A 72089-nucleotide genomic window follows, 5' to 3' on the forward strand; every position below is an offset into this window, starting at 1 on the left:
TGAAAACGTGGAATGTGTCAAAGAGACAACAACCCTAAGAACCAAAGGAGTCAATGTGTCTTTAACGGAGCGAGAAAATCCCGTATCCGAAGGCGGGCTTCAGCTTCGTGTTGTCTTAATCCGAAATCTTTCGATTTTTGCCGTGAAAGCTTTGTATCAAACTTGAAAAAAAGTCGGGTCAAAACATTATGATCTGGTATTTGCAGAACCAACTAAGGTTTATTTTTTTTAATGTTAGAATAGAAATATTGATTACTAGCTGATCTCACGGTCAATTAAAACATAAGCCAATTCAATGCTAGTGCTATTCAATTTGATAAAGATAAGTAACTACTTTTTAACGATTTTGGATGTGCGACGGGTAAACATTGACATGATTTTGTAATAAACTTCATTTGTATGATTTATACAAAACTCAAATGAATACAATCCTTTTCCATGTTTTTCTTATCGTCCAAAGAGAGAAATTTAAAATTGGTTTTCTTTACACAGCAAAGAAAAGGCGTATACAGCTTGTTTATCCACTCGTATCATTATTTCAGAATGGTTTGCTTAGTGCTTTGCCATACATTTGCCAGGCTGTGTCAGGATTTAGTTCAGGACAGATAGCGGATGTTTTACGTAGTAAAGGTGTTCTATCAACCACTGCAACACGACGACTACTTCAGATCATTGGTAAATTGACAATAAACAGACTAGGGTGACGTTTGTGCTAGGATGCTTTGCTCTCTTTAAATTGTTATTGCCATTGCTTACAAGGTGTGACAAATTTATTTTGAAATTAATATATTCTTCATTTTGCATAGCTCAGATTTGTTTAACACATTCCTGCCTAACATGCTATTTTCTTATTCAAATACTGAACAAAATGAACAGGCAAATTTTTAAACATGACTGTGAAGCTGTCAATAAGTTTGTAAAAAAATACTCATCAGAGTTCTTCCCGTTTATTTGGATTATTCCACATTGTTGTTAGAACCAAACGTTATGCATACAATGAAACACATAGTATTGGGAGAAACACAACTACAAACAAATAACCAGACACTAATGTACTATTTAAGGTGACTTTTTAATTACCGTGTTGATTGCATATTAATTCATCCCCAGTTTTTGGTAGGGTTTGTGTTGCTCAGTCTTTAGTTTTCTATTTTGTGTTTTGTATACTGTTGTTTGTGTTTTTTTCTTTTTCTTTTTTTAGCCATGGCGTTGTCAATTTATTTTTGACTTATGAGCTTGAATGTCCAATTGGTATCTTTTGCCTCTATTTTCAATGTAGAACAATATAAATCATACTACAATGTATATGAAACTTACAATTTCTCAAAATATAACCCTCGTGTCGGTTAAATGACAAAAAAGTGTGTACTGGGTGAATATGAATAAATAATCTTGATATATCCTTTCGATCATGGCCTGGTCTACGAATATATATTTGTATTCTTTCAAAAGGTCCGTCTGTAATTATGACGTCCTTGTCAAATACGTACGTCCTATGATGATAAACACTGAATGGGTCTATTCAAACAATAAAGTCATTTATTAATGCACGTATCATATTGAAAATAGCAATTAAAAACCAGGATGTTATTACAAATGTTGCAATACTCCTCCGGTTTATATCGGATTTTACCCGCAAACTTTGAAATCAACATTAATTTGTAAAATTAGTATATTTGATTATACTGTACACCATGTATACATATGCTGACATTGTAAAATATCTTATTGTTATTCAAATAAACTTACACCAATGGCACGGATAATATTTACTTAATTCTTGAAATATATATATTTTTCTTAAACTTAGCTTTTTCGGGATCTGGCATATTCTTGGTCGCTACGGGATTTACTTCATGTGAGCACAGATCCCTTGCTATTGCATTTTTATCACTAGCCGTCATGATAAACGGATTTTGCAGAGCAGGTTATGTCGTGAACCACGTTGACTTTGGGCCAAAGTAAGTTATACACATAGAAAGTTAGAGTGTCAAAATGATCTACGAAAAGGTTGAATAATAATAGGTCTAGTACACAGTTAAGATGTATATTCGAATATCATTTCATACTCCCGCACTAACTTTCCATTCTAGTATATTCTCGACAGAGAACTGCAAAAGGCCATGTTTTTCTCAGACTGTTTATAACGTCTTTACAGCAAATCTATGGGTTATGTCTCAGAAATGTGATTTATGTTTAAGTTGTACTAGATTTGAAACTAGCTTTCAGTAGCTGCGAGTATTTTTCAATCGGTACTTAGTGTCTTGTAATTTTATACGCTATTTTTGTACTTGTGTTGATCTGATTAATGAATAGAATAGAGAATGGAAACGGAGTATGCGTAAAAGAGACAACAACCAGACTAAAAAGCAGAAAACAGCCTAAGGTCACCAATTGATTTTCAACGAAGCGAGAAAATTTCACACACAGAGGTGGCCTTCAGCTGGCTCCAAAACAATAATGTATGCTAGTTCAGCGAAATGAACAACACACTACACTCCGTTCAACTGATTTTAACAGTTCGATCTTATTTTGTGTCGTTGCACCTCTGTCCTAGGTTAGGGAGAAGATTGGACGCTTGCTTATATGTTTACCACCGCCAAATTCTGTATATGTCTGTCCCAAATCAGGAATAGCTTACTATACGGTATATGTATTGATCATTGTTGAAAGCTATGCGGTCGCATACAGTAGCTTAAATTTACGTCGTGTGGTATCTGGTGAATTGATGATCTAAACAAAACGTAAAAAAGTGATATAACCAGCAAGTTTGATTAATTGGTTGGTGTTTGCTTTGCACCACCTTAACACACAGCAAATTTGAAATTTACACTTTATTCCAAACTTTGTGCGATAATACAGATTAATAAATAGAAGTGAAATTGATAATTAAGTATTTCTGCAAAATGAAATATAAATTTGTTATCTATTTGAGATATATGTATATTCCAAGACTGCACTCTGCCACGATGATTTATCGTTCATGAATTTTTCTTATGACATGCAGACTTCAGATTCAGACTTCAAAGGATAAAACAATTACTTGACATATGTTATGTACATCCAATTTGAAACACCATGTAGATGCAAATCCCTAGAGCAATGTCTATAAAATAAAAATAGAAAGTATAAGAGAACAATCACAACATACATTTTTCTTAAAACTACTGGTTTGAAATCCAAAGCACTAAGATATTGTGTATCCTGCAAAAACGCTCAGATCTGTACTTAGTGTCTTTTTGTTTTTGGGATGTATAAGTACCCGTCCACGTCCACTCTGTGTTTTTGTTAGATGTATTTTTATTTGTATCCATCTAATGAGTTAAGCCGTTTTCAATTGATTTGTATAGTTTGTTCTTATGTTGTACTGTTACACTACTGTCCAAGGTTAGGGAGGTTTGAGCTCACACAAACATGTTTAACCCAGCCACATTCTTTATGTGCCTGTCCCAAGTCAGATGCCTGTAGTTTAGTGGTTGTCGTTGGTTATGTCTGTCAAATTTATTTTTCTTAAATTGTTTTGTTATGAATTAGGCCGATAAATTTCTCAATTGAATTGTTTCATATTTTTCATGTCAGGGCCGACCATACGGTATGGGGTTTTCTCATTGTTGAAGGCCGTACAGTTGCCTATAATTGCTTACATCCACTTCATTTATACTTTGATGGATAGTTGTCTCATTGACAATCATACCACATCTCCTTATTTTTATATTAAAACATATTTTACGAAAATAAAATGAAACGATTCAATGAGCGTACTGCTAATTGCTGTTTGTTTCAAATTTGAACCTTATGTTCTAACAATAAAACATATCCTTATCATTATTTTGCGCTCTTTTCATTGTCAGATATGCAGGAGTTTTATATGGTATAACCAATACATTTGCTACTATTCCTGGGATGTTGGCACCAATAGTAGCTGGCCAGCTGACACCGAATGTATGTTACCTAAATGAAGTACATTTCTTTTTATGTAAATGCTAAAAACTGGAGTGTTCAATCAGTGTAACAAATTGATATATCTAAAAGTAGTGAGACAGGAATATTTTTTAATATTCAGAAAACGATCCAATAATAGTTATTATGGTGAAAAGATGTCTATTTTAGGGCAGTTGTAATGCTTTCAAAAATAGAAATGTATATACGTGCCATTTAACGTAATATAAAAACATGTTTATAAAATGGTTCCGGTTCATAACGTATGTAACTATTTCCCCCGACACATATAAACAATAATATGTGGAACGAGCCAGCAAAGACACAAAATGTATTTGTTTTGAGTAAATCAGTGAAACGCTGAACAGTTGTAGATCATAATTAGCATTAATATTTCCCAAAGCCTTAGTCGCGCTTACATTTGTTGCTATCAATTCTAGTTAATTCATTCCTTAAAGGTGCTGTGAAGCGGATAATACAGTATTTTTAAAAATATTATGACATCTTCTATATCCGGAAATAAAATTAGGAAACCAAATTATTTTTTATTTTATAGAAATAGCTTTTATTTGTTTATTTAGAAACGTGTCTCTAAGATTGTTTTTCTGTGGAGTATTCATTCATCGATGAAGCTTTCACTTCAATTTCGAAAACGGCTTTGTCTCTTAGATAATTTTATTTTACCTGATACCTATTTAACAGAACCTTTATCTTTTTCATAATACTTAAACATTTTTCAGGATACACAAGAAGAATGGAGAAATGTATTTTATGTGTGTGCTGCCTTCAATGTTCTTGGAATTTTGGTGTATGGCTGTTTCTCTAGAGGAGAAATCCAAGAATGGGCAAAAGATGAAGAGGAAATTGTGATAGAAAAACAAAATGATAAGACGGAAACTAAATTGTGATCAAATAAATATATAAAACAATCCACCTAAAAACTGTTACAGAATTTGATTGTTCATATATGTTTGTTGGTGTTCTACGCCACATTGTTACCAGTCTTGATTGACGGAGATTCCCATAGAGGCTTTAATGAATACATCTCCCTCATACAAATCTCTGATTCCTTTTCCGGATTTGGCTACACTTTAGTTCACTTTGGTGTGATCATCTCCTCAACGTTTGTATGAGTTTTGGATTATTGAATATTTTGTCCTCGACCATCACTGATGAGACATTCCGGTAAAATGTTTGTTTTCTACATAGCTTACTTTTATATTCCTTCAAAAAATGAAATAAACCAAAAATAAGATTACAACGATTTTACTACCGCGTTCCTTAACTAGAAATGTCACCCACCCAGTAACTACTGTTTGGTATTCAATTGAAAATTAGTTTGAAATTTCATTCAGTAAAGATTATCTCATACGGTTTTGTTGTTCTGTATATGTCCTTTAGATTTTCTAGGTCTCAGTTACATTCCTCTCCTACATTTTTTTTCTTTATAGTACCTATTATAGGTCATACATATATATTGAAAGAATTGTAAGAGTGCATTTCATAATAAAAATCATCAATAATACACGGTAAAAGTTTTGAACACAACACGCGCTTATCGTCTACAAAAGACTCATCAGTGACGCTCGAATCAAACAAATAAAAAAGCAATAAGAAGGCATTTTGGACCCAATTTCCGAAAAGTTTTGCCAAATACACACGTACAACTAAGGTAATCCATTTCTAGGGTAGACAATCCATAGGTTTGCGAAAAATGCAAGATTTGTCGACTTTTAATTTATTAATGTGACCTTATCAATGATATTTCGTGTCAACACAGAAGTGCTGACTACTAGACTAGTGATACCCTCGGGACGGAGACCCCACCGGTAGTGGCATCGAACAAGTGATTGTACAAAACAATTATTTTTGATACAAGACTATAATTTATCTCACTATAAAACTATACAACAAAAGTCATTGCAACGGAATTACGATTTAATTGGTATAATTCATCTTAAAGCCAGAAACTTATTAAATATGAAAATGTAATGTACATAATTCACGGGGAGGAAACGGGAAAAGCCAAACATTCTTAGGTATTTTCGTACGCTTCGACCTATAAAAATACCATATTTGTCCTATGAAAATCGAAATAATTTGGCATTATATTTGACCACATTTTACACCTCGCTAACGCTCAGTGTACAATATCGACAAATATAATGCCTACTCATGTTAAAATGAGCATAGAGCATGATATGAAGGAACAATTTCTTAAACAAACTATGACAAAATATAACACATACCGTTAGAATTCGCTTGGTAATCAAATTATACAAAATGAAATAATACAAAGAGTTACCTTAAATCTAGATATTTTAGATTTTGATAGGTAATAATGTGCGCATAGAACATATTTTTCATATGAAATTGTGTTAGTTGTTTTAATATTTGTATCGATCTGAGGATTTTCAACTTATTTGCATAGTTTATGCTTATGGATGTGGTGTTGTTGCACCACTGCCACAAGTGTCATGTTTAACACATTCTAATACTGTTTCCACGTAGAACGACACGACTTGTCTATAACAAACAAAGCCCTTATCATGTTAATTGCCGTTAAATATCTTATAATCAAAAACACACTTCGTACCAAGTTCAAGTATCATCTGTTCGATATTGCAGGGCTTGCGTATCCTATCCTGATTTCTTGAGATGGTGTTTCTGCTTACAAGTAAGCTATTAAACTAAGAGTTCCAAGCCAATGTGTTGCTCATGTAAGTACAAAACCAGTGATAAGTCTACTTTAGTAGGTCACATTCGGGCAAAAAGAGGACGGGATTATGGTTACGACGATTGGAACATACCAGGTATTCGTTGTAATCTGTAAAACAGATATTTTATAACGGTCAACTACCTCGTGATGCCGTCCGTAAAATTTTCGAATGGATGATGTCCACTTCACCGGGTTAACGTGTGGACCAAGATCTGCTTACCTTCCGAAATGCCAGAGATCACCCAATCCCTCCGGGTTTGTTGGGGTTCGTGTTGCTCAGTCTTGTTTTGTTTATTGTGTTTTGAATACTGGTGTATGTCTCTTGGTCTTTTTTCTCTTTTTGCCATGGAGTTGCCAGTTTATTTTCGACTTGTTAGTTTGAATGTCCATTCGATAGGTATTTCGGTATTCATATCTTTGATGACGCTCGAAACAAAAATACTTTGAAAATCGAAAACCTAATACTTACCCCAAATATCATCATCGGTTTCAATAATGATGGGTTTTATTTAATATCACCAGTTATGTAATTTACGATTAATGCCTCATCGGGTGATGGTCTACGTCAAAAACTTATTTACAAATTTTTAAGAGCTGATTTAACCGAAAAGAGCAAAGAAGAGATGATCTCAGCTATTTCTCTTTTTTATAGCTTGTACCTGATTAAGGTTACTTAAAAGTCAAAAGAAAGACACTTGAAAATTTCAATGACAGTTTTCAGCGAGGTTTATGTTTCCTATTCCGAGCTTCGACACGTCCGCAATTATTGATGGTTGGAATTGTCCCGATTTACGTGTTAGAGAGGAACCACTCTTAACGACAACAACAACCATATGACCTATATTTATTTCTGTCACAGGGTCATACTGTTGATATAAACCTACTGGGATTATAAATTTAACCGAAAAAATATACCGAAAAAAATTTTCAACAATTTAACGTATTCCATAATATAAATAAATTATTCAGCAGTCCTTTAGTTTTCTATGTTGTGTGATCTGTACTATCATTTGTCTGTTTGTCTTATTAGTTTTGGCCATGGCGTTGTCAGTTTGTTTTCGATCTATGAGTTTGACTGTACCTCTGGTATTTTTCGTCCCTCTCTTTGATGTTTGTGTTAATTTTCATTTTAATGGAATAACTGCCAATAGAAATTTTATTTTGTTTTAAAATTTTCTACTGATGTCGCTTGTTTTTAGTTATACAATATAGGTTATGTGGTAAAAATGTTTGTCAATAAATAAACTGACCATAGATACAAGGATGAAAATTTTGAAGGAGTTTAGCAGTTGAAATCCGAGTCGACAATCATTAACGTGATTTACTTGTAGATTATAAAGATCTTCTTCAAAATCTGACTATTGGAATAGGTACATTATAAATAAACTTTAAAAGTTGTAAATGTAAATATCCACTGTCTCTTTTGTATTGTATATACAAAAATAAATCTCGTCTACGGATTAGAGTGTAACCTGTGTTGACTGGTATTAGTCGGCGAAACGAAAGGAAGGTTTGATAAACGTATGTGCGGCCATATATCAGACATCAACAACAATGAAAACGACATTGTTTACCAGCATTTTAATCAGCCTGGTCATTCAATCCTTTCTATGCAGTTCACATCATCGAAACAAATATACCACAGGACTAACAATTCTCATCTTGCAACACCTCTCCGTCGACAAAAGGAAAACTACTGGATTCAAACCATTGGGAACTGCGACACCATACGGTTACAATGCCAAACATTGATGGTATATGTATTATTTCCCGAACCTCCATTCAAACCAATTCAGATTTACAGCTATTATCTCTGACATTGCTAGTCACAGATTCTTCAAACCAATTTGCATTGTAAAAGGTGAAAAGGAGAGAAGATCCTTTGCATAAAATTTCTTTGCCAACAATGGTCTCGATGCCATCAACTTGAGCAATATCCGTCATCATAAATCAGTTCACTTGAAAAACTTCCCTATTGTAAAGATCAATCTGTACCTTTAATCCCCTTAACCCATACCAAATTTTAATTCAAGATGAAGAACTGGACCTTCCTTGGACTGTATTGAAAACCTAACCTTCATACGTGTCCTTACAAACAACGTTATATTGCTGGCAAGTTTTCAACGAAATTTCTTTCTGAATCATTAGCATTATTTGTATAAGCAATCAAAGCCGGGCTTCAAATTATTGTGAAACTACCTATTCTAGAGGTGGCGTGATTCAGATGCAGATACTAAATAAAATCCAAAGATAGTTTGAGTACATACAGTCTAATTATCTTTCATCTTGCAATAGTATTTAAACATTTGAATTTCTAACACTTTATAAAGTATTCCCAATTCCAAACTAAAAAACAAATTGAAAGAGTTGGTACTAATTCATTTCATAAAAAAAATGAGCAACGTGAATACAAGTATATTGTCTTGGGATTGGATAAATCATACTTTGTTAAAATATACTCTGATTCGAACAAAAAATTCTCTGAAACTGACATTATCAAGATGTTTGATTTTTTATTGTAAAATATTTGTTACGTTTGGAGGACTTGTTTTTCAACTAACAATCGGCATTCACATGGGAACCAACTGTGCTCCGATTATTAACTTTCTATTTCCATGTAGCAGTATTCAAGCAGCACCTGCATAAGTAGTATATATCTCCCAGTTGATACGATATTCTAGGGCTTGCATTTCCATTCATGATTCCCTTTATAGGTTGCACTTTGTAAATACAGCTGTTTCTCAAACCACGCCTCTTTTGGGGAGATTTAGAATATTCATAGAAAATTAATTTTGTTTACATACTGGTTCCCAGTTATGCTCTCTGTGTTCCATCTCATAGAGACATAACTTGGGAATGTTACCAGTAAATATACATGTGCATATTGTTTACATTGAAATATGTGGTAACCCTTCATTCGAGGTAGGGGTAGTTAAGAAAATTAGTGTTAGTTTAAACTCTGAAAAGTTCAGGGCATATAAACGTTGAAAATATGCCGCACAGCCCTATATTTTGACCTTTGAAAAAAATTGTAGTGCATATGAACTTTCAATTCTAGGATAAGATTTTGTTCAAAACTTCATAGTAAAAGTGGTACAGTTTTAGCCGTAAAAGGAGTTCCTATGGGAAATTGCATTGCCAATATTTACAGAAATGCAACCTATATAGGGTGAAAAAAGAGAACATTCAGAATTTAACCAAATTTTCTTTATCTCACAGATTTTAAAGAAATTAACTCAAATATGAAGTTTTATAAATATTTCATGAAGATTGATAGAATCCTGGGCCTTAGATATGATGACTCAGCATAAATTCACAGTTTACAGTATTCATAGTTTACTTAAAGTCCTGAATACAAAATTAATTCATAATATTTGCATGTTTGTAAGTTAAATTGTTAAGAAGTGCTTATATTTACTCTTCGCAGTCATTGAAACTCATCGATCCTTCCTGAATATTATTTATGGGGTGAGTGTGTCCTGTCGTTAACCCAAAAGTTAGCCGTAACACCTAAATCTGCTTTTTTGTCACCACGGCATAAAAAATACAAGCTAGAAATACAAAAATATCTCAACAAAACTTACAATAGTGTGTTCTATCCTGAATATGTACTAAATATTCCAAATTGCTAGAAACAGCAGAATAATTTAGGAAATTTGAGGCCCCAGGGGCAAAAAACATAGAAAATTGCCTACCCCCTGGGTCATAAAACAGATAATTTAACCTGTAAATGCTATGATTTTATGATTTTTAAGTTCTTGATATAGAAAACAATAACTATGCTTGGAAGTTATGCAAAAATCAGATGTTAGCAGTCATCTCTATAACATTTTAAGTGAATTTATATCTCAGACTGGTATCTGCATACATACAACTATTGCAAATATGGCTTTGTTTGAACACTTCTAGTATATTTATTAGGTAAATTGTGTCAGATATATGGTTACAGATGATACTGTTGTGACAAGAATTCTAAATTGACCATTTGAGGTAGAAAATGTGAACTTTAATTGACAAATAGGCATACAGTAAGATGTGGACTGGAGACAGAGGCAGGATTGGATATTTTATATAATCTTGAATGTTGTAATGATTGACTGCTAAACATAACATTTATAGTATTCTGATATGCTTTCAATATGTTATCAAAACAGTTTTAAACAGGTTCTAGGCATTTTATATCAGAAAATATGCAAGTAGGGTAAGCTGGCAATAATTAAAGTCTTGTTTTCGAATTCTTTTAAAAATTAAAACAGGGGAGGGGTATAAAATGTTCAGTAAAAAAAAAACTTAGAGTATACACAGTGATTTCTTTCAGGCTATAATGCTGATAAATGAGTATTAATGTGAGAAAAACTGATTTTAGAGAGTTTCCTATTTGAATAAATGTTTGTATAGGTTGCACTTTGTAAATACAGCTGTTTCTCAAACCACGCCTCTTTTGGGGAGATTTAGAATATTCATAGAAAATTAATTTTGTTTACATACTGGTTCCCAGTTATGCTCTCTGTGTTCCATCTCATAGAGACATAACTTGGGAATGTTACCAGTAAATATACATGTGCATATTGTTTACATTGAAATCTGTGGTAACCCTTCATTCGAGGTAGGGGTAGTTAAGAAAATTAGTGTTAGTTTAAACTCTGAAAAGTTCAGGGCATATAAACGTTGAAAATATGCCGCACAGCCCTATATTTTGACCTTTGAAAAAAATTGTAGTGCATATGAACTTTCAATTCTAGGATAAGATTTTGTTCAAAACTTCATAGTAAAAGTGGTACAGTTTTAGCCGTAAAAGGAGTTCCTATGGGAAATTGCATTGCCAATATTTACAGAAATGCAACCTATAGAGGGCTGCTTAAGTTGGATCTTTGATATTCAATACGATTTAAATTCAAATCGTTCAAATTATGCGTCTGCTGTCGGCTTCGATATAAATTGAGCAAGTTGTGCATCTTTACAATCCAGGGAGTATACTCAGAACGATACACAGTAGTAACTACACTGAGTATGTGACATTATAATTTACAAACATTGCCCTCAATTAATTATTCAACTAAATTTTAAAATGCTTTAAACTTTGTTTTATATTTTCGATCGGTCAGGTTTGACGCCTTATCATACACAAAGGAACTGATTCTATCTATTTAAGTGTTATCTGTGACTTCATATTTTAAATGTTTCATCAAAATGATACCAATGTTAACCTGACATAACTGTCAAAAGCTTAAGAAAAAAGTATGTTTTAGATTAAGAAAACACTCAAATGACTACAAAAACAATTACTAGTAATATGTATCCAGCAAACAATGTGTACAAATATTAATCAACAAATTCAAACTTTTTCTTGGCTCATCCTGCCTCCTGAAATACCAAATAAGCCATCGCATGGTGTATGTTATTCTCTGTCGACCTTATACTTTTTCATGGTGTGTAGAATTTAGCTTGTTTTTTATATGACAATGTGACCACCAGGCACACCATGGCCGAAAATAAACATAATAGTAAAATAAGGTCATCACTTAAAAACCATAACAGATACAGAAAATATGATCAGTGGGTGAAAATATTTTCGGAAGGTGACAATTGACATGCATTCAATTTTTACCATGTACATCCTACAATAGCAAATTCTATCACGATTAAATAGCAACACTTAGTATATATCACCTATAGAATATTCCATGGTTTGATTTCATTTCAGTTCACGTGTTCAGAGACATATATATTGTACCAATAATTATGTCTCTGATGTCTTTTTGGAAAATAGAACAAAAGAAAACGTTCTCGTTTGCTTTAAATATGAACGTTTGACCGCCTATGATGACCATTAGTCCATGGTGTGTCTCCGATCGGAACCAAAATAAAATACTTGTGGGGAACTTCAAACGCAAACACAGATATCTGACAGGTTTGATTGTATAGGTTTACTGGTACCAATCTGATACCGTTTAACTCTTGCGACCATATTGGGTTTTTTGTTAGGTAATACAGTGACAACATATTGTTATGATATTTTCTAAATTACATTCCAGGGTGATTATCCTGTATGTGTTACACAATATAAAAATATAAATCTGATTTTCATTATCTGGTTTCCAGAAATGTTGAAGAATTTCTAGTTGTTATGAACATTTTTCCTGGTTTTTGTTTTGCCTCAAAGAATTCATTTATGCGAGACTTAAACAACATGTGTGCGCTTTACAGCGTTGGTGTCGTTGTTCGAACAAGTTTGTGTTTAGGTTACTTAAAAAAACCTTATTACAACTCGATCATATTTGGCATGCTGTTGTATAAGGTTAGCATGGATATATTGGCAAATCTCATATCCATGGATTTTGCATAGTTTAAAAGTTGAAGTTTCTAATTAATTTAATTTCAGGGCAAACATTTGTGAGTTCATGATTTCTCCCATAGAGATTATTTGCCCTTTCCCCTCAGTTACGGTCCATTGAACTTGAAACTGTTGCATGCCTAGTTTGCATGTTAAAGTTGGATTGGTTCAGTTGAACTGAAGTGAACCACTAATTGTAGCTAGCTAGGTCAATGATATGTGTAATTAATGAAGTTGTATAAGCAGTAGTAGTATACGTAGCATACATGTATAATTCCCATTGAGATTATATGCCCCTTCATCATTGTCATGTTTTATTGATTAACAAAAGCATAGATTATACATGTTCACGTTGTGATTAAGTCATGTTAAGAAGAATCTGGTGATAAAATCAGTGATAGATAGTTGAAAAGCATGCTTGTATTGGCATTTTCAACATCAGCGATGGATTTAGGGTACCTGGATTTAGAGGATCAAGGGATCCACTTCCTTATGTATGAGTTTCATGTATGATACAGCATAGACTTGTCTGATATAGTCTGTGTTTTTGTTAGATGTATTTCTATTTGTATCCATCTGATGAGTTAAGCCTTTTTCAACTGATTTTTATGGTTTGTTCTTATGTTGGAATATTCCACCATAGCCAAGGTTAGGGGGGGGGGGGGTTGGCGCCCGCTTACATGTTTATTCCCGCCACATTCTGTATGTATGTGCCTGTTCCAAGTCCGGAGCCTGTAATTCTGAGTGGTTGTCGTTATTTGCTGTGTTACATATTTGTTTTTCGTTCATTATTTTGTACATAAATTAGACCGTTAGTTTTCTCGTTTTAATTGTTTTACATTTGTCATTTCGGGGCCTTTTATAGCTGACTAGGTAGTTAAAGCTTTGCTCATTGTTGAAGGCCGTACGGTGACCTACAGTTGTTAATTTCTGTGTCATTTGGTCTCTTGTAGAGTTGTCTCATTGGCAATCATTCCACATTTTCTGTTTTCTATGGTGCTGTCATAAGCACATACTTACAAGCCGCTTTTGTTATAAATAGCTGAATTATGCATCCATATATTAATTAGTCCAGATATTTATGACGTCTAGAAAGGCTACTTTAATTTTTTTTTTCTGTGACGCCTTGGTAGGAAGGCGTCAATCTCATAGAAAAAAAAAATAAATAGCCTTTCAAGACGTCATAATTATTTGTACTATATATTAATAGAAGAAAAGTCTATAAAAGATGAAGACGAAAAAAAATAAATAATCATCACTGACTCAGAGCAAGGAATTGTATATTTAAATTTTAAATTTAAATATACAATTCCTTGCTCAGAGTAACAAAGTTAATAGAACGAAAACAACGACCCGGTGACACGTCGTGTAAGGGAGCATTGCAGGTAGAATGCAAATTACCTGTCACCAATTCGTTAATAACTTACAAAATTATGTGCACAACGGAAACAAATAAACATAAGGTTTTTTTTTTATGTTGCCATTTTATGATATATAATCATATATCCATGTATCACTAGTGATCTCAAATTAAATATGTGCATGGAAATGATTAATACGCGTTAGTTAGGAAACAAAACTGTGTATTGACCTTTCAATTTTAGAATTATAATAGAGTTCAAATATATCAATAATACTTCTTTGTAAATTGGAAAAATATAGGCTTAGTCCATCTGCTCTTGAATTGCTCAAAAGTTATCTGACGACAAGAAAACAGTGTGTGAAAATAGGACAGAGTATCAGTCAAATGCAAGATATCTATAAAGGTGTTCCTCAGGGATCTATATTAGGCCCTGTATTATTTAATGTATTCATAAATGACATCTTTCTTTTTGTCAAACACTGTGATTTATATAATTATGCTGATGATAACACCCTCTCTAAATCAGGTACTACTTTGGAATCAGTAATAAAACCTTTAGAGGAAGACTGTAACTCCCTAATATCATGGTTCTCTTTCAACAAAATGCAGGCAAACCCAGAAAAATTCTCAATATAAAAAAATACAAAAAAAAAAACAATTTAAGCACTTGCACATTTGACTATGAGGTATACTGCAAATAACAAGTATATTTAATAAAGGATATTTAATATGACTTATCTGCAGAAAGCACCAAGAGTCGGTGCTTAAAGGGAAGTCCCTACTTGTACTTAATGCAGATGAGTCAAACTCCTAAATTATTTAAAATATATTTTAAAAACATATTTTTAAGATTATAGATTCTGTGTCCAGCCAATAAGGATCATCAAGGGACGGTGCCAGAGAATTTGAAATTCTTCTTATGATCTGTGCAGGCTTAACAGGGTATCCAAATTCATATTAAAGAGTTATATTGAAATTAGTTATTGCAGATTATGTTGTCCTTCAGTTCTTAGTATCTTCTATATATTTATAAAATGCAAATAGTAGATTGGGATCCTCATTATTCATTATCCAAATTAATTTGTTATTAATATTTAAATTTTGAAAGTTTGGACATGATTTTAATATATTTTGCATCAATTCCTCTCTTTTTAATAAATGAGTGTCATATTTAAATATAAAATGAACTTCATCCTCAACCTCACCTGAGGTGCACCTGAGACAAATTAGGTTTTGTCGAAGAGTACCCTGGTATCTACCAGATTCAATTTGCAATTTGTGAGCAGATATTCTTAATCTAGTATTACTAATACATTTCCTTTGCTCAAAATGTCGCATTATTGACAAATAATTTTCAAAACCGACGTTGCACTTGAATGTTACATAAGTTCGTAGTTTACCATCTTTATGTATATCTAGCTGTTTTTTTCCACAATGCAGTATAGTATCCCTTAACAATCTGACCACAGTGTAATTTAAATGTTGAATATTTTTCAGGAATATGCTTTTCTATGCCTGACATTTTTTCCCTTAAAATATTAATTGATCCATACCAAGAGGGCTTTTTTGTTTCAAATAGCTTTTTAGAACAATTATATGCAGCTTTTAACAAGGGAAATGATGAGCCAATATTTTCTAAACGATGCCAATATCCTAAAACATGTTTGACTATGTCATAGTGCAGTGGAAAACGTCCTAATTCAGACAAAACTGCAAAGTTTGTACTTTTTCTATTAACACCTAAAATATATTTGCAGAGTTTAATATGAAGTTTTTCACAAAGTATCCTTGAGTAAATTGTATCCACTGATATGTTTTCTTTTTTTAAACGTGCAGTGAAGGGATTAAAATATCCCCAAATTTCACACCCATATAAAAGTATAGGCTTTATTGTATGGTCAAAAACATGAATTGCATTTTTAACAGTAGGATTATGCACTAAAAAATCATTACATAATCTGAAGTACGCTTTTAAGGCTCTTTGGTATAAATCATTCTGAGCATATAAAAAGGAACATGATGCATTAAATTGGATACCCAAATATTTATAATTGGATACACACTCCAGCTCATCTTTGTTGAAAATAAATTTCTGAGAGATATGTCTGCCCGCCTTGTTGAATATCAACACTTTAGTTTTCTTGGTATTTATATTTAAGCACCAATCATTGCAAAAATCATGAAGTTTATTTAATTTTTCTTGCAGTCCTTCTGCTGAGTTAGATAAAATTACAATGTCATCAGCATACATAAGGCAATGAATGAGTTTGCCATCCAGCATAATTGGATCTCTGGTTTGTGTTAAATAATCTGGAAGGCTATTTATAAATATTTTAAACAAGTTAGGACTCAAGTTATCTCCTTGTTTAACACCAAGCGTGGTTTGAAAGAAATCAGTTATTCTATCATGTATTTTTATACAAGATCTAGTTTCAAGATACATATTCTTAATAACGCTATAAAACCTTGAACTAACCCCAATCTCTAACAGCTTAATTCTAATTCCGGTATGTATTACTTTATCAAAAGCTTTAGGAAAATCAACAAAGCAAGCAAACACTCTCCCATCCTTAGTATTACAGTATTTATCAAAAATACATTTTAAAACAAACATATGGTCAGATATTCTTGCCTTTCTTGTGAAACCTATTTGACAATCATTAATTACATTATTTTCTTCTAAAAAACTATCCAACCTTATATTAAGTATACTGTTAAAAAGCTTACCAATTGCATTAGTGATGGTTAGTCCTCTATAATTATTTGGGTCAGTGACGTCTCCTGACTTATGTAATACTGTGATATAACCTTCGGTCCAATTTCTTGGGTATAAACCATGAGACAGACAAGAATTAAATATTTTCGAAAGAGACGATAGTAAAACATTTTGACTGTGTTTAATCATATTATTTGAAATGTTATCCAAGCCTGGTGATTTGTTACAATGTAGTTTAGAAATGGCAAAAGAAATTTCTTTCTCTGTTATAAGTTTATCAAGATTATTAAAACAAACATTTTTTTTCAAGATTATCTAGCTTTTTTTCCCAACTTAGCCACTCTTTCTTTGAATGAATCATGTATTTGATATAATCCATTGAAATGTGAAACCCACGCAGATGGTGCCACAGCAGAACTATGATCCTTATTATCATTATTTTTTAAATCATTAATTAACTTCCAATAAGATTTAGGATTATCATCATGTAGATTCTGTAACTGTTCAACAAGTGATTTTTTATATTCTTTATACTTAAATTTTCTAAGTTTAGAGTATTGCTTATTATTAATAGTGACCTCTCACTATTGGGTCATAAGGAAATTTTGAATATACTTTACCGTAACTTATTAATTTGTTTCGGAGATGGTACAAATCTCCATCAAAACATTTTTTTTGTCTTTATTTTCTTATTCCATAGTTTATTTCTTTTTAGAGAATAAGTAGCAGCAGACAAGAAAATATGTGATAATTCTGCTGCAGCCTCATCGACAGAGGATTGAGACTCTTTGATTATACTTTTATTAAATGTATCAATTTGTGTTTGTATATCTGGTAATAATAAAGCTGTCTGAAAGTTTGTAGGTGATTCATCTGACCATATGAAGTTTGGAAATTTATCAAACATATTAATATTACAATCATTATCATCAACAGTAAATTTACTTGACATTTCCCATTCCAGTATACAATATGACAATCTGAAATAGTAGGTATGAAGTTGTGAACATAAAAATATAAAATTTGATCCAGAATACTATCCGATGCCATCACATAGTCAACCACACTACTGCCATTTGGCGTATAACATGTGTACTTTCCAAAAACATCCCCTAGGACTCGACCATTTAGTATCCTTAACTGGTTCAGAATACAGAGATCTAATCTAAAAGACTTTTTCCCCTTGAATCAATTGTTGTATCACTGCTTTGTCTTTTTAAGATTTGTTTATCAATGGGGTAGTTATTAAAAAGAGGTAAATAACATTGATCATCATTTAAAATATAATCAGAGGAATTAGCAATTCTTGCATTTAAATCACCACACAGTAAAACATTACCCATTTTCATATATTTTGCAGTTTCCTGTTCTAAACATTCAATAATATCCCGGTCGAGTCCCTGGGTATATGATGACATTGAGGGTGGGTTATACACTACACACATATACAAGTCTTTTTGAAAACCGAAAAAATCCTTTTCTAACTTTATCCACATAATGTCAGTATAAGTGTTTTTGAGAATTTTTACATAAGGTTTGAATTTTTTTTTAACTAAGACTGCCAACCCACCAAAAAATCTATTGTTTGCCCTAGTTTTAGGTCTACATACATTATAACAATTAAAAGGACCTATTCTATGAATATTGGACTCATATCCGATGTCACGGTGTTTCAGCAAAAAAAGCCAAATCATATTTATCAATTTCGTTTAAGAAAAGGGGATCATCTGTTTTGTTACCCTCCTTATTCATAAGGCCCCCTAAATTAAGAAAGCACATTTTCAATGACGTGACTGTTCTTGGTGACATAGTCCCTTCTATTCTCGTATTATTTTAAATATCAAAGAAAGTTACACAAAAAATGAAAAAGAATTATTTAGAACACTTTCCAAGTATTTAAATCTTTTATAAACAATATGATAAAGAAATATGCAAAATGATAAACCTTTTTATAAGATGCCAATTAAAGAATCAGAATTAAATGTCCGTCAAGTTAAATCAGTTGTTTGTGTCCTTGACTTTTGATTTTGATTTTTTTTTTTTTTTTTTATAAACTTAGTTAGTAGTGACCCCCCATCCCCACCCCACCTTATTGAAATAAAGGGAATAAAATTAAGGCAATCCTTGCGTTATTTGATATCAACTATATTAATTACAAACTAAGTTCAATTTATATATGACTTTTAACTATTCAAATAATAATGAACAATATTAAAAGTTTACAATGAAATCTTTGTTCATTTATGACATCCTGAATTTTATATGGAAAAAATAGAACATGCAAGTTTTACTGCATATACATGTATATATAATAAAAAGAAAATCATGTTATATGAATATGAACAATATTTATGTGTAGAACAAAATTGACATTATCATCATTGTACAAGGTTACTCTTTAAGAATAAGATCTTCCCAGCATACTATCATTGGTTTCCCTTCCCCTTACTTATATTCCCCTGGGTCGTTACATGTCAACATGGCTAGACCTCCGAGGACATCTTCTCTCCCAGATCTTTCTCGTGACATTACAAAGCTAGCATTGACTAACATCGACGAAAGAGAATTTGTTGAGAAATCAGAAATTTTTAAACAGCGATCATATAGCTCACAGCTTCCATTTTCTTATAAGTGGGTATCGAAATGGGAGAGGCGGACTGTCGAAGATGTTTTTCAAATATATTACAATGACAATTTTTGTGGGAGCCCTTCGGATATAATGAACAGAATTGGATTTGTTGGAAACCTATCAAAAGAGCAGAAAGAATACATTGAATCTATAAAAAGATATCTTCACATTAATGTTGGAGTTGGAGAACTGTCGGAGGTGTATATTGCAAATGTACCTCAGGACAGGCTAATTGTTGACTCAAAATTAAAAGAAAGTTTGGAAAATCTGGATAATGAAAAGGAAGAGTATGACAATTTGTTTTATTTACAACCTCTGGTTCATTTTTTTTAAATCCTTTGTTTATTTCAGTTGTAATAGATTTGAAGTCACGCAAAATTTACTGGGATAAACATCATTATTCCAACAAACATTATTTGACCTTCTTTATCTTTAGGGGTCCAAACCAATATAAAGCTAGACTAATCCAACCCTAAAACTAGTCCTAACCCAAACATATTCATAACATTAGTCCCAACCCAAAAACCTTACCCTAACTCACACAGTATATAGGGACTCCTGAAGTAAGAGAAGACTCATTATTTGGACATTCGTCAATCAGACAGTGGTCAAAGACCTCCATTACTATTTCAGCACCTTGAAAGACATTAAGCTGTAATATAACAATGAGAATGTACAGAGTATGTAACGTAAGCTTAAGGGTACCCAAATTGCACGTATTTTGAGAGTTTTTCACCTTGTTAACTTTAGAACAGACAAAAAGGGTTTCCATTCTGTGTTTATTTTGTAGTTGATCCTTATTTACTACATGTATTCGGTTCCACAAATTTCATTTTGATTCCATACTGTATTATAGAAAAATGGGTTTTGACCAACCTCCAAACAATTTAAGATTTTGAAACCAGGAGTACCTATATTATGCACATACACATATGCTTAACTTCACATGCATATATATATATACAGTGTTTTCCCTGGGCTAATTTAGAATAGCAGTCCCGCTATGCATTAATTTCGGCCGCCATGCTTTGAATAGCACCGCTACGCCTTCCCATACGTGAAAAAATTATCGGCTGTGTATATTTATTATTGATATAATTGATCATAATTTGTAAACAAGAAGTGACAAGTGACAAAACGCAACAGGTGATGACACGTGTTCTGAATCTACCGACTGATAATTGGCAACACATCACATGCTGGACATTTACAACCTCGTTTATGATCTAGTGTCCCCGTTTAAATGATAAATTGATATAGAAGTCAGCTCCCACATATCTTTCCATGGTAATAAAGTTTTAACCTTTTCTCCATGACACTGGAGGTTTAACATCGAGATTTAAGTTACATGTAATCATAAAAACCCCAATATTTAAAATATCTCAACGTGAATATTGTCTTCTAAAGAAATTTCATCAGAAATAGGTGAAAAAAACAAATATAATTGAGGTTTTTCATAATTTTTTCGTATGTTAATTACAATGTTCGATATTTTTTTTTTTATTAGCCAGTACACGTTGCTATTTTTAGATTGATTGTGTCAAATACACATCACTGATACAAAGTTTAAATGAGTTGTGGAAACATACGTAGTGAAGATTTAAATGACTTGAACAAGTACTAAAGAAATTGCATTAGGAAGTCTGTGTTTTTCAGACTCTGGCTTAACATTTCAAGTCAGTTGGCACTGAACTTGAATTACTGGAAGATAGGGAACTTAAAAAATAACACACATTTGTAGATAAACACTATCACAGACTTTACCTCTTCTTGTGGACCATGTAGATGGGACATTTATAAATTAATTTATATACATGTGTACTGTTGTCAGTCAGTCTATCTCAGTGTTCTCCCCAGATATTTCATATAGCATCCTGGTAAACAGGGAAATTTGAAATACTATCTTTTTTCTAAAAAAATAGCATCACATCCATAACACAGTCTATAAGAAAATCACTTCAGATAGCATCACATTCAAGAAATATAGCATCACATTACCATGATTTTAAAATGCCCTGGGGAGAATGCTGTATCTGTCCACACGTCATACAAAATCAAGAGACTGTTTTTATCAATTTCAAGTTTATATATAATTAATGACACTTGTTTGGAATATTTGATTAATCATTAATCATTTTAATTTGGTGGAATAAGACTCCTTTTTTTTTCAACGTTTTTCTGATTTGTCATTCCTGAGTTGATTTAAGGTCGTGGACATCCTCATGCAATGTCATGCCAGTAAACATGGTTAATGCCTTCCTCTATATTCTTTTTTCGTGATTTTATTCTTGCTACAATTTCAATATGCATAAGACAGGTGTATCATTGGCTCCTGGTGGAACTGTTTTTTGTGGGTTTAATCCATTTTGTTTCAGGACAGCTTGCAAAAGTAGAACTTGTTGAACTAATGAATATTTAATAAAAATAGTTTTATTGTAGTGGCATTTTTGATATTTTCAGATACATCCGTGGTAGAGTCTATAAATTCCTGTGTTCTATCACTGACCTTCTGGATGCATTAACAGTTTGTAACAATATTTCGGATGCTTATGAAGGACATTATACCACACTGTTTAGTACATTTGCAGAATTGTGTTGTTTAAATGCCAAGTAAGTTTTTTTTTTTGTACATTTGTTTTATTTAAAGGGGCTGCTGTACTGTTTTACCCTTTTTCATCCATCAGTCAATCTGTGTGAATGTTTATTTATCCATCCACCTGCTAAAGAGGTACACTCAACTTTAAATGAAAGTCATTTAATTCAATTTTTACAGTCAAAATAGTGAACGAACTGATTGTCTAACAGCTTAGTTCCTATATGTTGATTAAAACATTTGGTCTTGCTGCTTACACACACGCATATTGTTACTCATATAACCTGATAACAAATAAAGAAAAATAAAAAAAGAGCCATATATTTGTAGATAATTTGAATATTTTTTGTAACTTCCTAAATTTCGTAATTAGCACTTTCAGTTTTGCAGCAACCATGTAGTATTATTGTCCCCCGTGCGACGCATTGCAGGGGAAAAAGAAATACCGGGCATCTGTCTTTACGGTCTTGTAAGGTCTCTCACATGTACATGTACAATTCTTGCCAGACTTTTATCAAACTTATATTAGAGGTTTATATTAGTAATGTCTCGAACAGTTTCGAAAATTAGTGCTGTTCAATTATTTTTAAAAGAGTTATGCCCCTTGGAAATAATCATATGGCAATTGTATTGTATGCGCTCTCATGTGTACATTTCTTACCAGATTTTTACTGAACTCATTTCAAAGGTTTATATCAGAAATGTTAAGGACAAGTTCGAATATCAGTGCCGATCAATTATTTTTAAAGAGCTATGCCCCTTGTCAATATTGATTATATTGAAAATTTCATTGTAAGCGCTATCACGTGACGATTCTTGCCAGTTTTTTATCAAACTTATATCAAAGGTTCATATCAGCAATGTCTTGGACAAATTAAAAAATCATGGAAATATTAATTATACGGAGAATTGCATTGTAAGTGCTTTCAAGCCTACATTTCTCTAAGATATTTATAAAAAAAATTTATTAGTTGTTGCCCTTGGACATATAAAATATGTGCAACACAGGGGACATTGGAACTCTGTTCTTTTATTTTGCATAAATTTGCACAGAATACAAGCTCAAAACCATGTCTCAGATTTCTAATATAATGCCCTATTACGGAAAAATGACTGGATCTACCTGTATTATTGTTCTAATATTCAAAATTTATTTTTTTTAAACGGGACCTTATATAAAAAAATAGAGACACTGTTTTGAAGCATTTTTTAGTACACATGTTCATATTGAAGTAGGGGCCTCGGTGGCCGAGTGGTCTAAGTAGTTCTGTATCACTAGCCTGTCAACACTGAGGTTGTGAGTTCGAACCCCGCATGTGGCAGGTGAGCTCGACTCCAATTTTAATTGACAATGATTGTCAGTTTTCCTGCAGAAGGTCAGTGGTTCTATCCAGGCACTCCAGCTTCCTCCCCAATGGTCAATAGTGCTGAAAGTGGCATTAAAAACCAACCAATCAATCAATCAATCATTATGAAGTGAACTATTTAACTTCTATGCCAAAATGCCCAGTTCCGACAATTTAGACACTAACACAGATGCCAGGATTATAGAATGATTTAAAATGATCTATATCATCAATACAAATGTCACTAAATAAGATTTACAAATAAGCAAACATAACTGATTGCAATAAAGATAAAATTATATGTAAGAATATCAAAATTGAAAATTTGAGCGATTCAGGCTCTTAGGAGCCTCTTGTTTATTTCCCCACTCAAGGAATGCACATACTAGAGTCACCTTGTCTGTCCTTTGAGAAACGATTTAAAGAGTAAGATGATCACATACAAATGTATTCGATTATCATGATCATGTTTGTTGGATGTTCAATCCAACTTAATCTTTTCATATCTTCTTTATTTATTAAAGTGCTGTATGTTTCTAGACTTAAATAAATGAAAGTATGACAGAAATGAAATCAATGTTAAATTTATTTCAGATTAGGCATTTTCAAATCAGATCAGTCAACATGGAAAAATTTAGGAGGTCTAGACAAAGTTATTTCCCAACCAGATATTCGTTTATTTAAATATGGAGTATTTACAAAATCTTCAATAGATCGTAAGAGAGTTGTGTCTGTTGTAGAGGTAATCTATGTGTTTTTCTGACAAAATCTATAGCAACTTTATATGTAATGTAGATAGTTTGTATAATTGACTGGAATTATTCAACCCGAGGTACATGTATCACTGAATCAGCTGGTCTAGTGAGCTTTTGTAACTGATGACTATATATCAACAATATTTTGATAAGAAAAAAATGTAGCCTTGAAGAAAACCTGAGTAAGAAAGAATTAAAGCTCAGAAAAATTGCAGAAAATTGGTATAGATTTATCATTGGGTTCATTCATGCTATCTTTTAGTTGACTTTTAGCTGGCTAATTTATACAGGATACACTGCACCAAAAAATCCTGTGCCTTATGTTATCTGTTGTATTCACTTTTGACAATTTTGTTTTAAATAACCTAATAACAAAACCCAAACATGCAACCCAGAATGAGGAGATGTGGAGACAACATTAACTTTTGCAATTATAAACGAAAAAGGTGTTATATTTAAGCTGTTCATTTCTTTTATAATTGATGTAGTGTCGTTGTCTCGCCTGCGACGAAAGTGAGACATACGCATTACTATCTGGCGGCGGGGTAAACTATTTGTATAAAGCTTTATATTTCAGAAGGTAGAAGACCTGGATGCTTCATACTTAGTATGCAGATACCTTATGTTACGAAGTTTCTGTCTGTTATATGTCTAATGTCCTTGACCTCATTTTCATGGTTCAGCAACTGCTTGAAAAAAAATTATAGTTTTTTTGTTATGTAAATTTTTCACTTATTATGAGTAATAGGATAACTATATTTGGTATATGGGTTCCTTGCAACGTGACTCTACATGTCCATCACACAGGGTTCACCTGACCTCAGCCTCATTTCATGGATCAGTGATCAAGGTTAAAGTTACGTGATTAGGTCCGTTTCTCAGATACTACAAGCAGTAGGTCAGCTATATGTGGTGTATGGAATGATTGTAAGGGATACATGCATATATGTCAGTCTGGTAGGTTTCATCTGATCTTGACCTCATTTTCACGGTTCATTGGTCAATGTTAAGTTTTTGTGTTTTGGTCTGTTTTTCTAATACTATAAGCCATAGGTCAACTATATTTGGTGTATGGAATAATTGTAAGGTGTACATGTCTGTTTGGCAGCTGTCATTTGTCCTTGACCTCGTTTTCATGTTTCATTGGTCAATGTTAAGTTTTTTTGTTTGGTCTGTTATTCTAATACTATAAGCAATAGGTCAACTATATTTGGTGTATGGAATGATTGTAAGGTGTACATGTCTGACTGGTAGGTGTCATTTGTCCTTGACCTCATTTTCATGGTTCATTGGTCAGTGTTAAGTTTTCATGGTTTGGTCTTTTTCTTGTATACTATAAGCAATAGGTCAACTATGTTTGGTGTATGGAATGATTGTAAGGTGTACATGTCTGTCTGGCAGGGTTCATCTAACCTTGACCTCATTTTCATGGTTCATTGGTTAGGTTAAATTTTCCTGTTTAAGTCTGCTTCTTAGATATTATAAGCAATAAGGTCAACTGTATTTGATGCATGGAATGATTGTAAGGTGTACATGTATGTCTGCCTTGGTTTATATGACCTTGACCTCATTTTCATGGATCATTGATAATTTTAAGTTTATGTGATACTTGTAGTAAAAATTTATCTTTAGGACTATCAACATAAAACCAATCATGGTTAGTAAAACAGGCGAGACATTTCAGCGTGTGCACTCTTGTTTACTTCACACCCAGATTTTATTACCACTTATTTTAGTGATTTTTAAATTTCAGTAATCACCTATTTAAGTGATTTTGATGTTTCCTTTCATCTTCAAATACAGATTTCATGAATTTTTCACTAAACATGCTAAATGACAAATTTTTTTTATAATTTGCTTACATACATGACATAGATCATGGAAGTATTATATTGATAGGAACTACAACGATTTATTAGCACTTATTTATAACCCAGGGAGCGCTGTAGAAAAGATATGGAAACTGTGTAATTAGTACGCTATCTTTAATTTCCTTTTGTGACTATCTGCGATGCCGCCGTCATAATCTGACCAGAGATACTTTTTATCGATCACATGGTTTTATCGAGACAGGTTAACACTAATACCTGTCGGAAAACGCCTTTTGCTTATTTCAATCGCGTCAGTTGACCTTTAGCCATAAACAACTTTATATTAAACCAAATAGTGAGTGACAACATTTTATTTTTTCAGGGGGTAAGTAGCGGCCGAGTCCCGATAATCTTCATGATAGAAAAGGACACTGTGAAGAATCGAGTAATATATATAGTTAAGGGGCAGGGTGAGGCCTGAAAGTAGACATTTTCAGTCGAAAATACGAAAAATTAATCGAGCAAGTGCTAAATAACACAGAGAAATTATAATAACAAAAACAGTAAAAATAGGAGACGCACATGGTTATGTGCATATTTATATATGTGTAACGTGCGTTTTAATTTTTTCCAAATGTGAAATTCAAAACTGCTCAGATACTCGTATTTGAACAGACTTTTGCCGGTCCGGTAATATAAGCCGGGGTCAGTATTTCTATTTGTATACATGTATGAATGTACCAATTATGACTTATTATTTGACCCGTATTTATTAATTTGAATAAAAAGGAAGACATATAAATGTTATAGAATGGTTAAACCATCTCTGTCCAATATAATATTTTAACCATTCTGTCCAAATGATACTAGTATATATTATTTACAGTATATCAAGCTTAAAATACTTTCAACCACAGGCTCAGGGGAAACATTCTTATCATGCTTATTGTACTGATCAATATTTTATTAACCAAAATTTTGTAGATTTTAGGGTTGGGGGGGGGGGGGGGGGTGGGGGGGGGGGGGGGAGAGAGAGGGGAACAACATGTCACATGCACATATTAAGGATTTATATTTAGGTTCAAGTTCATTATTATAATTATCCCACCCTGGATTTAGAGCGAAGACTTATAATTCTTACATATGAAATGTATGCCACTGGACGTACGCGTTAAATAAACAGTAATCAATCACGCGATATATTCATAGTGCAATTTCTACCGAAAAGTAGATCAATAAACATGGTGCATTTATTCAACAGATATGGTACACTTCTCCATCGTCAAAGTGTTTTTCTAGAATTTTTAATGATTTCTCGCACACATCCATCAATCTATCAGCGGTTATCTTAGAATTTATGACAACTTCCGATTTCTTTATTTGTTTCCGTATGCGACACGCTGATGTGTAAATAACGTGCCATGTTTCAAGTAAATTAACATGTCATTAAATGGCACGGGGCATTGCAGATGAACCTTTTGAATTCTGGTCGTAGTAGTTCCTGTCAATATAATACTTCCATGCATAGATCAATTATCCCTTTCTGTTATTTATTAATTTCAGGAGTGAGCAAGGCCAGTAATTATAAGTTAGTGCTAGTGCGCAACAGGGATGGGCACGATTACTGACAAATGTAATCGATTAATAATCGATTACTTGAGGGATTTTTGTGTATTCGATTAATAATCGATTACTCTGATTTTTGTATGTAATCGATTGCAATCAATTACTTTATCAAAAGTAATTGGATTACTTTTCGATTACATGCTATAAAATTACAAAAAAATAATAAAGTAAGTTAAACACAAACATTTTGTTATGTATAGGGGAAATTTATAACTTGATCAAAACTTCATTGAAAGCATTGTTTTCAAAGTTTAAGTTGACAGTTTGTTTCTAGATAGAAGCTCTCACTGAGGATTTGAAATATTCAAAAATTCTTGAGTGAGATGTAATAAAGTTCTTGCAATGACACCACATGGCTTCAGTCACTTCTTTATAGTCTAGTTTATTTTCCACATGTCTCTATATTTTTCAAGTTTTGCTATCATAATGACTTAAGTTAGGTATTTTGTATTTATTAATTTTTAACTATATTTGATATAGTATATATTACAATTAAAATGTAAAAAGAAGAATAATTAACTAGTTCAGCTAATTTCAAAGATGTAAATTTATTATATTTGTAACTAATACATGCATGATTTAATTATTTTGTTTGGATAATCTCCCTAATTACAGGTTATAAAACTGCCAATGGAGTACATTTCATAACCTGGGGAAATATAATGTCAATCTCCTCTTAATTAGACATAATTGAAATCAAAACATCTTATTAATTAGAAGTCCTTGATCATCTGATTAGTATACACAGGAATTTGTTGGAATTTTTCTATACTCTATTCAAAATCATGATATTTAAGTAATAGTTATACACCGAGGGATAGGTGTGTCTGGATAAGAAACCCCGTCGGCCGGAGGCCGGAGGGGTTTCTTATCCAGACACACCCTATCCTGAGGTGTATAACTAACTTACACCCCATTCTAAACCCTATATTTGTTAACATTGATTATTAAATGAAAAAAAAAACAAACGATAGCATATTTATTGATAATATCAAACCATGATTTATTAAAATATTTTTTTTATAACATGAAACCCCACTAGTAACCTTTCTTTGGTTATCTTCGTTCAAACTTTGACAAGTGAGTATATTTTACAAATGTCAAAGTTGTTTTGCATATTCCCGTTAAATCCATGTGCTAATATGGATCAGCAGGTCAAGGTTGACTGTTTCGTGTATTCTTATTACAAACAAAAAAAATACATCATGCTCCTGGTATACAGTTGTCAATATGGACGGGTATAAGACGGACGACATTTTGTGGCAAGCGTTGGATTTGGTAGAAGAGACTAAAGATAAAGGCAATATTATAACCCAAAGTACTTACCTGTATCAGTCTAATAAAGGTAATCATAAATGTATTATATATCTTACGATTTTATCAAAAACAAACGCCCCCCCTCCCCCTCATCTCGAGAATAATCAAACATTCATATTCGAACATACTAAGGAATAGGTGTGTCTGCATTAGAAACCCGACTACCAGACACGCTCAACATACAATATTTAATATTTTTTTTGGGGGGGGGGGGGGGGGCAATCAGGGGCTGATCCCGCGGAACCCCCCACCCCGGATCGGGCACTGGGTAACCGGGGGAGGGTGTCCGGGAGTTAGAATCCCAATTTTTTAAAAGATCAATGCTTTAGAATAGAGACATATGACTGGGATAAAAAAATTACCTTCAAGCAAAAAAGTATTTACAGGATTATTTTTGTATTCCATATAAATGCTTATTGGAATTTCCTAAATGTGTTTTTTTAATATCATGAAACAATTTGTAGTGAACACTATTAGTAATTTCTTATGTTCATAATCAATTTCTATTGTTACGAATAACAATGGACTTTGTTTGCGGGATGTAGAAGCAGGGGTTTCCAGAAACCCCGCTCGTCACACCCTGTGGTCAAAATCCATTGTAATACGTAACAATAGATCTATTCAATTTACACTTGTTTCAGAAATAGAAACTATGAAGTATAACAATAGAACTGGGGTGTAACAAGATATATTTTAGTGTCAATATGGGATACATGTATCTATTTCTGAACAAGAATTTCAATGCAAATCAATTGGTACGTTGTGTACTTTCTGATTTTTATATCATAATATTATAACGAATCCACTGTGTATCTAGTTTAGCTAAAATTCCAAATCTTATTGAAAATTACACTTCAATGTCAAAGTAGTACAGAACTTAACATAAGACTCATTTCTTATTTTTATCTATTTACTTATTTCAAAATAAAAGGTCTTTAAATAATTGACAAGCATTGAAGACAGTAAGTCAATTGTTTAAAAAGCTGGATATACAGTAAAATTGATAGGAGTTCTGGTTGATCATAATGCAGCTTGAGACAATAGATACAAATAAGGCATTTGATAAGCTCTGAAGTCTAAATACTTTCTATTTTATCTGTACTATAAAGTGATGAATGCATATATATTTTCATTTAAAATACATGTAGGTTTAATTTCATCAAACTATGTCACTAAAAGTAATCAAAAGTAATCGATGATTGCATCCTAATTTTTTCTGTAATCGATTAAATTACGATTACATGTAATCGAAAATGTCTTCGATTACAGATTACTGTAGATTACTGGGAAACATGTAATCAATTACAATTAATTACGATTACAGATTACGATTACCCAATCCCTGGTGCGCAAACATTTTAAATAGCACCCTTGGGAATTTTCTTATAATTAAATATTCATTTATAACTACTCTATCATTAGGACAGATGTCAACAATTCGAAGTTACCTGAAGTGACTTCTTTATTTTTAGATTAACCTCAAGGTTTTATCCTAATTTAAAAATTATTCCAGTTTATGCTTAATTCAAATAAACTGTAAAAACTGACAGGCAAATTGAACAAAAGAGCATTTCTACATGTATATAATTGTTTTTTCAATCGAATCTTTATTTTTTAACCCACAAAAAGACAGTGAAAGATAAAGCTTGAGGGAAAGTATCAAGAAAATAATATTATCACTTACTTAGGGAGCTACCATTTGATTTTTATGGGGGGGCTAGGATGAAAAATTTTGTCCTGCCTTTTTATTTTCCCCTCTATTCGGTCCTGCCTATTTATTTTTCACTCTTTTCGGTCCTGCCTTTTTTTTTTTAGTTTATCCGACCTTTTTTTTTTACATAAATTGTCATCCTGCCTTTTTTTTTTGCAAATAATCTCATCCTGCCTTTTTTTTTTTTACTCAAAACTCCTGTCCTGCCTATTTTTTTCAAATTTCATCCTAGCCCCCCATAAAAATCAAATGGTAGCTCCCTTAAGTGTTTAAATTTCTACTTATAAAATTACTTACATAAGTGATTTTAGAGAATCTGTGTCAAATTTTGTTATTTTTTAAAATTTTCAAATGACATTTTGACTTAAACAGAGATTGGGAAGGACGTGCGCCTTGCGCCAATTGCGCTTGAACAGAAATGGCGCATAAAGTGACAAATGTAAGAGCCCGCGTGGCGCATGATATTTTTCACTTCGTTTTGAAACGTTGAGATATCGTCAAATGGATTTCCGATCGTATTTCGTGCCGCCATGTGTGAGTACACAACTGTGTAGTGTTTACTCCAATGATAGGAGCACCTATATATTGTTGGGACGTCTGGGGTGTTTTCCTATGGTAATAATAGCAACATGCGGTATGACTGATTACCCAAAAAACGTAATTAACCATCATTCATGATATAATTTTTTATAAACAACTTTAAATTTGTGAAAATTGGCTAGTACAGGCGAGAATTCTTCTCTAATTATAATCTTTTAAGTAAGCTTGCTATTATTTCGATTGAAAAATCCAAAAGCTTTTTTATGAATAGTATAGTATTTGTCTCCATAAAAGGGGCTTAACTGTCCTTGTCAATTTTTTTGGTCTTTGGCTCGTTTTGACATTTTGTAAACATGCCTTCAGCGAATTGTTGTTGTGTCCTATCAATTAACGTTGCTCTCTACTATTCTTGTCATCTTGATGAAGTAATAATAATACAAGTGCAGAGGAAATGCCAGAAACGTCCTCTAATACGGAACGTCTGGAATAAGTATGGTATCGACGAAGACCCAAATTTAATGTAAAAAAAACATGAACATGAACAAGGGAACAGTACAAGTTTTAACATTGTAAATAAAGGTTATCGTAAATATTGCCCGGTATGGAAGAATTTATTGTATACTCATTGAAATCGAAATTACAAAATCACAGGAACAATATCCATGATATTAATTAGAACCATACTTGTAAGTACAGTGAAATATACACTTTTTTTATTTTTTTTTTATTGTAAACGAATGGCCCTCTCATTTGACAACATGGCCCATTAATTCTAAAAATGGCCCATTGAATTTATTTTTGGGGGGCCCTAGGCCCATAGAGAAAAAATCCTTCCAGATCACTGCTTAAATAGGTGATACTGAAGTCACCTGTTTAAGTAATACCCCTGACTGAAAATAGTAGATGTTTTAATGTCGAGCTGCAACATATTGTTGCTGAAGTAAGACATGGCAATCTTACACTCCAGTATCATCGGTGTCGGCGTCGTCAACATTTAGGTTCAGTCTGTGGTTACAGTTTTTGTCGAGCCTGCGACTTTTGTCGCAGAAAGCTCGACATAGGGATAGTGATCCGGCGGCGGCGGCGGCGTTAGCTAACTTCTTAAAAGCTTTATATTTAGAAGGTGGAAGATCTGGATGCTTCATACTTTGTATATGGATGCCTCATGTTACGAAGTTTCCGTCAGTCAAATGTCCAATGTCCTTGACCTCATTTTCATGGTTCAGTGACTACTTGAAAAAAAGTTAAGATTTTTTGTAATGTTAAATTCTCTCTTACTATAAGTAATAGGATAACTTTATTTGGTAGTTGCGTACCTTGCAAGGTCCTCATGCCCGTCAGACAGTTTTCACTTGACCTTGACCTCATTTCATGGATCAGTGAACAAGGTTAAGTTTTGGTGGTCAAGTCCATATCTCAGATACTATAAGCAATAGGTCTAGTATATTCGGTGTATGGAAGGACTGTAAGGTGTACATGTCCAACTGGCAGGTGTCATCTGACCTTAATTGACCTCATTTTCATGGTTCAGTGGTTATATTTAAGTTTTTGTGTTTTGGTCTGTTTTTCTTATATTGTATGCAATAGGTCTACTGTATTTGGTGTATGGAATGATTGTAAGGTGTACATGTCTAGCTGGCAGATGTCATCTGACCTTGACCTCATTTTCATGGTTCAGTGGTCAAAGTTAAGTTTTTGAGTTTTGGTCTTTTTTTCTTATACTATATGCAATTATAAGTTCAACTATATTTAGTGTATGGAAATATTTTATGATCTATATGTCAGTCACGCAGGTTTTATTTTACCTTGACCTCATTTTCAAGGTTCATTGCTCAGTGTTAAGTTTTTGTGTTTTGGTCTGTTTTTCTTAAACTATAAGCAATAGGTCAACTTTATTTGTTGTATGGAAGAATTGTTAGCTGTGTACATGCCTGCCTAGCATGGTCCATCTGACCTTGACCTTATTTTCATGGTTCATTGGTCAATGTTTAGTTTATTTGGTTAATGTTAAGTTTATGTGACAGTTGTAATAAAGCTTTATATTTAGGACTATCAACATAATATCAATGATTATACTATAGTAAAGAAGGCGAGACATTTCAGCGTGTGCACTCTCGTTTTAGACATCAATAACTTTGTCAAACCTTCATGGAATTTTATGAAACTTGGACAAATGCTTTTTGTCGAGCCTTCGACTTTAGTCGAAAAAGCGAGACATAGCGATCCTACATTCCGTCGGCGTCGTCGTCGTCGTCGTCGTTGTCGTCGGCGGCGTCCACAAATATTCACTCTGTGGTTAAAGTTTTTGAAATTTTAATAACTTTCTTAAACTATCCTGGATTTGTACCAAACTTGGACAGAAGCTTGTTTATGATCATAAGATAGTACCCAGAAGTAAATTTTAAAAAAAAAAAAAATCATTTTTTCTGTATTTTACTTTTAAATGGACTTAGTTTTTCTGCCAGGAAACAATACATTCACTCTGTGGTTAAAGTTTTTAAAATTTTAATAACTTTCTTAAACTATCCTGGATTTGTACCAAACTTGGACAGAAGCTTGTTTATGATCATAAGATAGTATCCAGAAGTAAATTTGTTAAAAACAAAATTTCATTTTCTCCGTATTTTACTTATAAATGGACTTAGTTTTTCTGCAAGGAAACAATACATTCACTCTGTTGTTAAAGTTTTTAAAATTTTAATAACTTTCTTAAACTATCCTGGATTTGTACCAAACGTGGACAGAAGCTTGTTTATGATCATAAGATAGTATCCAGAAGGTAATTTGTTAAAAACAAAATTTCATTTTTTCCGTATTTTACTTATAAATGGACTTAGTTTTTTTGCCAGGAAACAATACATTCACTCTGTGGTTAAAGTTTTTAAAATTTTAATAACTTTCTTAAACTATCCTGGATTTGTACCAAATTTGGACAGAAGCTTGTTTATGATCAAAAGCTAATATCTAGAAGGAAATTTTGTTAACATTTGTACCTGTTTATCCGTATATTACTTATAAATGGACTTAGTTTTTCTTCCAGTTAACATTCTGCAGTTAAAGTTTTTAAAACATTTATTAGATTCATAAACTATCCTGGATTTATACCAAACTTTGACAGAAGCTTCTTACAATCAAAAGATAGTATCTAAAGGAATATTTTTATTGATTTTTTTCCTCATTTTTGTTGAGCCTGCGATTAACAGCAAAATTAGGCGAGACACTGGGTTCCGCGAAACCCTTACGAATTTTTTATGATCAAAAGACAGTATCAAGAGCAAAATTATTTTTTTCTGTATTTTTATTATACCCCACGCAACAAAGTTCCGAGGGTATAATGTTTTTGACCTGTCCACCAGTCCCTCCGTCAGTCCTGTTCTTGTCATCGCAACTCCTCTGAAACCACACAACCGAATTTCATGAAACTTTGTAGATAATAAGGACATACTATGTAGATGTGCATATCGACAGGAAATTATGATTCAATTTTTTTTCTTGGAGTTATGCCTCTTTGAACTTAGAATTTTGGCCTTAATATACTACTGCATCAGTTTGTCAACTCAACTCCTCTGAAACCACACTTGATGAAACTTTGTAGATAATAAGGACATACTGCTGACTGATAATTTCCTTCTCAGCACAGTAGAGTGAGATGGGAAATTATCGCTAAAAACTAAGGGCGCACGTGCCGTTGTCAATGTAAACATCAACGACCTCATAGTCAAAATAGCGATAAAAAGATTATCATTATAAGGTCATCTTCACTCGATTGCTTTTCTCGCATTCGCCATGCCGGCTCAAGCAAGAAAATAAATCTTGTGAAGATGACCGATGATAATCTATTAGTATCAGTATTTCCATTCAGATAGTTTGGCCCTGCCTCATCAGTCATGGTCTATTGACATTGAAACTTTTGCAACAACACTGCTGCTACTGTAAATTGAACACTTATAATTGTCAGTTATAGATGTGCAATTTAAATGAATATTTAACTTCTAAATGTTATTCAAAAACTTGTCTTCTGACATTGTCTGTGAAAAAGGAAAAAATATTAAGGTCAATTGCAAGGTACAGTAAATGGGCTATGTCACAGATTTTGGTAAAATTTTGCATACAACTTTGGCTTGTTGAACTTTAACTGAAAATTGGAAAAATAATGCATTTATCTCTTTTTTTTCCTGAAATATTACTGATTGAATTCTTTCAAAATAGATGAACATTTGTATAGAAAGCACATAAATTGGTGAAAAACGTTCTTACATCTTGAAATCATCAAATCTCCAATTTCAAGTCCATAGATTTTTCTTAAAACATAATATGTCATGTATGTTGTTGATACATAAATTTCTGTTTTGATGATGAAAAACTAATATGGTCACCAACTTTGTTTTTGGTTCATTAACTGATCTGTTACCTAGTTCACTGTTGGTAGTGAAAAACTTCTATACAAATATTCGCCTATTTTGAAAGAATTCAATCAGTAATATTTCGGAAAATAAAAGAGACAAATACATAATTATTCTATTTTCAATTAAAGGTCAACGAGCCAATAATGTATGCAAAATTTTACCAAAATTTGTGACATAGCCCATTTACTGTACCTTGACCTTAAATGTCTCTCCCACTCTTGGTCCTGACACCACTAAAATTTAGTTCTTTTTTTTTCTTTATAATCTGCACAGGTAAAGAAAAGTAGACATCAAAGCGATTTGGATTCATCTGATTCTGATGGAGAAGCATGCAAAAGCACTAGTTCATTTTCTTCAGGGTCAAGAAGTTCAGATACAAGTAAAAATGCACCCAAAATAGAACTGTTACTGAATAGGGCAGTTTTAGGACAGCATGCAGGGGGACTCTTGTTAGATCTCCACAAATTTGTAACAAAGGACTGTGATACAGATCAATATAAAATGCCAGGGATGATTGTTAAAGGCACTATGGTAAGTACTATGATTTTATCTCAGCTACCCTGAAATGCCATGTCAGATATGCAATCATTTTGTTTGTGTTACTCAATGGTATTGATCAGCATTAGCTTACTTTTACATGTCAGGAATTGTAATGAATCAAAATTTTATAGGATTAGACAATCAGATAATGTGACTTGTATATTAACTTTTAGGCAGCCATTATGCTGCCTTATGTTAGCACTCCAGATTTTAAGACAACATAATCCAGAGAGAATTCAAAATGTATGGCAAATAATAAAATTATAGATGTGTTAAAGACTTGAAAACAGTATAAAACATCATCTCATACATATACCATCAACTTCACGTGGAATTTGCCCTAGCCTTAAATGAATTTTATTTAACAAAAGTGAGGTCAATCAGCTACTAAATTTTTAGTAAATACAAAACTGTATTTGTGCACATTGATATCAAAGTCAGCTATTTGAGGATTCCAACACTTTTTCAATATATGAAGATCTCACCACCGGTCTTGTTTGATTGTCTCATTTGCCAATAATGGCTTTTTGACTGTTTGTTCATTGGTTTTTTATGCCCCCCCCCCCCCCGAGTGGCACGGGCATTAAGGTTTACCCTTGTCCGTCTGTACGTCAGTCCGTATGTCCCAGAATTGGTTTCCATTCTCTAACTTTAGTTTGCCTCAACCAAATGTTATGAAACTTAAATATAATGCTTATTACCACCCAACACAGATCAAGTTCGAATTTGGATGGCGTCACTTTCACCGTTCTCAAATTATGTCCGTTTTTTGCTGAATTTGCCGTTTCTGCACTCTAAATTAACTTTGCCACAACCAAATGGCAGGAAATTACGATTCAATTTTTTTTTCTAGGAGTTATGCCCCTTTGAACTTAGAATTTTGGCCTAAATATACTACTGCAACAGTTTGTCATCATAACTCCTCTGAAACCACACAATAGAATTTCATGAAACTTTGTATATAATAAGGACATACTATGTAGATGTGCATATCGACAGGAAATTAGTTTAAAAAATATGTCCGATGACCCCGCCTGCCAACCAACATGGCCGACATGGCTAAAAATAGAACATAGTGGGTAAAATGCCGTTTTTGGCTTATATCTCTGAAACTAAAGCATTTAGAGCAAATCTGACGGCAAAAATGTTCATCAGGTGAAGATCTATTTGCCCTGAAATTTTCAGACGAATCAGACAACCCATTGTTGGGTTGCTGCCCCTGAATTGGTAATTTTAAGGAAATTTTGTAGTTTTTGGTTATTATCTTGAATATTATTATAGATAGAGATAAACTGTAAACAGCAATAATGTTCAGCAAAGTAAGATCTACAAATAAGTCATCATGACCAAAATTGTCAATTGACACCTTCAGGAGTTATTGCCCTTTATAGTCAATTTAATGTTTAATAGCACATGTAACCTGCTCTAACAGATTCAACCACTAACATCTTTAATAGTCAAATAGTGACCTGTTATTTACAGCGGGCCCACAGAGATGGCTCCCATCTCAATGATGTCTAGTATATATTTAAAATTTGTTGTTTTATTTTCAGGTATTTGTTACTGTACTGGAAATTTCAAGACAACAATATATAAAATTAGCCGCAAATAAGGAACTGGAAGATGCAGATAAAGCTATTATATACTATTCTCGTCCATTTAATATTCTCAATGAAAGTGATAGAAATGTATTAATTGAAAGCTTTGTAAGACTAAACAATATGCAATGAACAGATTTTGGCAAGGGTCCAGTTATGAGTTCAGCATAGTCAAGAAAAATATATGGTTCTTCTGATTTTGTAATAGTACATGTATTTTTTATGCACCAATCAAACCATGGTGTATTATGGTATACAGTTAGGAATGTTGACAAAATATTTACAGAATAATATGTACTAAAAGAATTATTTCAAATTTTTTACCAGAGCTAAAGAGCTTTAATCAATAAAATTTCAACAAGTACAACCAAACTCATCATAGCTCAAGTTTGTTGAAATGGAAACACTTGTTATATCCATGAAGAGAAACCCCCTTTTGATTCTAAAGATTTTTAAGTTTTTATTTCCAGACTTATGACTCCTTAAGGGCATACGATACAGTTTTGATCCCACAGTGATTTTTGGAGGAAAATTTGCATACAAGCTAATTTTCACCTCATCAATTCAAATATGTAATAAAAAATATACCTTCATGTGCTACTATTAGAGATAGATGAGGTCGAAATTTTACACATTTACTCAACATTTACATCTATGATATAAATATTGGGTTTGTAAGTTTGACTGTACATGTAGAATGTTAATGAAAAACTGAATATTACACCATAAATGTAACATTGATGTTATTAAAAGAGCTCATTCATGCATCTATAAACGATCTATCTAGACCTATTAACCCCTTGAACTTATTCTTAAACGTCATTAATTCAACACAGTAGTTAAATCTTTAGATTATTTTTGTCTCGCCTTGACAGAGTCAAAAAGTGAGACATAGGTATGCTGATTCCGACGTCGGCGACGGCGACGGCGATGGTGTCAACAATGTTTTAGTTTGTGATTAGGTCTAGTTCATGGTGAACCACTAGTGGTAGGTCAATGATATTTGGTATGCAGTTGTATTAGCATTGGCACATCTCATTACCTTGGAGATTATTTGGCCCCGCCCCCTCAGTCAAGGTCTGTTGACTTTGAAACTTTTCATAGTTTACATGTATTAGTTTGTGATTAGGTCAATTTATGGGGAACCACTAGTGGTAGGTCAATGATATTTGGTATGCAGTTGTATAAGCATTGGCACATCTCATTACCATGGAGATTATTTGGCCCCGCCCCCTCAGTCAAGGTCTATTGACTTTGAAACTTTTCATAGTTTACATGTATTAGTTTGTGATTAGGTCAATTTATGGGGAACCACTAGTGGAAGGTCAATAATATTTGGTATGCAGTTGTATAAGCATTGGCATATCTCATTTCCATGGAGATTATTGGCTCCACCCCCTTAGTCATGGTCTATAGACTTTGAAAATTTTGCTAAGTTAACATGTATTAGTTTGTGATTAGGTCAGTTCAAGGGGAACCATTAGTGGTAGGCCAATGTTACTTGGTGTTCAGTTGTATAAGCATTAGCACATCTCATTTCCATGGAGAATATTTGGCCCCGCCCCCTCAGTCATGGTCTATTTACTTTGAAACTTTTGCTTAATTTTCATGTATTAGTTTGTGATTAGATCAGTTTAAGATGAACTGGTAATGTTAAGTCAATGATATTTGGTATGCAAATTTATTGGCATTTGCAAGTATCGTTTCCATGGAGATTATATAGCCCCACCCCTGATCATGGTTCATTGACTTTTAAACTTTTACATAGTTTACAAGTTAATGTTTGTGTTTAGGTTTGTTTGAAGGGAACGACTTATAATAAGTCAATGGTATTTGGTATGCAGTTGTATTAGCATTGGCACATCTCATTCCATGGAGATTGTTTAGCCATGTACCTTCAGTCATGGTTCATTGACTTTGAATATTTGTATAACTTACATGTTAAAGTATTGCTATTTTAATTTCAACATTTGCATTATCAAAATTACAAAAAGGCGAGACATATCTCTGTGATAACAGTTTATTGATATTGGCTTTGTTTTTGACCAAATTGAATTAATATGTTGTACTATACGGTTATGAATACTTCTGATGATGTCGATACTATTTACATATATTCTATCATTGCAAAATGTTCTTTTGCTCAGACTGTTTGTGACATCCTTATCCTAAATTAGTTAGATGAGTCCAGATTAATATTTAAGTCTTGATAACTTAGTTTTTTTGTTGGAGGTAGTGAGTATTGACCTAGCTTACAGTTACTGCGAGTATTCTTAGATCGGTACATAGTGTCTTTTGTTTTTATGTTTGTTGTGTTTGGTTTTTGGTACCGAATTTGTATAGATTGTTGTTTTGTTGTTTTGTTACATCACTGTCGTATGGTTGTGCGAGGATGGAGCGCAACAAACATGTTTAACAAGGCCACATTCTTTATGTGCCCGTCCCAATCAGGTGCCTGTCAATCAATTGTCATTGGTTCATGTCTGTCATATTTGTATTTTGTTAATTTGTTGTTTCTTTAAAGATTTTGTCGTTGGTTTTCCAGTTTGAATTGTATCACATTTCGTCTTGTCCAAGCCTTATATAGTTTACTATACTTACTATACATTATGGGCTAATCAATTATTTAAGACCGTACGTTGACCTATTATTGCTTACATCTACAACCTTTAGTCGGTTTTGTATAAAAGTCTTCATATATCACAACATCTTAATTTTATATTGTGAAGTTCCAGTCTCCCAGATTAGAGGGAATGTGTTGGTAATATATCATAATTGTCGAGCCTGCGACTTTTGTCGCAGAAAGCTCGACATAGGGATAGTGATCCGGCGGCAGTGGCAGCGGCGGCGTTAGCTAATTTCTTAAAAGCTTCATATTTTAGAAGCTAGAAGACCTGGATGCTTCATACTTTTTATATAGATGCCTTATGTTACAAAGTTTCCGTCTGTCATATGTCCATTGTCCTTGACCTCATTTTCATGGTTCAGTGACTACTTGGAAAAAAGTCAACATTTTTTGTAATGTTAATTTCTTTCTTCTTATGAGTAATAGGATAACTATATTTAGTATGTGCGTACCTTGCAAGGTCCTCATGCCCGTCAGACAATTTTCATTTGACCTCGACCTCATTTCATGGATCAGTGAACAAGGTTAAGTTTTCGTGGTCAAGTCCATATGTCAGATACTATAAGCAGTAGGTCTACTATATTTGGTATATGGAATGATTGTAAGGTGTACATGTCCAAATGGTAGGTGTCATTTGACCTTGACCTCATTTTCATGGTTCAGTGGTCAAAGTTAAGTTTTCGAGTTTTGGTCTTTTTTCTAATACTATATGCAATAGGTCAACTATAAATGGTGTATGGAAATATTTTATGATGTACATGTCAGTCTCACAGGTTTTATTTGACCTTGACCTCATTTTCACGATTCATTTCTCAGTGTTACGTTTTTGTGTTTTGGTCTGTTTTTCTTCAACTATAAGCAATAGATCAACTATATTTGATGTATGGAAGGATTGTAAGGTGTATATGTCTGTCTGGCAGGTATCATCTGACCTTGACCTCATTTTCATGGTTCATTGGTTAATGTTAAGTTTTCATGGTTAAGATTGTTTCTTAGATACTATAAGCAATAGGTCAACTATATATTTAATGCCTAAATTGATTGTAAGGTGTACATGTCTGTCTGGCATGGTTCATCTGACCTTGACCTCATTTTCATGGTTCATTGGTCAATGTTAAGTTTTCTTGTTTAAGACTGTTTCGTAGAAACAATAAGCAATAGATAGTTTATTGAATGATTGTAAGGTGTACATGTATTTCTCGTTTGGTTTATCTGACCTTGACCTCATTTTCTTGGATCATGTTAAATTTATGTGTTACTTGTAATAAAGCTTTGTATTTAGAACTATCAACATAAAATCAATGGTTAGTAAAGAAGGCGAGACATTTCAGTGTGTGCACTCTTGTTATATGTATTCAAACTAATCGGACAAAAATTTAAAAAAAAGAAGCATAGACTCAATATTGCACTGGATAAAAGGATGTAGGACTTTTATCGCGGATCAGTTATGTGGATAAACTCCAGTTTTTGACTTTTTGTAAGTTATTTGAAATACTGTGGTTTTATCCATGTTGGGCAATTACAAATTTTGCCCACTAACCCTTACTTTTCTATTCACAATTGTATTACATATGCACGATATAGTTAAATAAGCCATTTGTTGAAAATGTTATAAAATCCTTGTTATTTTTTTTTATAGTTTTTGAGAGAAACAATGAGCCAATATTGAATTTATGAAAGATGTAGAGAGACAAGGAATGATTATCTGTAGATCTTACACTAGGACTTCTTTTATAAACCTCAGGACATAAATATGTTCTTAACTGGTCTAGTGATTCGATCACTAAGAGGTACTAACGCATAAGAATTATCTTTATCAAGTTTAATAACACAGTATGCATTTATATAATAAGTTATGGGTATATCCACAAACGCCAAAAACTGCTCTATGCAGAAACATTAATTTCCTTGAACATTTTGAATTATTCTAATTAATTTAGATATGTATTGCTTTTTCATATATTGCTAAATAAAAACTTTTTGTTTTGTTTTTATTAAAGGAAGCCTTAACCGAAATCTATATCGAAGTTAGGAATCAATTTTCTTTCATGTTTGTCTAATATCTTATACTATATTAAAACCTATGTTATAATCATTAGTATGTTTGTTCAAATGTTTTAGTCAGTTGTGTTGTATTTTTACACATTTATTCGCTGCTGGATCCCAATGATTGTCACATTAAACTAGTATGTTTGTTGGGTTTCTCACGACGATGTTTATCCATTTTTAGTGTTCTGCCTCTTATCTTGTTATCTTAAAAATTTTAAAGACTAAAACTATAACAGACAAGATCTACAAATACGTCAAAAGGCCGAAATCATCAGACAACTCCTTATTTGAGGTATACTTCTTAATGGCGACTTTTACTGATTGCGTTTTTGCCTATTACTTGGAAACTATAAAAGTTAGCTAGACACGTAAATAGCAAAAATTATCAGCAAGGCAAAATATAAAAAAAGCTTTCCCCGTTTCCATTCTCAATTTTATATTTGAAGGAGTGCTCAACCTTAAAAGATGTTTTGTTTGTTTGTTTTTTTAATTTTTTACTCTTTCGTCGGGTTGTTGTCCCTTTGACACATTCCCCGTTTCCATTCTTAATTTTATCCTTATAGGAGTGCCTACCCTTAAATGATGATTTGTTTGTTTTTTATTATTCTAACCGTACATAAGTAGCAAAATATATATCTATTCAGGAATGGTAACACCTATCAGATTTTCTGTTTTTTTTAGGCGATTACATGGCCTGAAAACAAAACAAAATTGGATTAAAAAAGGTAACATGGAACAACGTGCTTGTTTAGAATTTCTCGGAGGTTCTTTGGATCTACCTTGCCAGCGTGGATAAGTGCAATTATACTGCTAAGATAAGCAGTATTAAGTCAATGTTAAATACTTAGGATTGCAGAGATCAAACATATATTGGTTTGATTATAGTTATAAAAGCTTTAGCACTTCCAATATTGGTTCAAGCTTTGACTGTCCTTCCTTCCCCTCGGAAGCGGTTCAAAAGAAAATCCAGAACTTTTTTTTTATTTCTTTATTTGTTTATGGAAAGGAAAACCAGTTAAAGTAAAGAGGTCAGTCGTGATATTCGAACACTGTGGTAGAGGTCTTAAAATGACTATTCCTTATTTTTTTATATAGCTGAATAAAGGCTTTGGTTGTACAAATTATTATAGATCCACAAAATTACTCACCTTTGAAAATTGTCTGATAAGTCATATATATAAATTAGGGTGAGATAAAAATTTAAATTCAAGGAAAGTCTTTTGAATGGCATATCCCGGTATTTGTTTCAAAGTTCAAAGTTGAATAAGTAAATTTACAAAAGTACCAAACACTGAGGAAAATTCAAAACTGAAAGTACGTTATCAAATGGCAAAATCAAAAACTCAAATACACCAAACAACTGTAATATTTCTGACTTTTTTCAGGCATTTGTTCATGTAGGAAATGGTGCATTAAACCTGGTTTTATAGCTAGGTAAAAATTAATCAAAGTTACAAACGTGAAAATCAAACAACATTCAAAGTATCACAAATTTTTATATAGGCCTTTTCCATTTATCGCATAGACAATACTCAAAGTATCTCTTTACGCTACTTAAACGTTTAGAAATTATCAACCGATAAAAGCAAACATCGTGAAATTCGAACTTGACCTTCATTTAGTCACGGGAAACAACGTCTCTAAAGTTGGAAAAAAATTTCGTCAAAGCGTTTTTAATTATATTGCACGGACAACAACTAAGTATCACTTTTTGCTACTTAAAGGTCTACAACTCAACAACAATAAAATCAAAAATCGTGCAATATAATTTTGACCTTCACTTAGTCACAGGAAACAACATATTTAAATTTGAAAACTTTTTTTTCAAAGCGTTTTCAAGTTATTGCACGGACAACGCTCCAAGAATAACTTTTTGCATCGAATGAAAAAGTTTATTTTTGTAATTTTTACCAACGTCGATAACACCAATTATGCATTACGTGACGGCAGATATGAGTTTATTGACGTGACGTTCCCACAGAGTCCCTACTATTGTGATTACACATACATATTTTTTGTTTTTCTTTCTCTCTTTGTTTTTAAATTTTTATATATGACTTAGTTTTCCGGAATCAATTCATAGCCAGAAATTAGTAGTACTTTTGCTAATTAATATTCATAATATGTAAATGAGAATTGTACCACGTGACAATAGTTTGAACTGGACTGGCTTGATATCATTAAAATCTTTAAAACACGGATATTATAAGTTGCCCGTCACAGAGTCCTTGTTTATAATCACTCTGATATTTCCGTAAAGTTGTCAGGCGATCAAAATCAAAACAATGAACGCGAATTTAGTGAATTTTTCGTGTTTTCGTGAGTTTATTCTTCTTGAAATAGGGACATTTTAACTTTACGTTGGAACCTAGAGTTCAACGACTACACATACAAGGTTTGGACTTGCTTATTCTTTGGACATTCAAGTTTCAAGTTTCATCCCGGCAACCTGTTTTTGTAACAGACATGGGGCGAATTACATTGCAATGTCATGCATTACATTACAATTACTTTGACAAAACCATGCATTAAATTACAATTACAATTACATGCATTTATCAAATCGTAATTGTCCTTCATATGAGAGGACTAAATCTGGTTTTCTATTTGCATAAATGTAAGATAATGCAAACCGTTAGTATTAAGTACGCTTTATTACATTGCAACTCCAAAGGAAATGCGTGTACGGGTTTCCATCTGTTCGTCCATGTTTTCTCTTGTGAAAGTCATAACAATATTTCAGGAATTGTGTTTTAAATTAAGTTGTGTTTCTTTTTGTCTTATACTTTTTTTATTTGTATTTCTATTGTTTTGTTTTGTTCCATTTCTTATCTTAAACATTTTGTTTAAAGTTTATTACTTGTTATATACTTGAATAGTGGAGTTAAACTATAAACCAATTGATCGTGGACTTTCTTGTGAGAGAAAATCATTTAATGTTATTTAAATCTTCAGAAATTTTCCTGCTATTAACTAATTGTCTTTTCGTAACCTTATTCACCGATTTCCCCCGCATGTAGTGAAACTAACTTCGAAGCTGTATCGGGACAAATGACATCCTGATTATTATGGTAGCTAATACAATAACAGACTTTAACAAATGAAATAAAAAAGAACGAATACAAATGTGTCAACAGAATGGGCATCTACTGCTATCCATATCTTAACACTACAAAAAAAAATGCAAATGATCCTTTAAGGCAGGACAACTCATCAAAAGCAATGGGAACACAAGTCTTCCATAGGAAAATCATATTCTTCTCAAGAGTAGTTCAAGACGTCGTGTTTCTCAGTACTTCATTTTAATCTCAATTTGATAATGTGCTTGAATGATTTCACAATAAACTTCAGATTCATCATTTAAAATTACCCACAATGCTAGTTTTGTAGGAAAGTACAAAAATCAATATATAGGTTTTACAGAGGAAAAAAACATTATAAACCATACCTCTTTATTTTGTATAAGACTAACTTAAACAAACTCTTGTATGTGAGCCGTTGACCTCAACATACCGTGTTACCAAAAATAAGTCCTTGTATACGGTGAAAACGGGGAGATTAAAACCTACTTAAATGATGCAAGACAGAATGAGAAGTTCGCAATTCGAAAACTGATATTAACTACTTTGTCAAAAAGTTAAGTTTACAACTGCATTATTAATTTAGTATGTATTAAGGTAACCGTAATTATCTCTGCTATAGACTTGGTTTCAAGATAATTGGGATTGATAATAAATGTTAACTGTTTTAACACAAATCGAATCATTCCAATTCCTCAAATTATAGTCTTTTTAAAGGTTATGTGATTAAATAAATACTAAAACATAATGCACACAAAACTTTTGCAATCAACAAATATAATCTGATTGCCTGTCATATTTTCATGTGCATCTATAAGCAAAGGAAACGAATACAGAAAGCACGTGCATCATCTGTGACGTTTCCTGTTTTATTTTCTTCCTAATATATACAAGAATATTTTGTATGATTGTCACTTAGAAAACTATCAACCAAAGTTCAAATGAAGTGGATGTAAGCAATTTTAGGCGACTGTACGGCTCTCAAAAATGTGAAAACCCCATATCCTATGATATGCTGTAAAAGGACCTCACATGTAAAATATGAAGTTTGCGTAAAACTGTTAAGTTCTTTTAAATGATAACCGTCAAGTGGATTGTTGTAGATTGGTTATTCATCACAGGTAGTTGATAATGAATATTGGATATATATGATGACTTCTTGGAACCTGAGACGTTTTCAAATAATTAAGTGGAAACATTTTCGGGGTACGTACGGTGATTTTCCCATAATTTGGTGTACCCCGAAAATCCCTTAGTTATGCGTTTTTCTCGAGGTACAAACTCCATCTTTTCACACAAAACATTCTATGGAAAATCAATTTTCTGCATATTTCAATAAATCCTTAGTTTTAGCATATCAATTCTATGATCATCATTAGCAAAAACGACTAATCTAGGTCACTTGTTTAAAATTGCTATTGTGCAATATCATTGCATAACACTTTTGTCATAAGAAATTTGGGAGCCTCGTGAAGGGTATTGACCCAGATAGCTTTGAAATTATTAATTTTCTCAGTGAAAACAGTTCACCACTTACCATACTTTAACTAATAACAATTGGTTTCGTTTTCCATAAAAGACAACGGTCCAAGACGGTTCCATATTGACCTAAAATCTTGTGAAATTTACCTTTGGCATGTTATATAATGTAAGAACATTAAAATGCAAAGAAAAATATGTAAAAATTATTGGACAAAAACTAATGCAACAAGCTCTGATTCATTAGAAAAAATGTAATGCCGTTATGGCTTCATAATCGTACACTGAATTGTTGAAAATCAAAATATTGACTTATTTTGTTTTTGCGTCAAACGATATTGACCTCATACAATGTACAAGGACCACATTATTGTTTTAGGATGGGTATATCTTTCTATAACAGATTGATTTTGGTCAAAGGATACAAACCTTTCAAATGCAAACACACAGGCAATTTTGTTAAAACAAGTAAAATGTTAACTTTTTAAAGCTGTCAACGAACAGCAAAAAACAAATATGTCTTGTGTATCAAAATTTGCATATTCCAAATTATAAAAATATTGTTACATATGGTATTATAACGTCGAATCTGGGGCCATTTGAAGGCTTTTTGTTGATATAATTCAAAGTGTTGGCTGCTGTATCTATACAACAAAATGTTTTATGATTTGAGTCATAATATACTGCAAATTTAAACCAAATGTTGAATATAGTTGTATTTACTTGAATGGCCAAATTTCTATAAACAAACGTACGTAAATTTTCTTGTTGAATCAAATCATTTATGTTATCAAAACCTTCCTGTACCCTAATTTGCCTTTTTTCCGTATACAGTGACATGAACTATGAGACCCCTTGTTAAGTATTCGTCCACCGCAGGCATACTTGCGAGGGAAACCAGCGATGAAACAAACATGCACTGGATCGTAAATAGTAATAATTGAATCTTAAAGAACTAATCAAATACACCAAATCAGTTAACAGCTCTTATACATGTATGAACGTTATTGTATTATATACTAAAACAAATAGGAACACAGGAAACATATAATAAAAATCATCTCGCTCTATCGATTCACTCATTAACAAATATTTTGGTCATTCTCCGTGATTTTGTGTTTTTTTTTATCAATGTCACGATCCGGTTCACTTTGGCAACACTTAAAAGTTTATTAGCTTGCGACCAACAATCACGGCATGAAGTATTAACTGTCTATAATATGTGTTTGTTGTTTATTCACAAGTTTAGTGTATTATGTAGAAAACAGCCTCTTAATAATGTATATTAATAAGAGCAAAACTTATCCATTGCAGACTCATAGGGCATCAATACGGTGCCATTGTGGATAAATAGGGCTTTTATGAAGAAACAGGATCATAATAAAAAAAAACAGAACAGAGCCATTATGAAAACAACAGGGCCATTAGAAATAATCAGGGCTATTACGGATTTTCAATTGTTATCAATTGAAATCCATTTCTTGGGAAAAGATACATCAAGATGTTGAAAGTTCCAAAGATTTCTGACTTATCTTATTTAACCCAGTTATTAAGTTAATAGTCACATAATGCATTTCATGATGTGTATCAATTTATTTAATTTTGAGTTGAGAATCTAAAACTAAATCTTGTATTTTGTATGCCATAAATAGCTTTGAATAGGACATCAATAAAACTATATTTATATTTACATGTTATTGCATCACTTTGAAATGTTTTTTTCGATATACCATTTAGTATAATTAAATGTATACAATTCTCCACAAAAAAAAACTGATTTGGTTAATACAAGTGTTAAGAAATTGGTGTTTTCAAATTGACCCTGTTATTTGTCCTCGGTTAGTATTAATGGCCTCGTGATGTCCATTGGTGTTACCTCGACCATTATAACAGACATTGGACATACATGTATGTAACAGTCATTATGGAAACACCCATTAATTAATACTATAGTAATATATGTAAAGAATGTGCACAGAGGACTTACATGTACTTGGTTAAGTATATTTTAACGAATTGCATTGATTCCATAATATTTTGAAAATCATAACTACAAGAAACTCGGTTTATTTGACTTTAAAATACATTTTAAAAATGCTTACAATAATCTGATTAGATCTTTTGACAATTGATCAAATTACTAGGTGTTAAATATTACGTTTAAAGGCCTCAGTTCTTCAATGAAAAGATCAATTAATAAACGAGTGTGTATTACCTATAATAACTGGATGTACTATGTTTATACACATATATAAAGTCTTTTATAATTTTAATTTGAGAGATAACTGTATTGTATTTGAAAATTTGTGGACGCTTATCTGTAGTTTTATTTTAGCAAATTTAGTTTACCTGGCGACGCATAGCAGAGACGGGGTAACGGATATTTGTGACAGTAAAACTACCAATGGACGTCCGCAAAGCTTCAAATACAATACAGTTATCTCTATTATAATGCAAAATAAATACATACCTCAATTTTAGTCACTATTTCAGTGTACAATTTTCAATAAATGATGTTTGGCCCCTAAACTAGGTATGCATTTGACGTCAAACGTAAACCCCGTACAATATCAGGCTTCTTGACCGCCTCAGAACGTAATGAAGATTGATAAAGAAGATTTCTAGGTGCAGAATGTGAGTTGTTTTGCTTATTCATGTTATTATTTGAGATATTACATGTGAATACATCCCGGAATTCAAAATGTCGGCTTTATCAGTTACAGACAAGGAGATAAAGAATTTTACGCTACCTGTCATCCAATCAGAACCATTGATACAAAATTATTGCATTAGAATATGATGTTTACATGTTCAGATAAAACGAGGTTATGTACCCGATTACAGCGTATAAGACAAAGTACAAAAGGGATATTTTCGACAGACAAGTAAGTACAAAAGATATATGGAATGGAAGCCTCATAATTGATGATCTATATAAACATATGAAAATATAAATCATGTATTTATTGAACAAGATGGTCCATATATATCTATTTGTATCATCCTGTGACGAATATCTAAACACCTTTCAATAATGAAACAATGTCGTTCTATAAAGATAAATGTGAATGAGGATTTAAACAAGGAAAATGTTTTGTCAATTTAAATTTTATTCTATACCTGAAGTTTATGAATACTTAAAAATTTTGAAACGCATCATCGCATGTAGTGATTGGCATTCAAGTATTATATTGAATTTTAAATTGTTAAGTTTACCTTTAAATGCCTCCTTTTTACAATGAAAAGATCAATTAAAAGACGAGTATGTATGGCATTTGATAACCCAATATCTGCGTATAAGATCGAATGTACCATATTCAAACACAAATATTTAGTCGTTGCTAATATAACCATGTTACTTGTCTGCAATAATGATTATCGTAACCGCGGAAAACAAATTATACAGTTTCAGGTGAGTAAGGAGATATAGTTGACAGGAAAGTAAACAAGAAATAATTGTTTTAATAAATAGTTTATATTTTGCTATTTCTTTATAAATAAGATTAATTCAATGTACTCTTTCTCTCTTTTGCGAAATATATCAAACATATTTATTCAAGTATAGCTAAATAAACATATTTTCAAATGTATCATGCATTAACCATTTCTAAAACATGCATTAGAACTGAGGACAGGGGATTCTTGATTGATTGTTTTGCTATTTTACTTGTATATTATTTTATAGGGTATGGTTTCCTATGGTTTTGTTTTTAAAATGTCTTTTGTGTATGTTTGCATTCATATAGTTTGTCACAAACTTATTGTTTAGAGTGTATACGACAATAAATATTTAAATTGAATTGAATTCATAAATACTTACACAGTTATTTTAAAAGATGAATAAGCAGTCATACAAACAATTTCAAAATAAATGATAAAAACTAGTTTGTGTTTAGTTATATATGTTTATCTTTATAGCTTTGTGAGTTTTATAGGAACAAAAATAGCCCACTGATTAAATTTCTATAGATTGCTTAATCACACATATCATAGTATTTGTGTTTAAATGAATAGATTTAAAAGAATGTTAATAAATGAAATAATGAAATATTATTACACTGGACAATTCATCTCACTCTAAATGCCAAAGCATTCGTTTGCTATGCAACCATCCTATAAACGATCTCAGTCAAGATTAAATGGATGTCAAAGAAAATAGGCTACAAAAAAAAAATAACAAAACTTGTATTGCAGAAAATAAATGGAGTTACAGCTATCTCTATACAAACTTCGTTTCCTTGTGCACTGAACAACATATTTTCATATACCGTAGAATATATTAAAAATGCCACCATAACTAGGAAGGTTGTCAAGGGTATACTTTAATGTGACAGCAACCATCTAGTATTGAAAGTTGCAAAAAGGTCATCATAAGGAGTCATATTTACCATATCAAATGTTGCATTTTAAATGACAGGTAATGCAAAAATAATCAATAATACTCTCTCTTGTAGGGATACGGGAGAAATACTACAAAATGTTCTCCATAATTCGGTGTATAATCGGACCATTTTATTATTTGTTAATCTCATACACTTGCATTTATGAATCAGAAACAGTGGTGGTATATCTGTAAAATTTCTTACTAACATTTGGTTGTAAACATGTACATTTGTTTGAAGATAAACGCGTATCGGAGGAGTAACCCTTCTATTGATGACTCATAAGTGGCCATCGGCTGTTTTCTGCAATTTGGTCGGGTTGTTGTCTCTTTGACACATTCCCACTTTCAATTCTCAATTTCATTATTGTTACGGACGGTCAATTTTACTCAACGCTACAATTTAGATTGGTGTCTTTGTTTATGTACGTCATTTACAGAAAATGAAGGAAAAATTGAGAACGGTTATCTTTCCCTCCTTTCCTCCCGGTTTACCTTCTATTACCGGTCCTGTCTCTTTGATATTAATTGCTAATTTGTTTTCATCCTGTAAATGCATTACATATTTACCACTGGACGTTGAGCAAACAACAATGGATCAATAAAAATAAATCTTGGTCGCCATTTTCCCTAAAATGAGTATGATGGCTTTTTATAGACAATATATGAAGAAAATGTGTATGTAAGGTTATCTAAAACTATAAAAAGGGATCCTGCGCCTCTTTTATCTCACTGACAACGTGGTCAGAATCTTGAATATGACATGTAGTTGTCACCATTTAAAACAAAATTACAAGTTAAACAACATGTTAAAGTGTATTGAAACTTCAATTGATTTATGATTGGATGATCTTCTAACAACGCTATATCGATTCTAAATATTTCTTCTTCATTGTTTATGAGTTCAATCTGTACAAGACATTTTGATAGAAAACTTGATCAGCATTCAAAAAATATAACCATTAGTCTAAACAGGAGTTATTATCCATACGTGATAATATCTTTAACACTTCTATCTTTTGTTTAAAATTATTTTTATGGATAAATAGAAACTGTCAAATAGGTAACTAAACTTGTAATCAGAACAATAAAATAACATATTAATTTAAGTCATTGGCCTGCACAGACAATTGTTTTATTCGCTTTTTTGTTTTCAAACATCAGGATCGCTAAATCCATTAAACCTATTAAAACTGAAATTCAATTTTACTTACAGGTATATCAGAATATAAGTGAAAATTAAATCTACCATCGGCAAATAGTACACAAGACAATTATAGACATGGACTTACTGTTGAAATACTGACTGCACAAACTGCGGATCTAATCATCACATAATATGTGAACCCGACAGCACGACAGTTCATATCTATACTCGAAATGTTACAATAATCAAGGGAGACATGCACGAGAATCCATCAACACTAACATTGTCAAGGAAGGCAGTCAAGAATTTAATCAAATTCTAGAAACCTCAGACAGCAAGGATGACAATAAAATAATTCAGAATAAATAAAAAGTGACGCACAATCAAACAATAAAGACGGTATATCTCTGGACCAGTAAATCTTGAATTACTGGACAGAAAAGAATGCAGTTCTCAGTAGTAGAATAATGTGAAACTACTAACAGCAATGAAGGCAACTGTAGACATCACACTTTGCTGAAATTTGAAATAGGTGATAGAGAATATACTTTTTATCGATAACTGGTTGAATAGACTGACAACAACAGGACTTTTTTAATAATACGTTTTAAGATACTGCTTACGATTTTACGAGAATATAAGCAAAATGACAACAGGCAATGTTTTACATGTATCACATGTTTCAGAGGAAGAGGAGAATTATTTGAGAATGCATTTATTACTGACTGGTATTTCTCCGAGGGCTGTGCGTGTCCTATTTGATAAAGAATTTCACCCTTCCTGCTTATCTGCTTCAATTAAAAAGGAACATAAAAAACTGAATGACTTGAAAAAGAAGCATATTATTAACGCAGAGCAATGGAAGTTACTATTTCCCCGTGGAGGTAGATATAATATACTACAAATCACTTATACATCCCGTCACTGTGTTATTGTACTATGGTAAATGTTTGTATTCTTGTCCTCCGTTTTTGTTTATATGCTTTGTCTATATGCCTTTTTATGTTTCTTTGTTACATATGACATGGCTCTGTACCCTGTGGGCACTCGACGTTGTAACAACGTTGAAATTTGGTTGAAATTTGGTCGTGACGTTGGTCAACCTAATTTAAACGTTGATCTAACGTCATGGTATTCAACGTTGACTTTACAACGTTGTTTCAACGTTGAATTTACGTCGTTAAAATCAACGTTTAAACAACAACGTTGGGTTAACGTCTGTCATTCACGACAGAAAAATCTAATTGTCAAAATTGAGGTGTACAGATATATTTGATGAGCAGATCGGACAAGGGGCAGTTCAGTATTATAAACGATTGGATAATCAGTGGCTAATCCAGAACTTTTCAAAATACTTATAAGGGGGTCCACTGACTGCCATAAGCATGAGCTCAGAGGAGGCTTCCTGCTGTCATGCTTCCATGATCCCTTTATAATCAACCAAATTTTTCCCACAAAAAAGGGAGGAGACCGGACTGTTGTTTTGTGCAAGAACAGGGGGTCAGAAGACATCACAAATAACACAGCTTTTTCCATTTAATTTTTTTCAAGTTGTGTTTATTTTTTAATTATCTTTAAATAAACCAATTCAAAACCATTATTCAGTAATTTGTGTTTGATGATTCTCAATTTTTTGGGGAGATCTCAAAACCTGTTCATACTTTTTTAATCATATGTATATCTATATGAATATGATATATTTTGTTATTTATATTTTTAGATCAAATCGATTTTTAAGTTGCTTTCTTTCATTTAAATATATAAGAGAAATTTTTCGATATATTTATTTTCATTATTTTGACCGATTAATATTTAACATATATAAACGATCTAAAAATATCATCGATGTACAATGTATTCAGTATAATAATTGAGTAGTTTTTTAAATTTTCGCGGTATTGTAAGTTGAGTTCCGAAAATTTTCTTTCGGATGCGCACGCTAGCACGCGCACCTCCATTCAACATCTAGTCTCGATCACCCAGACGCATTATGAATATAGCGTCTGGATTTTTGTACTTTTGGATTTCGTCCCTAGATGGCGTTTTAGGATTTGTTAATGACCTTCACAAAGTTACCGGAAGTTAAATACAGCTGTTAAGATGTTACTCAGAATTAAAACTTATAAGAATGATTAATAATACCGGCTTCAAGTCAGAAATGCCCATGGAAACAAAAAAAGTCGCAACAGAAAGGAAAAGCAAATATTCCCCCCGTACACTCAAATATTTCAAATACTTTGATACTTTGAACTTTTGTCCCCTAAAAATATATCGACACATTACATAATGAAAATTACACTTCTAACTCTGTAAGCAAAACGTACAATGGGAGATTATCGAATAATTTCATCTGAACTTATGAAACTTGAACCGATAATATTTGTGCAACAACTGTATAATGTTTTGATCTATATACTAGTACATAAATTATAAATCTATCTCAGATGTAGCATATGAATAAGTATAAAAGAGGCAGGCTATATTTATTTCTTTATCTCTATTCTGGATATGATGATTTTAATTCTATTTGTCACTGTTACATTCTTGTTTTAAAATTGAGAATGGAAATGGGGAATGTGTCAAAGAGACAACAACCCGACCATAGAACAGACAACAGCAGAAGGTCACCAACAGGTCTTCAATGCAGCGAGAAATTCCCGCACCCGGAGGCGTCCTTCAGCTGGCCCCTAAACAAATATATATACTAGTTCAGTGATAATGAACGCCATACTAAACTCCAAATTGTACACAAGAAACTAAAATTAAAAATAATACAAGACTAACAAAGGCTAGAGGCTCCTGACTTGGGACAGGCGCAAAAATGCGGCGGGGTTAAACATGTTTATGAGATCTCAACCCTCCCCCTATACCTCTAGCCAATGTAGAAAAGTAAACGCATAACAATACGCACATTAAAATTCAGTTCAAGAGAAGTCCGAGTCTGATGTCAGAAGATGTAACCAAAGAAAATAAACAAAATGACAATAATACATAAATAACGACAGACTACTAGCAGTTAACTGACATGCCAGCTCCAGACTTCAATTATACTGATTGAAAGATTATGTCTTCATCATATGAATATCAGGCACAATCCTTCCCGTTAGGGGTTTAGTATCATACCATCATAACATATATGAGAAGAACATAACCCGTGTCATGCCAACAACTGGTTTTTAAATAAATGTGTTTAGTGCCGATGCAAAGACCCTATAAGTGAATCAATATTAACGCCAAAATTAGCAATCTTTAATGACCTGACAACAGTATCGTAACTATATCCCTTCTTAATAAGTCTATTTAAAGTTTTTGTTAGCTTCAGAGGTGAATACTGACATTTTTGTGCTTTATAAAGAACATTTCCATAAAAAATTGGATGTGAAATACCTGAACGTATAAGAAGTCTGCATGTTGAGCTATATTTACGAATGATGTCCTTATACCGATGATAAAATTTAGTAAATGTTTTGCCTAGTTTGTGATATCGAAAACCCCGGTGTAATAATTTTCAGTAATACATAAATTTCTCTCGTTAATGTTTACATTTATGTCAAATTATGTTTGTTTGTTATATTGCAGCAATCCTGTTGTGTTTTATTTTAAACTTATAAAATTTTTCTTCATTTAAGATATTTGTCTTTTTCATATTGTAGGTTACGGTCATAGCACTCCTAAAACAGTATGGGGAAAGTTATTTTGTATGACGTATGCATTGGTTGGGATTCCATTGTGTATGATAATGTTTCAGAACGTTGGTGAACGGTTAAATACATTCGTAACATACTTACTTAAACAGATTAAGAAATGTTTCCGAATGAAAAACACCGAAGTTTCACAAACAGACTTGATATTTATTACCACGAATTTATCAACTGTTATTATAACTGCAGGCGCCCTGATGTTTTCACATTTTGAAGGATGGCGATACATTAATTCATTATACTACTGTTTCATAACATTGACTACAATTGGTTTCGGTGATTATGTGGCCCTTCAAAAGAATAATATGTTACAAGAAAAACCGCATTACGTCGCTCTGAGTGTTATATTCATTTTATTTGGCTTAGCTGTCATTTCAGCATCAATGAACCTTTTGGTGTTACGGTTTTTAACATTAAATGCAGAAGATGAACGAAGGGACGAACTTCAGGCCGCTGCCGCAGCACAAAATGCAGTTCATTTAGAGGGTGACGTCATTACTGGTAATTCTACCGTCGTTGGAAATGCGCAAGAGCAGCCAGAATTTCAGAAAGTTGTTTCAGTGTGTTCATTTCCTGTTACAAATGGCGGTCACCACGTGACAAAATATACAATTCGACAGTGAACTCTAATCATATTTCTTCTTTTGTTCCAAACAGTTCTTCTGCCAAAGAAGATACAAATTCAGAAACAGATTCGTTTTTAGTTTGGCAGCGAAGCAAGAGAGCCTCGTTATAAATATTGAATGCAAAATAAAATCAAAAATATACTTTAAAAACTCATCTAAGATACTTTCTTGTAAAGAAAAATAAACCAAACAGACTATATAGCTACTAGTAAATTGAACATATATTTCTGCATTAACGAGGTGCATCTTTAAAGTCAGCTTGCAATTAATACTACATTTATGGTAAATTGACTGCCTTATTGGGATTTCATAATTTCCCTAACTTCTTTACTTGCTTTTTGAAAACAATAGTTTTAAATTGATTATTTACTTTAATATATCACTGTTTAATTTGAGGTCTATCATTTTGGAAAAAAAAACATTTTCCGAATTCTTTACAAACCTAATAATCTTTGTATATCATGTATATTACTAAATTTTGATTTGAATGTTATGTGTTGCTTATTAATTTGTTATTGTTATTAAAAAAATAAAAAAGTTAATTTGTGCAATGTTTCTATGTTATATTAATTTTGTTACTTTGATATAAAAAGAATATAAACAGATAAAAACAAATGACATTTTCAATGGTCCATCAGCTCGATTACTGATTAGATGTTGGTTAGATACACTGAACTGCAGTCAAGTTTTGCATTTGATCAAACAAACAACTTGTAACGTCCCATTTCATTGGTCGAAAGATTTAAATACAACAACAGTCGTAGTGTGGACGTGACATTGACACAGGTGACAAACAATGGATTGTACTATGTTACTACGAACTTAATAAAGAATTAAAAAATACTGTGTTGTCGCCTGATTTTCAAATAGTGGGGTCAAAATATCATACTTGTGATATTTTTTATTTAGTAATGACAGTTACACAGTTATCATGTACCAACAGTGCAGTTGATTACGTTATCATGTCAGAAGACTTGTTAAACTTCAAGTTTCTGATTTTATTTCTACTCTGTCAGACTGTCATTGTAAACTTGCATTTGGAATATTAGCAAGTTATTCTGTTGATAGACAAAATCTGAATCAGAATGAAACAACATTCGCAGGTAAATACATTTGGTCAACCAAGGCTGGCCCAGTAAAAAATTATGTGATGCACTAACACACGCTGATGCAAAATACAGTATTACAAATTTTCTCGACAAAAGTTTTGATAACACATCTGGGGGTATTGAAAATGCTGTTAATATATGTCATGAAATAATAGCTAATGCTGCTAATAAAACAATAGTCTTTAAAAAGTCTGTTAAACAAAAAAAAAAGCGTAAAAATAAAAACTTCTTTGATGCTGACTTAAAAACAAAACGGGAGATACTCATTTCTAAAGGGAAGCTCCTATCTAAATTTCCCTTTGATCCAATTGTAAGGGGGTCATACTACAAATACTATAGAGAATAAATAAATCACGAAAAAAGAGAAAATTTAAACAAAAAATATTTGACAGTCTTGATGGCTTAAAGAAAAATAATCCAACAGAATACTGGAATTTAATCAAGTCACTCAAAGATAATAAAAAGGAGGGTCCAGAAAAAACAGTAAATACAAATGTATGGTATACCTACTTTAAATACCAGATAAATATAAATCTAGAACTAATGAAATTGACAAAATACTCAAAAACATGGAATTTAGCCACTCGTTCAATGAACTGGATTACCTCCAAAGAGGTGTTAGATACTTTTTGTTAGTTAAAATGTGGAAAGGCAGTTGGTTAAGATGGCCTCCCAGATTAAATATTAAGAGTGGTGCTAGTATTTTGGCTCCATTGTTTCAAAAACTTTTTAATCTTGTATTTTCTTCAAGAATATATCCAAAAAAATGGTGATGGTCATCAGCATATATTTGTCCAATTTTTAAAGCTGAAGATCCATCTAAACCTGAAAACTACAGAGGTATTGCAATTAATATGCGTATTGGAAAACTGTTCAATTCAATACTAAACAAAAGGCTTGATAAATATTTAGAAACAAATAACATCATAAATCCATGGCTGATTGGTTTTTCAAGTAAAAGTAGGACATCTGATCACATGTTTGTATTAAAAAACTATAATGGATAAGTACACCAGTATGAAAGGTGGGAAACTTTATGCTTGCTTTGTCGATTTCAAAAAAGCGTTTGACAAAGTCATTCATGCTGGTTTAAAATATAAGTTATTAAAACATAATATAGGTGGTAATTTCTATGCAATCCTGAGAGATATGTACAATAAAAGTGAACTATGTGTTAAAATAGACAATGTGCCTACTCCTAATTTTCATTCTCAATTTGGAGTAAAGCAAGGGGATGTTTTGAGTCCCAACCTTTTCAAGATTTGTATAAATGATTTACCGAATGCATTTAATGAAAGCCCAGATGCTGTTGATATTAATGGCCGCAGAATTGACTGCCTCGTGTATTCAGATGATATTGGTATTTTTTTGTTACACATATAGGTATCATACAGTAAACCATCTTTCATATTTTTTTATTGTAAACCAATATTTCAACATTGATAGTACAACTGCAAAATATAAAGTGAATCTACCAAGCTCTCCTAGCACAGCTAAGTTAGAAGACTTTATGTTTACACCTAAAATATACTTCATATATCTTAAATTGGATTTATCTTAAAAATCATTCATATAAAAGGATAAACACATGTGCCACTTTTAAAAGGATGAACCACTTTTAATTTTCTTTCACACTGACGGGATACAATCATACCCTAAGTTATTGTCATGACAATGTTGTAGCTACATGTAATAAGGATCTCATAATAATAATAATTTATGATGGGTTGAACATTTCTCCTTTTTTCTTCTTCATGCTTTATAAAACGAACATACAGAAGCTAAGAATTTGGTCATTCAGAAAGAACGTATCACAAATGAAACACATTTTCCCATTCATTCACCTTTGTATTGTGCAAGTGAATGTACACAATTGACGTAGTATGGGATGTACTATCATGTATGTTTATGGTACTATCATAGATGTATAAGGTACTGTCATGATTACTACGAAAATAGAATGTTTGTCTGAAAGAATTGACACATATAGAAAGATATTTTAATCTTCCAAATCTAAGAATATTACAATAAAATATCTTTCTATAAGTACCACCAGTATCCTACATCTGAATCCGCTAATAAATTATTTTTTAAAACACTTCGTCTTGATAACACTGTGACTCCATTTTAAATAAGCATACTACATATCACTTTGGCGGATAGTTGTCTCTTTGGTAATCATACCACATCTCCTTATTTTCATATATACTGAATTTGTTTACATGTTTCTCAGTAAACTTATACCAATGAGGTTAAAATGAAGTACAAAATAATGCATGTATAATAAACTGTTAAACGAAATATTTAGAAACTAAGGATGACAAAATACATGCACTAGGTCCCCTTTTTATTGATACATTTAATGAATAAACACACTTTTTTAAACTGATTGTTTTTCATTACCAAACAGTGAGTTAATTGACTTAATACTTGATTAATGTAAACATTATATAATTTACGTTCTTTTTTCAACTGAAAACAGCAAAACAGATAATCAATTAAAAATTCATAACCTATACCGCCGGAGTTACATGAAGTAGAGTTCCTTTCACTGTGGCCAATGTTTTGTCATCTCCAAACAAAGCATGGTTACCTGCTCTGAATTTACATAGAATTTATGGATTTAAATTTTTTTTTAAGGTAAAACTGGATTAGAAAAAAAAATCACACTCTCCCAAGTCGAATACCTAAAACCCCAAGCTTCCCTGCTTCAAAAAGTTACTGGATTATGACATGCAATGATGTAAATTTCAGTTGACATTTATAACTCGTCATTGGGATCCATTTTTTCTATTTCTATGTAGTTTCATATTTATATAAAAAAAAGGTTTTGTATTAGTGAGCCTAGTGTAAGGGTCGAGGAGGGGGCTGTGATATACTGACGATAGAATATGAATAATGAACAGTTTATTCCACAACTATATTTACTGTAAATAAAGTTGTGGACTAACTATATTTACTGTAAAATCGTGCACTTTCTTTATTATGTACATGTAATTTGGTTATTTTTGAAGTTACGCTCTTATTTGCGTTTATCCAACATCATCCGAGCAGTTTCATTCATATTTCTTAAGTTGTTATCATTGCAAACACATAATGATGTAACTTAACAGATAGAAAAGGTGCACGGGATTAGTCCACAACTATTTGAGAGGAGACAGTTGGATTCAATATTTCGCCATTATTAAAGACTCTTCGTTATCAATTTCAAAAAATTAAAACAAAGAACCTTATTAGAACTATTGCACAAATTTATAATATAAATAAGTTTTACAAGCACGTGTATAAGCTAGAATTGCCATGAGATAATCAACATGATCAAGTACACAATCCTGTACGTGATCAGTCCATTCAGCTTTCGATCGGATATTGTATGCATGTTCTATTTTCAAAGGTGTGAATTGACCAATGACAACGATCGTTCCTCAACATGTTGATCTTAAAAAGTTTGTCTGACTGATTATGTCACACGGCCTTTCGCTAAGCTTGACAGCAGTTAAGTGTAGAACTATCCAATTTTTATGGCAAATTTTGTTGAAATTGTCTTTTAAAGTTTTGGTCGATAACACATTTCATGCACATACTTTGGAGAAACTATGGAAGCTATGTATTGATTTGAATGGGTTCATTAACTATTTTGGAAGTCTGTTTTTTGGCGAATTAAGATTTGTTGGTCCTTACATCTTTCATATTTTAGAAGTGTAGATCATCTAAATTATAAGTGTTCTAACGTCTTTCTTCGAAGTGACATCGTACCGCTCAGCCTCAAATCGTTTTCATGACACCCACGTTAACCGAAATCCTGATTCCTCCATATGCACTGCATTAGTTTCCTTTTAAGGCAAATACTCCGAGATGACATCGAATATTTTATCATTTGATATTGATGCAACCATTTTCAGTAACTTTTGTTGGGAGTTTTTATTAATAGTTGAAAGTGTTTTCAGTTTTTTTGGTTTAGAACTATTAATTTGAGCCCGGTTAGAAAGAATATACAGAATGAAGTACATATTTGAAAAAAAATAATAGTTCCTACGCATAGCTGAACTTTGTCAATACGTAAAATTTTTGAGTAATTTTGGTATCAAATGATAGCTAAAATACTTGAAATCACTCTAGAACCCTTTTTGAAATTTCTTTTGAATAATAGAAAAATATGAAAATGAAATCGAAAGGCATATTTTGACTGTTTCGGGAATAAAAAGTACCCAGCGCTTTTGTACTACTAAATTTCCAGGAACCAGCGTTGCTTTATATATCTTTATTCTCATACAGACAATGCATAACATCGGTACAGATTTAAAAAACACTGTTAACAATATGCGAACTGTACATGCATATAAAACTAACAATGTTAAATAGAAAACATACATAAAGCATTTTTCTTTAACTTAGTGCACAGTATTATTAAGGAAGTTGAATCATTTTGACAGACATATTTCTTTTTTCTGATTTGTTCCACCTATTGAAAGTACAGTAGATTTTTCACAGATTTTGAAGTAAAATTACACTAAATTGCATTCACGATCCGCTATCAGATAGTTCACGACTCGATCTCAACCCAGCAGGCACACAACGTTGAACCAACGTTGAAAATATGTTGAAATTTGGTTGTAGCGTTGATCAACGTAAAATCAACGTTGTATCAACGTCAATCCTATCAACGTTTAAATCACGTTGTTGAATCAACGTTGATCTGTGGTTAGAAATATCAACGTTGAACTTTCAACGTTGAATCAACATTGAATTTGAGTTGATGCTTCCAATACTTTAATTGGTTGAAAATATAACGTTGATAAAAGGTTTAGTTAAGGTTGATGACTTTAAGTGTCGACCAAAGTATCATTCAAGATGAGATTGAACCAACTTAATTTGTATAGTCCTTTTAGCTAAAATAATCACTTTTTATTTATATTGGTTTACTGATGTTTTTGAATAAATTCAATTATTACTGTTGCATATATAAATTAATCTTTGAATATTGCGATAAAATATTATAATTACTCGAAACGGATATCTTTTTCTGATTGGCGCATGCGTATGAGGTCGACATTTCGAATTTATTTGCGCCAATTTGATTACCACATCAAGTTAACAGTTGCTCTCAGCAGTGCAAAGTAAGTATAATTTTCATTTATTGTTTGATTTAATAATAGTTATATGATAATTTAATGTATACAATAGTGTAGCTGTATAATTATATGAGTATAGTGATTTAAGCAGATCAGAAATGATTTATAATTATACACGTAGTTGTCATATTCCAGCAGATAAGATACACACATATTGTTTAGGTCTCTGGGAACATCAATGTTGACCTTAAGATATATTTGTACATTTATTGGGTGAGGCAACTTATTATGTAAAGACTTGAAAAAGGGGGAGTGTGTTTATGAACAATGATTAGGTAATTTAAAAAAAAGCGTATGGCAAAGAATTGCAGATATTGGGAGGGTGGAGTCAAAATATATCATGGAACATCGGATGAAATTGAAGAATTTATTCGTCTGGCAAATAATGATAATCAATTATTGAAGTTCACATATGTTCTTTTACATGTTTTATATGTTGATATAATTAAAAGTCAAAGATTTACAACACATGGCATTCTTGACCTTGCAACACATTTAAAACAAACAAATTCTTTTCTCTGGGTCAGAATTAATAGATGTCACTCACAGCATGTATTCCGAGGATTTATTAATGAAGCAGTACGGCAAATAAGAAACATGTGTGACCATAACAAATTAATACACAATGATCTGACTAATTTCAAAGTGGTTTATATGATAACGTCGAAATAGATGTTCTTTCAGTTGACCGTATTGGATTATTACAGCGCAAAAAAATCAAGGAAATAGAAAATATTCCTTAAGTTTCAATATCTAAACTTAATCCATATGCATGTTAACGTAAGCTTTAATAAAACGTAACACAGAAGACTGGAATTTATTGAAGTTTGAAGAAAAATGTAAACACAGGTTCAAAGTTGAACTACGTACTTCTTGCGTTTAACAACCATGCCGAAAGTATCTATTGGTGAAGAATTTAGATGTAAAAAGACATATATATTAATATAGTTAATTATACGGGAATAATATTTATTTTGAATTATATTAAAGTAATGCATCTTTTAAGATGACCATCCAAAACTTTATATATCTGCCGAAACCCTAAAAAAAAAGTATATATAAGGACATTCTTGTATCTTAAGAGGAGTGACTGTCAAGATCTCGGTGCTTGTGGTGCATTATTGTTTCGCAAGATGAGTGACTGTCAAGATCTTGGTGCTTGTGGTGCATTTTTGTATCTCAAGATGAGTGACTGTCAAGATCTTGGTGCTTGTGGTGCATTTTTGTATCTCAAGATGAGTGACTGTCAAGATCTCGGTGCTTGTGGTGCATTATTGTATCTCAAGATGAGTGACTGTCAAGATCTTGGTGCTTGTGGTGCATTTTTGTATCTCAAGATGAGTGACTGTCAAGATCTCGGTGCTTGTGATGCATTATTGATTCTCAAGATAAGTGACTGTCAAGATCTCGGTGCTTGTGATGCATTATTGTTTCTCAAGATAAGTGACGGTCAAGATAAATAAAATTGAAACCCCATTAGCGTATTGTGAGATCTACAAACTATAATTAAGGATTAAAATTTGTTATAATTAAAGCCCTTGATTCTCAGAGGCAGAGCTGGGGACGGTGCCGGGCACCCCTTTTGAGGGAAAAAATGGTTGATTATATAAGGAATCAATGAAACATGACTGGAGCGACCCTCCCCCCCCCCTTCTTATGTAGTCAGTGGACCCCCTTATGAAAATTTCTGGATCCGCTACTGATTCCAGAATCTTGTTGGATTATGGAGAACAAATTTAACGTCATGCTACAATAAAAATAATTGAACCATAAGGTTTTCAAACAATTTATGAAAGGTTTTGGAAGTCAAAATTTTGTAAGCGTTTCACACATATGAAACTTTTTATTATCAAGTTAAAGAGGGAGTTGACAATTTAGAAATGCTGCACTTTATTTTTTTTTTTGTAGATGTCTTATAAATAAACCCGTGTCGGAAATTGCATATTACCGGGTATAAAGAATAAACATGCCTTCGGTGATTCAAGCTAGTTTGAAATAATAAGAGGTGAGTATTGAAATAATATATATCATTGTTTTTCCATATTACAAATTGTGTGAGATTTTGTCACGTTGTCTCTAAAATCTTTGTTTTTTTTTTTAGAAATATTTTTATTTTCTCATGTCTGAACTCAAGTTAAAAAAAAACACATGGTCGCTCTCAATAGATATTTAAAGAAATAACAATAGCATTGCACAGAGATTATTAGGGCCCCGCCAAATGGCGGACGCCCTATAGTGATCAGTCTGTCTGTCCGTCTGTCCGTCCGTCCGTCTGTCCGTGCGTAACACATTGTGTCCTCTCTATATCTAGAGAACCGTTATGATTTCAAAGTTTATACTTGACATGTATATTAACCAACACCAGAGGGTGTGTCAAAATGTATGTACAACTTCCTAGGTCAAAGGTCAAGGTCAAAAACTTTGGTTTCAGTTGAGAACCCCATGTCCTATGGTAAAGATCGTGTCCGCTCTATATCTTGAGAACCGTTACGATTTCAAAGTTTATACTTGACATGTATATTAACAAACACCAGAGGGTGTGTCATAATGTATGTACAGCTTCCTATGTCAAAGGTCAAGGTCAAAAACTTTGGTTCCAGTTGACAACCCCATGTCCTATGGTAAAGATCGTGTCCGCTCTATATCTTGAGAACCGTTATGATTTCAAAGTTTATACTTGACATGTTTATAAACCAACACCAGAGGGTGTGTCATAATTTATGTACAACTTCCTAGGCCAAAGTTCTAGGTCAAAAACTTTGGTTTCAGTTGACAACCCCATGTCCTATGGTAAAGATAAAAAAAATGAAATGCACATTATTCACATCGGGGCCCACAGAGATGGCTCCCATCTCAATGATATCTAGTTTGTTCACGTATAACAGTAGTATTCTTTATTAGAGCTGCATAATGATATTTACGAAGTTATGATAAAGATAGTACAATATGTTTTTTTCTGTTGCAGATGCTGTAGTTACAAGTGACTAATGTGCAACAGAGACCACAATATGAAACTGCTGTGCAAGATACCTAAAATATGCCCCTGTTATATCTGGGAATGTGTCTAGCAGAAGGAATAAACTTTTAAATAAAATTAATTGTTCAGTTTGTGTTTGTTTAAAATTGTAAGATGCATATGTGAGCAACTTGTTATATAATTACTGTTTTATGTCACAAACATATTTTGTGTATTAACAGAATAGTTATAAGCACAACAAGATCCTGTCTACAAAGAAAAATAAAGTTACAAAAATGTATGCCAACTGACATTACAATAAAGTTTCCGATGATCTATGCCTGGTAAGGTTAACATGGTTAATAAATTGTTCCTGTTCTTCTTGTCAAGTTTTGAATAATAAACATCAGATTCAGAAATGAGTGGTCTCCTTACCAGTATTACCGAAACAAAGAGAATGACTTATTTTCCACTTGATCATAAAATGTAGAGAAATTTAAAAAGGGAAATATTCGAACCGGCAGAAATTTCAATGACATAAATATTGAGTTCTGCAACAGACTACATGTACATCAACCACCGACGCATGACTACTCCCACTTAGTACATATAGTTTTGCGATAGTTTTATTACACATAAAATGGTATTGATGGATATAATAAGGGGTAATGATTTCAGCTGTTATCAAACCTCAATTTAACCAATGTTCAACATCCTATTCTCAACATTGACCACATTTCTAGTTTCAACTTAAATTAACCCTAAAACAGTCTACCTGGACCCAAATCCTACCTATTTTCAACATACACTGACCACAGTTCAACCAGCTTTCGACCTGATTTCAACATACATTGACCACAGTTCAACCAACATTAGACATGTTTTCAGCATACATTGACCACAATTCAACCAGCTTTCGACCTGATTTCAACATACACTGACCACAGTTCAACCAGCATTCGACCTGATTTCAACGTACACTTACTACAGTTCAACCAACATTCGACCTGATTTCAACATACACTAACCACAATTCAACCAGCAATCGACTTTTTTTCAACATACACTGACCAAATTTAGACCCAAATTCAACCTTTTTTCAACGTTGAAAGCTGACGTTGAATCAACGTTATGTTTTCAACGTCATATCAATTTTCAATCCAACACTACTTTTCAACATTGATTCAACGTTGAAATCTGACGTTTATTCAATGTTGAATCAACGTTGTTGTGCCTGCTGGGGTACTTATAAATCCCGTTATTGTGCCATGGTGAATGTTTGTTTACATATTTGTTTGTTTTTATAGTGATTAAGATAATAAAACAATGTAGACTGCTGTACCCCTATTTTTGACATGTTTACTAATTAAGTCTGATTGTTTATTTCGCACATCGTTGTCAATATAATGGAATTTTATGCTACTGTCATAAAATTGAGAGGTTTAGCTAGCTTCGGTATTTTTGTTATTTTACTTTTGGCAAAACGTTTTTATTGTTACATTATTTAAAATTTTTTGTGATTTGAATTAGAGGAAATGAAAGAAGTCCATGCCAACGAGAAAGCTAGTTAAGAATACAGTAGACCCAAGATGCTGCGCCATTGTTTGCATTATCAAAAATATCAATCACACAACAGCTTACAAGATGATACATTTTCATTTGATTTATCATTCGGATAACAAATCTTCCAACTTTTGAAATCAATGTCTTCTTGTTATCTTTTAAAAAAAAACAAATGAATAGAATAAGAAAATCTGTAAATTTTGAAGAAGGGTAATTGTCCGTTAACGATATAATATGAATACATTTTCGCAGATGACAAAAGGCTTTGCTTATTTCATCTCTATCAAAATAGTATGGTAATTATATTGCCCAAACTTCGTATACAAATATACAAATAATGATTTGCGGTATGTACGCAAATACGACTTTGATGTTCAAAACCAAATATCGTTATCACCGTACAATTTCGAATAATGAGCAAAACCCATGATGTATAGTAAGCTATAAAAAGCCCAGGAACGACAATTCACAAGAGTAGACAAACTGGGTTTTTTTTGTCGTCTCTATGCTAAATTAATAGTCAGAACAAACTCAAAATGCAGTAAACAGCAAGTCCGTTTAGTAGCCATTGTGTTGTCAGTTTATTTTCGACTTATTAGTTTGCATTACCCTTTGGTATCTTTCGCCTCTTGTTTGGTGCATATTCTTTCGTCTGTTTTGTGTTATCTCTTAGTTTCTCTTTTGAAACTTTGAAACGAAAAATATTTTACATTTTTATCTGTTCTGCAGATATTAAGAATACACTTTTTAGACATTTGTTCAATGAATTCTTAACCAAAATGTGGTTAGTGAAAACAAAGTTACAAACGTACAGCTAAAGTAGCCTCTTTGTCGGATTTATTATAATAACTTTTAAATTGCAAAATTAGAATGAACGAAACCAGCCATCACAATTAACAAATATTGAGTTAATTGAACCTTATTCTATCTAGTATGATTTTCTTAATTTTATTGTTCCTGCAAATCAATCAAAATGGGCACCATCTAAACACTTAAACATTGGGACAAAACCTAGTAAGAATTTATGTTTCCATTTGTATTTCCACCAAAAACAATTATGGAACTCCTTATTGGATTTATTGTTAATTCTACCATTTGTTTGTGTTTTATTTTTCAATATAATTATTACGTAGAGATATATTGTGACTAACAAATTATCAGTGTCCCCAAACCAAAAAAAAAAAGTTTACCTGTTTTGCTTTTGTTTTGATTATACCGGATAACGTATTTCGATTTCAAAATTTAACACAAGGGCAAGTTTCACTGTCTGAACATTTACATTTATATAACTGATCGTTTTATTATAATTAAGGGGAAAATAAGTGTCCACTATCAATCCCTGATCACTTGATATAACTACACAACTTATTTTATAGGAGTATCACGACGGATGTCAAATGTGGAGCAGAATCTGTTTGCCTTTCCGCATTACATGAGATCATCCGCGGTGTTTTGCTCAGTGTTTTGTTTTTATGTTGTGTTTTGTATACTGTTGCTTGTCTATTATTGTTCATTCTTGCTATGTTGTCAGTTTGTTTTCGACTTATGAGCTTGAATGTCCCTTTTTGTATTTTACTACTCTTTGTTGATTTATGAAACATTTCAAGGATTCATTAAACTAAAAGCTAAATGTATTTATAGGTTTTATAACCTCTGAGACGTTTGATGTGACATTAATGGTAGCATTAATCAGGAACCTGACAAACTTACCTCAACCTGCAGGGGGATATGACCATTTACCATCGCCAACAGATATCACATCAACAGACGACCTGACAAGAATTAAATACTAGTACTACCGAAACAAGCTAGCTCATATTAAAGATGAGAAAATCACATCTCCTTTCTTCATGATTGCATGGGAGGATATAAGAGGGGTAATAATGTATTGTCCTGTCTAGCATTTTGTCTAAAGTAATTCTATTTTTTTTAAAGAATATATCATATCAAGTTTTCAGATTGATATGTCATGTAAAAGTCAGACCAAAATTAAACAAATTACATTTTTGTATACCATATGATAGATATTGTAGGTATAAAGACAAGGTTTTGTGTAGCTCAGGTGGCTGTAAGAATCGTTAACTTATTTCTTTTATCATTTCGTGACATCTGGAATAGTTTGCGATTACTATATCAAATATTGTAGATCTAAGACAAGTAATTCTAAACAAACTGTAGTGTAGTGTCATCCGCCATCTTTGATTGAAAAATAGCAGACCACAATCGGTTTGGATGCAATTATGTCAAAAGCGGTGGCAAAAACTATTTGCCTAAAGCTTTAAAAATAAGACGGTCGAATGCCGAGATATTTCATATCATGTAAACATATGCCCTATAATCTAAGGATTTCGTCTGGTATATGCCCCTGGTCCGTTCCAAAATTTTCAAGGTTCATTGGGCAAAATAATATTTTACATGATTAGGTATGCTTGGTGCATGGCAATATTGTAAGTTATCATTTCATGGATCAGTGATAATGCTAAGTTAATATGGTAACTGTACCACACCTTTCATAGTTAGTTTTGATCAGTTAAGCAGGTCATAAATTTCTGCTTGTGCATTCTTGTTTAGAATAATCAGTAAATAAAATAATCTAACATATATATCAGGAAACTTAGTCGGTGGCTGCTGTCTAAATTTAAGCTGCCTGTAATATGCCCTGAAACTGTCCTTATTTAACCACAGAAGGTTTTTTAAAAGATTTGTTAGTACAAAGATATAGAAAATAAGAATTTAGTTCAAGCTAGTACATGTATTTCTTCAAAGTTCAACATTACGTCTTGGTCGGTTTCAAAATACACTGACTACTGATAAAATGTCAATAAACAAAAGAATTAATGTCAGCTCTCTTTTAATAAATATGTCTCCTAGATAAATAGTTATATATATGAAACATCTGTCAGCTATATAAAACATATATATATATCCAGTTTAAGCAATTGTGAGCTTGACATCTGTATATTGTTAAAAAATGTCCCCTCTTATGGCTCTTACATGAAGATGTCTCAGCTTTTAACCAAGTTATAAATGTGTTTTTTTATAGGCCGTTGAAAGACTAAGTTGTTCATAAATGGAGGAGGAATGCAAGACGCTAAGAACAAAATGTTTGAACCAATCAACAGTACCTTGGAACATAAGACGTAAGTGAAGTAACGTTGTATTCGAAACACTATTTTTATTATTATTGCAATGAATGTTCATGAGAATTTATTGGATTTCAAATCTAAAAAACACTTCCCGGTATTATTATACAACTTGCAATTATAATAGGTTCCAAGGAAGGGGAGATATAATATTCAACAAAATTAAAAGTTAAAGTTGACTTTACTTAATTGCATTTTAGGGTAAAAACTGAATTAAATTGGAAACTTTGAACTTGCATCACATATAATAGCATTGCAGAACACCTTCTTATACATGTTTTAGACGTTTCAGTATAAAAGAAAATAGTATTGCCAATTTGTGTTAAAATATCATGTTACACATATCTTATATAATAAATAAAATGTATGTTTTAATATTACAGTCAGATCAGTCAGATAATGAACCAATGGAAGAAGAATAATGCATTTTTTGTAGAGACCAGAGCAGCAAAACATGTGCTTAAATGTATAAAGGAAAACAGTTGTGTAACTATTACTGCTAGTTCTGGTGTTGGGAAGACATCAACTCTCCAGCATTCGGTTTTGAAAATGGCGGATGATGGTTACATGTATGATGTACTACTGGTAACAAATCCAAATGACATTGTTAAGTTTTATAATCCAGAACAAGAGACATTGTTTGTTATCGATGACTTTTGTGGAACTTATTCCGTAAATCAATCTGACCTTAACAATTGGGAACCGGTTATAAAGCGTGTTGAAGAATTCATTAAAAACAAATTGACAAAAATCATCGTCGCTTGTCGGTTACAAGTGTATAAAGACGAAAAATTTGAATCTTTAACAATTTTCAGAACCAAAGTTTATAATTTGTTATCAGAAGATTTGTGCCTGTTACAAACGGAAAAGAAGTCAATAGCCGAGTTTTACATGGGAACAGAAGCTGCAGATATAATTCAATATAGTGATAAATATGATTGTTTTCCACTACTGTGTAAATTGTATCATGATAATCCTGACCTCAAAAATACAGATTTCTTTGAAAATCCATTCTCAGTGTATGAAGTAGAGATGGAACAACTAAGGAAGAAGGGACACTTTCTTAAATACTGTGCACTGGCTTTGTGTGTCATTACAAACAATGCGTTGCCGGAAGAAATGTTTACAGAAGAGATAAGTACTGTAAGAAGAAC

The 72089-nt window shown here is 32.4% G+C and overlaps 3 protein-coding genes, 1 long non-coding RNA gene and 1 pseudogene across 4 annotated transcripts in view; all 5 read left to right on the plus strand.

The window, feature by feature from the left end:
• The window catches only part of LOC127720624 (sialin-like), a 21284-nt gene extending 16420 nt beyond the window's left edge, over nucleotides 1-4864 (plus strand). Inside the window, exons 8-11 of the mRNA XM_052227311.1 lie at nucleotides 543-675; nucleotides 1811-1961; nucleotides 3852-3942; nucleotides 4680-4864. Of these exons, the coding sequence (XP_052083271.1) occupies nucleotides 543-675; nucleotides 1811-1961; nucleotides 3852-3942; nucleotides 4680-4847 (543 nt within the window). The 3' untranslated portion in view covers nucleotides 4848-4864. The remainder of the gene's footprint in view (nucleotides 1-542; nucleotides 676-1810; nucleotides 1962-3851; nucleotides 3943-4679) is intronic.
• Nucleotides 4865-19530: 14666 nt separating this feature from the next.
• LOC127720627 (uncharacterized) lies at nucleotides 19531-38867 on the plus strand. The gene is made up of 5 exons (XM_052227314.1): nucleotides 19531-19987; nucleotides 22161-22310; nucleotides 24234-24381; nucleotides 36079-36336; nucleotides 37899-38867. The coding sequence occupies exons 1-5, from the start codon at nucleotides 19551-19553 to the stop codon at nucleotides 38073-38075; spliced, it is 1170 nt and encodes a 389-aa protein (XP_052083274.1). The 5' UTR covers nucleotides 19531-19550; the 3' UTR covers nucleotides 38076-38867.
• Nucleotides 38868-56351: 17484 nt separating this feature from the next.
• LOC127719292 (two pore potassium channel protein sup-9-like) lies at nucleotides 56352-57848 on the plus strand (annotated as a pseudogene).
• Nucleotides 57849-63164: 5316 nt separating this feature from the next.
• Nucleotides 63165-66381, plus strand: LOC127720630 (uncharacterized). Its single transcript, XR_007990900.1, has 3 exons — nucleotides 63165-63258; nucleotides 65182-65278; nucleotides 66239-66381. It is a non-coding gene; the product is annotated as an uncharacterized LOC127720630 (long non-coding RNA).
• Nucleotides 66382-71324: 4943 nt separating this feature from the next.
• The window catches only part of LOC127720625 (ankyrin-3-like), a 2490-nt gene continuing 1725 nt past the window's right edge, over nucleotides 71325-72089 (plus strand). Inside the window, exon 1 of the mRNA XM_052227312.1 lies at nucleotides 71325-72089. This exon is cut by the window's right edge and continues 1725 nt beyond it. The gene's annotated coding sequence lies outside the window, so the exon portion shown is untranslated.

This window comes from Mytilus californianus, unplaced genomic scaffold (genome assembly GCF_021869535.1).
Source record: "Mytilus californianus isolate M0D057914Y unplaced genomic scaffold, xbMytCali1.0.p SCAF_11, whole genome shotgun sequence".
NCBI lineage: Eukaryota > Metazoa > Mollusca > Bivalvia > Mytilida > Mytilidae > Mytilus > Mytilus californianus.

Bases quoted from the DNA above. Each gene is read 5' to 3' on its own strand.
- LOC127720627 (XM_052227314.1), top strand. From the start codon at position 19,551: ATGGCTAGACCTCCGAGGACATCTTCTCTCCCAGATCTTTCTCGTGAC. The intron at 19,988-22,160 runs GTATGACAATTT...TGATATTTTCAG, and splicing joins CTGGATAATGAAAAGGAAGA to ATACATCCGTGGTAGAGTCT. The intron at 36,337-37,898 runs GTAAGTACTATG...TTTTATTTTCAG, and splicing joins TGATTGTTAAAGGCACTATG to GTATTTGTTACTGTACTGGA.